The sequence below is a fragment of the Bos javanicus genome, chromosome 20 (genome assembly GCF_032452875.1).
Source record: "Bos javanicus breed banteng chromosome 20, ARS-OSU_banteng_1.0, whole genome shotgun sequence".
Taxonomy (NCBI): domain Eukaryota; kingdom Metazoa; phylum Chordata; class Mammalia; order Artiodactyla; family Bovidae; genus Bos; species Bos javanicus.
The window spans coordinates 190167-262255 of NC_083887.1; the positions used below are offsets into that span (position 1 = coordinate 190167).

Below are 72089 nucleotides of genomic sequence, written 5' to 3' on the forward strand. Positions count from 1 at the left end.
GCTCAGTCGTGTCCGACTCTTTGTGACCCCATGAATCGCAGCACGCCAGGCCTCCCTGTCCATCACCAACTCCCGGAGTTTACTCAAACGCATGTCCATCAGGTCGGTGATGCCATCCAGCCATCTCATCCTCTGTTGTCCACTTCTCCTCCTGCCCACAATCCCTCCCAGAATCAGAGTCTTTTCAATGAGTCAACTCTTCACATGAGGTGGCCAAAGTATTGGAGTTTCAGCTTCAGCATCAGTCCTTCCAATGAACACCCAGGACTGATCTCCTTCAGGATGGACTGGTTGGATCTCCTTGATTGAGTCTTGGTTGAGTCTCCAAGGGACTCTCAAGAGTCTTCTCCAACACCACAGTTCAAAAGCATCACTTCTTCGGCACTCAGATTTCTTCACAGTCCAGCTCTCACATCCATATATGACCACTGGAAAAACCATAGCCTTGACCAGATGGACCTTTTTTGGCAAAGTAATATCTCTGCTTTTTAATATGATATCTAAGTTGTCATAACTTTTCTTCCAAGGAGTAAGTGTCTTTTAATTTCATGGCTGCAATCACCATCTGCAGTGATTTTGGAGCCCCAAAAAATAAAGTCTGACACTGTTTCCCCATCTATTTCCCATGAAGTGATGGGACCAGATGCCATGATCTTCATTTTCTGAATGTTGAGCTTTAAGCCAACTTTTTCACTCTCCTCTTTCACTTTCATCAAGAGGCTTTTTAGTTCCTCTTCACTTTCTGCCATAAGGGTGGTGTCATCTGCATGTCTGAGGTTATTGATATTTCTCCCTGCAATCTTGATTCCAGCTGTGCTTCTTCCAGCCCAGAGTTTCTCATGATGTGCTCTGCAAACAAGTTAAATAAGCAGGGTGACAATATACAGCCTTGACGTACTCTTTTTCCTATTTGGAAACAGTCTGTTGTTCCATGTCCAGTTCTAACTGTTGCTTCCTGACCTGCATATAGGTTTCTCAAGAGGCAGGTCAGGTGGTCTGGTATTCCCATCCCTTTCAGAATTTTCCACAGTTTATTGTGATCCACACAGTCAAAGGCTTTGGCATAGTCAATAAAGCAGAAATAGATGTTTTTCTGGAACTCACTTGCTTTTTCCATGATCCAGCAGATGTTGGCAATTTGATCTCTTGTTCCTCTGCCTTTTCTAAATCCAGCTTGAACATCTGGAGGTTCATGATTCACGTATTGCTGAAGCCTGGTTTGGAGAATTTTGAGCATTACTTTACTAGTGTGTGAGATGAGTGCAATTGTGTGGTAGTTTGAGCATTCTTTGGCATTGCCTTTCTTTGGAATTGGAATGAAAACTGACCTTTTCCAGTCCTGTGGCCACTGCTGAGTTTTCCAAGCTAAAAACCCTGAGCATTAAGTATTAATATAAAATGAATGCAAGAAGACTCTGAAAGATGGAGTAAAGGAGGTGTAATAGCCAGGGTCCCCGAGACTTAATGAACGACGTACTGTGTTGTTTCCTGAGTTTTCTTTTGTCTCTTATATATGCTGGGAGATGACAACCCAGAAATGCCAACACATTTAGACAAAAAAAGCAGGCACCACCCCCTTACTCCCCAACCCAGGCCTGCTTTCTCTTGACAGAGGATGAGAAAACAGTCTGGCAAGAAAGAAACTTTTTAAAAAATTGCCCTGCTCTGGCCAAACTGCATAAAATTGTCTTGCTTCCACTCTCATCCTTATCAGCAAATACTGAGCAAAAACACTAGGCTTTCACTGTTGCCTGGCAGTAATGAAGCACTCTTCTGTCTTCCTTCCGAGGTGGTACATACAGAGGTGGCCGAGAAGAAACCTTGGAGTTTCTCTCCCACGTGATGATAACAAGTTGCTCCTCCCTCAGCCCTTTTCCCAGTAAAACTAAATATCAGTGAAGGCCCTGTGGATAGCCTAGATTTCTATACTCTTCCCCTGTTCTAAACCTAAAACAAGAGGTTTAAGTAGGATCCACAGTCTCAGAACACAATGCCCCAAATGTCCAGAAAAGATAGAAAAATAACTCACTCATTATACAAAGAGAAAATCTCAACTTGAATGAGAGAAGATGATTAACAAGTGCCAACAATGGCATGATACAGATGTTAGAATTATCTAACAAGAAGTGTAAAGCAGTCACAAAAATGCTTCACTGAGCAATTGCAAGTACTGTTAAAAAAACAAAAATAATAGAAAGTCTCAGCAAAGAAACAGAAAATATAAAGAAGAAACAAATGGAAATTGTAGAAATAAAAAATATAATATGTAAAATAAACTCAATGAATGTGCTCAATAGTAGAATGTTGATGTCAGAGGAAAGATTCCGTGAACATGAAGACAGAAAACTAGAAATGACCCGTTCTGGCCAGCAGGAAAAATAGGCTGAAAAAACTCCCATAGTCTCAAGAAGCTTAAAATAAAAACTATCTAACATTGGTGTTATCAGAGTACCCCCAAAAAAGGTAGAATGTGGGCTGAAAAGTATTCATTGAAAAAAAATGGCTGAAAATTCCACAAATTTAGTGAGAGGCATAAACCTATAGCAGAGAAAGCAATGGCACCCCACTCCAGTACTCTTGCCTGGAAAATCCCATGGATGGAGGAGCCTGGTGGGCTGCAGTACATTGGGTCGCTAAGAGTCGGACACGACTGAGTGGCTTCACTTTCACTTTTCACTTTCATGCTTTGGAGAAGGAAATGGCAACCCACTCCAGTGTTCTTGCCTGGAGAATCCCAGGGACGGGGGAGCCTGGTGGGCTGCCGTCTATGGGGTCGCACAGAGTCGGACACGACTGAAGAGACTTAGCAGCAGTAGCAGCAGCAGCATAAACCTATAGATTCAAGAAACTGAGTGAACTCTAAACAGTATAAATTCAAACACATTTAAGGCACACATAAGCAAATTTCTGAAGCCTAAAGACAAAGTAAAAAAGCAAGTACAAAGAACAATGGTGGAACAATGATCCAAATGACAGTGACTTTCTAATCAGAAACCTCCAAGGCTAGAAGGAAACAAATATTTTTCAAGAACTGAAAAAAAACATCAACCCAGAATTGTTTACCCAGTGAAAACAGCCTTTAGGAATGAAAATGAAATCAATACATTCTCAGAGGAAAACTGAGAGGATTTGTCACTATTTGTTGAGAAAGCTCATTTAGCTATACATCTAATTCTCATTTTTTACATTCAAGAAAATGAGTGTTCCCTTTAGCCTCAGGCTTTGTCTTATTCTATTCCCAAAGAGTAATTTCACATAAGTTCTGTTCAGTTCAGTCACTCAGTCAGGTCTGACTCTTTGCGATCCCATGGACTCCAAGCAGTCCAGGCTTCCCTGTCCATCACCCACTCCTGGAGCTTACTCAAACTCATGTCCATGGAGTTGGTGATGCCATCCAACCATCTCATCCTCTGTTGTCCCCTTCTCCTCCCGCCTTCAATCTTTCCCAATATCAGGGTCTTTTCCAATGAGTCAGTTCTTCACATCAGGTGGCCAAAGTATTGGAGTTTCAGCCTCAGCATCAGTCTTTCCAATGAATATTCAGGACTGATTTCCTTTGCTATTGGCTTGAACTCCTTGCAGTCCAAGAGACTCTCAAGAGTCTTCTGCCACACCACAGTTCAAAAGCATCAGTTCTTCGGTGCTCAACTTTCTTTATAGTCCAACTCTCACATCCACACATGACTATTAAGATGGAGATTTGTTGGCAAAGTAATGCCTCTGCTTTTTAATATGCTGTCTAGGTTTGTCATAACTTTTCTTCGAAGGAGCAAGTGTCTTTTAATTTCATGGCTGCAGTCACCATCTGTAGTGATTTTGGAGCCCAGAAAGTAAAGTCTCTCACTGTTTCCATTGTTTCCTCATCTATTTGCCATGAAGTTAATGGGACCGGATGCCATTCACATAGGAGATGCTAAATGGATGAAATGAGAAACTACAACATAGCTGAATCAAACAATCGCTTCTTACACTTCAGCTTGTTCATATGCATTACCTGAACAAATTGTCAATATCATTTGTTTGTCAGATGTTAAGAGTATAACTTTCTAGTTCTTCATACAAGCACTGCTGCTGCTGCTGCTGCTGCTGCTAAGTCGCTTCAGTCGTGTCCAACTCCCTGCGACCCCATAGATGGCAGCCCACCAGGCTCCCCCGTCCCCGGGATTCTCCAGGCAAGAACACTGGAGTGGGTCATACAAGCACTGAAAGTGCTAATTACAGGATTTTCACATTTTTGAGGGAAATGCTGTAACATGCAACATTTGTTGCATAAGCACAAACTCCAGATAGTCAGAGTGTCAACTTTATGTAGCACCATTGTTGCTGTTGTCCAGTCACTAAGTCATATCCAACTGTTTGTGACCCCATGGACTGCAGCACGCCAGGCTTCCCTGTCCTTCACTACTTCCCAGAGTTTGCTCAAACTCATGTTCATTGAGTCAGTGATGCCATCCAACCCAGAAGTAAAATTTCCACTGGTGAGAACTCAGTCACCAGGCCATACCTATCTGAAAGCAACTGGAAACTGAGGTTTTTAGCTGGGTAACTATGTCACCCAGGCAGAGGGAAAATTAATTTTGGAACACTGTGAGATGGAGAGAAAGTATTTTTGTATTTCTGCACTGTTTGGGTTTTCCAGGCAAGTATTATGGCAACTTGAGATCCCAGACTCAAAGGAAGCTGTAGAAGATATTTTCCCACTACATAAGTAATCAGAGTTCTAAAGAGTTATCTAACTTTAAAGATAGGTGTTAACATTTTAAGTTGGGGTGCCTCACCCCAACTGGGATTTGGAGACGTGTTTTGTAAAGCTGGAGACACTGAAATTACCTAATCCCCCGAGAGATTTACATTATAAAAGGCTTAAGAGTGAGAACCCAGGATCCAGAGGGTTTTTTTCCTCTCTCCTCTTAGAGGGGGAGAAAACAGCTGTCTTTTTTTTTTCTGCATAAAAGCCTGTATTTCTTCTCTCATCTTTCCTCCCCCACATTATAGGCCCCAGTGCTAGGGTGACATCTGGTTCTCATTTCTCTCCAGGGGTAAGAATTGGAGCAAGAGGAACTAGCACAATTATGATTGATGTAAGTAATAATCATCTGTCTCTGATTCAAGAACCTCATGTGTCCATTCAGGATAAAATAGAGATGAATATTAAACTCCAATAAAGTCGATCAGAATCTCCACCACAGGTCCTATTTTAAATGAAGCATAGGGCATGAGAAATTTTCACATATTGGAAATACAAAAAATGTAATTTGAAATATTGCTTCCTACTCCATAAAAGTTTTTTTTTTTCCCCTCCTGTCTAGAATATGTATCATGTTATAAATAACCTAACAGAGGAAATTTTCCTATAACAGCCCTTAGTAAAAGAAAATGATTTCCAGTTAAACAGTATTGAGGTACCAAAAGAATCACTTTTTTTTTTTTCCTTTTGCCTTTCCCTCTAATGGAAACTACCATCCACTCTATTCTATTTTCCAGCCATCTTGGTTAATAAAACACTGTGCAGTTCTGCTATACTTTATCAAACATGTGGTACATGTTATCAAGAAAAAAATTTTTTTTGCTTAAATAAATTACAGCTTTTTAATTATCAAATAGAGTAAGTAATTTCTGCTATACCAGACCTTCTAGATTTGGTTGTCAGACTTTATTTTTCTGGGCTCCAAAATCACTGCAGATGGTGACTGCAGCCATGAAATTAAAAGACGCTTACTCCTTGGAAGAAAAGTTATGACCAATCTAGATAGCATATTCAAAAGCAGAGACATTACTTTGCCAACAAAGGTCCGTCTAGTCAAGGCTATGGTTTTTCCTGTGGTCATGTATGGATGTGAGAGTTGGACTTTGAAGAAGGCTGAGTGCTGAAGAATTGATGCTTTTGAACTGTGGTGTTGGAGAAGACTCTTGAGAGTCCCTTGGACTGCAAGGAGATCCAACCAGTCCATTCTGAAGGAGATCAGCCCTGGGATTTCTTTGGAAGGAATGATGCTAAAGCTGAAACTCCAGTACTTTGGCCACCTCATGTAAGGAGTTGACTCATTGGAAAAGACTCTGATGCTGGGAGGGATTGGGGGCAGGAGGAGAAGGGGACGACAGAGGATGAGATGGCTGGATGGCATCACTGACTCGATGGACGTGAGTCTGAGTGAACTCCGGGAGTTGGTGATGGACAGGGAGGCCTGGCATGCTGGGATTCATGGGGTCGCAAAGAGTCGGACACGACTGAGCAACTGATCTGATCTGATCTGATCTGAAGTGTAATAAAATTATTCTTCTGCCACAAGGTCATATATATTTTTATCTAATCCTAAACATGTAAATGAAATTCCTGAAAACAAGTCATTTTTAAGGGTGTTTCCTGTGAGTTCCAGTGGGTAATAATCCATTATATTCTTTCAATTAATGTAAGATTTATTTGGAGAAGTATCATGGCATTTTCTATGTGGAAGAATCTTCAGGCCATCACTTGTTGACAGTGAAAATCTGGAACGATAATTAGTATTGACCTTATTGAGTTCTTTAACACAATATTTTCTCATACCTGTCAAAGTCCAATTAAAAATTGAACTATTTTTAATTGTTCAGAGGTCCAGTCTTATCATCAGTATACTTCTGTCCAGCAGTGATAGTAACTTTTAAGAAATACATTTTTGGTTAATCCTCTTAGGAAAAAGGGGAAATTCGTACAAACTTCCTAGTCAAATAAATTTTTCTTAATAAATTCTTCACAGTAATGAACTAGATTCTTGATTTCAGAGTGCTTGGATCCCTATAAAGTTTTTCCCATCACGCCATAGCAGTGCCACAGATCATTTAAAGTTCTTAACAACTTATGGGCTTCCCTGATAGCTCAGTTGGTAAAGAATTCACCTACAATGCAGGAGACCCTGGTTCAATTCCTAGGTCAGGAAGATCCCCTGGAGAAGGGAAAGGCTACCCACTCCAATATTCCGGCCTGGTAAATTCCATGGAGTAAAGTTTTCCCCATCAAGCCATAGCAGTTCCACAGATCTTTTAAAGTTCTTGACAGTAGTAATAGTAATATTTTAGTAAAAACAAGCACCTTGTTTCCCCTTTAAAATATATTCCATGAGCCAAACATTATTTTTTAAAATTTGGTTTCCATTCAGATCAAAGAGCTTATTTACTACCTTTTAACTATTTAAAAAATTATGAAATATGACAAATATAGAAAGGCACATAAAACTCATATGTACAATTAAACAAATGATTAAAAATTAAAAATCTATGTAATCACCCATTTGGTCATATCATACTATTTTCTAAACTGTGGCCACACCAGTTTATGTGTCATTATCACTCTAACAGCATTTCTATTGCCCTATAGTCTCACTTAAATTTAGTATTGTCAGACTTTTTAATTCAATGGTCATGTAATAGTACCTCACGGTGGTTTCAATTTGTATTTCCTGATTACTGAGTTTAGTTAACTTTTTGTTTGTTAGCCATTTGCATTTCGTTTTCATGAAGTGCCTATCTTTTGCTTCAGGTTATTGATATGTAGGAGTTCTTCATGTATTCTGAGCACTGTGATGATTATGAGTTGCAAATATTCTCTCTCACTCTGTCTGTGGTTTGGCTTTTTTACTTTTCTGCATTTCTTTTGCTGAACTGAAATTCTTAATTTCAATGTAGTCCAATTTATTAACCCTTTCCCTTTTAATTGTGCCTATGTTTTGTTTAAGAAGCCCTTACCTATATCATGGATAAAATTATTCTAAAGTGCTTTAATTTCTTGCTTTTTCACCTTTATTTCTCTAATCTCTCTGAATTGGATCTAGACAGAGATTCATCAGAGTATTGAGGTTGGTTGTGCAAGGATTCTGTAATTATGGATATGTTCATGTCCTTTTCCCATGTCTATGCTTTGAGGGTACTTTTAATCTAATAAGAAAACTATTAGAAGTTTTATATAAAAAAATAAAGATGATAGAATGAAAGAAGTATTGCACAAAGAAGGAAGTGATTCTGTATCCTAACTCATCTGGTTCCCAACTGCTCCTTTACAAGGTGGAGATAGTAATTTTCTTCTGGACCAAGGACCAATGCTCAAAGATTCTCTGGCTGTCTCTGCTAAGGTCTTACTGCTCTCTGAGAAGTAGGAACAGATTAGATGAGACCATTCGAAACAAACCAGAAGCAAGCATGGCCAAAAAGGAAGAGAACAATAGCAAATAATCTAAATATAGAAGATGTCTGGAAGTTGGGATCATGGATATTTTGAAAGTAAAAAAGAAAGATAATTGTATATAAAGGAGAAAGGTGTACCAGGTCAAAGTGAAGTAGAGAAGTGAATTTATTGTCATCATACCATCATCATTATTATTCTTAAAATATTTTTCCATAAACCTGGTCAATGTAGAAAGTAATTTTTAAAATATGTCAACACAAGTAAAGGCCTCATACAAAGATTCATCATAGAAATGTCACAGTCAGTTGAGTGTTCTTTTCTAACAATTACAGTTTTCTCGGGGAAACCATGAACCACTAATCATATTTAATTGTCTTCTCTGAACAGGAAGGCATTCTGTACAGCATTTTAGTTGGCACTGGCCTGTTATGAAGCTTCATTCTGAGGAAGAAGGTGCTAATGTTTGCATTCTATTTTAAAGAATCTTTATTTAAGAGAAATGTACCATTTAGTGATTCTCAGACTTTTCTGAGGAAATATCATATTTTGCTTATTTATATCTTTATCTTTTTTCTTAATCTACCATATTAGTCTTTTCCAAACATTGGATTTGGGTTTGTTAATCTTGACTATTTTCTTTATCCCATCGCATGTCCTTGTCCTTATTCCATCTCCTTACGGGATGTCCTTATTATTTCATCTCCATGTCCTTGTTTTGAGCCTATCCCCCACTTTTTAGTGATTTGTTCTGCTTTTTCAATTTCTTGAGTTGAATCCTTACTGTGTTTATTTTTAAATCTTCTTGTTTCCTCAAAAAACATATTAAAAGCTATAAATTTCCCTTTACAGACTATGGATGGAGATCATAGATATTCATAGGAAATGCTTTCATTATTATTAATTTTAACTTTAAAAATTATTTTTAAATTACTTCTTTTATAACTCAAACATTATTTTAAGCAAGGCAGTAGATATACTGGTATGACACTAAGTTTTGTTTTTTAAATGATGCATAGATATCATACGATGTTTGTTAGTATGTTTGACATATTTCATAGGAAAAAACTTATAAGAAAAGAAAGAAAATATGCTTCTAGACCAGAAAATTTATTTATAGGCCCTATAGAAATTCTTGCACATGAGCAAAAGTAGACTGTATGATATGTAATATTCTTTGCAACTTTGAAATATTTTGGGAAATAAAACCTAATCTATTAGTGAAGAATAGATAAATTGGGCTATATTTATGAAAACTAATAATATATAAATTAAAATGAAGTAAATTTACATGTATCAAGATGCAGAGATTTTTTTTGGACATCTTTGGTCATAACTCTGGGCTGGTATCAATTATTATATCTAATCAAAAGAAGAACATTTTCTTATTCTAAGAATTTTAAATTACAAACTTTAATAAAACTAATTATCTAAAGTTTTATATATCAAATGAATATAGTATTTACACAATTATTTTCATAGCACTATCATTTTTTGTTGATTTTCTTATATATTTCTGTCAACAGTAAAATGCTATTTAATATTCTAACATATTTAAACTCAGTTTTTTAAAAGAGACAATTCTCTGAGGAAGAAAAGAGAGTGGCAATTTTAACCAGTCATTGTATTCCACATATATTGCTGTCACTTGTGACTAAATTTAGCTTTTCCAATAGTGTCTTTTGAACACACCATATTTAAAAAGAGGACATTACCACCTCAAGTAAATACACCCAAATGTGCCTATAGCCTTTTAAAATTAGGGTACAGGTATATTCAAGGGAAGCATTATATCTATAATGGCATTTTTTGGATCCCACACACTGCAATAAAGATCGAAGCTCCTGTGTGCCCAACAAAGATCCAGTGCAGCCAAATAAATAAATTTTAAGAAAAGAATAGGGACTTCCCTGGCAGTCCAGTGGTTTAGACTCCACACTACCACTACAGGAGGCCCAGTTTCAACCCTTGGTTGGGAAATTAAAATCCTGCATGCCTCGCAGAAAAATAAATAATTGGCTTATTTGAAATCTCTGTTTTCAAAAGATGAAACCTGTATTAAGTATAAAGAGAGAAAATTATTTCTAGGCGTTTTTTTTTTTTTTTTTTTTTCCATTTTTAAATTCCTAGGCTTTAAGGAGTTTACCCTTTGGTTCATTAGCTATTTAGAGTTCATTTAGTACATCATGCAAAATGCCCCGCTGGATGAATCAAGATTCATTCACAAGCAGGAATCAAGATTGCTGGGAGAATATCAACAACCTCAGATATGCAGATGACACCACCCTAATGGCAGAAAGCGAAGAGGAACTGAAGAGCCTCTTGATGAAGGTGAAAGAGGAGAGTGAAAAAGCTGACTTAAAACTCAACATTCAAAAAACTAAGATCATGGCATCTGGTTCCATCACCCCATGGCTAATACATGGAGAAAAAATGGAAATGGTGACAGACTTTATTTTCTTGGGCTCCAAAATCACTGCAGATGGTGACTGCAGCCATGAAATTAAGACACTTGCTCCTTGGAATAAAAGCTATGACAAACCTAGACAGTGTATTAAAAAGCAGACACAATACTTTGTCAACAAAGGACAGTCTAGTCAAAGTTATGGTTTTTCGTGTAGTCATATACGGATGTGAGAGTTGGACCATAAAGAAAGCTGAGCACTGAAGAATTGATGCTTTCAAACTGTGGTGCTGGAGAAGACTCTTGAGAGTTCCTTGGACTGCAAGATCAAACCAGTCAATCCTAAAGGAAATCAACCCTCAATATTCATTGGAAGGACTGATGCTGAAGCTCCAATACTTTGATAACCTGATGCAAAGAGCCTACTCATTGGAAAAGACCCTGATGCTGGGAAAGATTGAGGGCAGGAGAAGGGGGCAACAGAGGATGAGATGATGGGATGGCATCACCAATGGACATGAGCTTGGGGAGACTCTGGGAGATAGTGAAGGATAAGTTCTGCAGTCTTGGGGTTGCAAAGAGTTGGGCATGACTGAGTGAATGAACAACAGATTCATAAGGAGACCCTATTCAGATTTGAATTTTACTGACTGCATTGCTTATTTATGGTAATTATGGTTTTGAATTGGGATTTTTACAATGGATACTACCTGTGATTATTAGGTATTTAGATGAAAAATTGTGAAAACAAAATTAGACAGGATGTCTAATAACCTGGGGAACTGAATTAGAATTCAATGTGACCCTAAAAAATAGTACTAGTGAGGTGAAATTTATGTAAAATATACTTAACTGGAAAACTAAAACAGGAATAAGAATAGAGTAATTTGCTTACAGGGGCTTCCCTGGTAGCTCAGCTGGTAAAGAATCTGCCTGCAATGCAGGACACCCTGGTTCAATTCCCAGGTCCAGAAGATCACCTGGACAAAGGCATGGCAACCCACTCCAGTACTCTTGCCTGAAAAATCCCCATGGACAGAGGAGCCTGGTGGGCTACAGTCCATGGGGTGGCAAAGAGTTGGACACAATTGAGCAGCAAAACACAAGAACAAGCACAATATGCTTCTGAAGGAAAAAAAGGCTTAGAGGAAAAAAATGAGGGGGAAATGCTATTGTATCACATCACTTGAAATATATTTTGGGTGATTCAGAGATCTTGTATAACCATGTTGAAGTAATGTGAAGTAAAAACCTATTTAATACTAAAAATATTGCTGTCATCATTCTAGATGCTAAGAACATAAGCCCAACAATATATCCATCATTCAAAGACAGCCACAATTAATGATGTAATATATTTCATCCCAATCTTTTTGTCTATTGATTTTATTTAAATAGCATAATACCATATATTCAACTTTTGGTTACCTGTGTATGATATATATTTTTTCTGTATTATATACAGAAAAAAATTATCACAGTTCATGTTTTCTTTCATAATAAGCTAAGCTCTTAATTGTTATTTATCAAAAACTATAAATAATTTTAATTTACTTATAAATTACCTACAATCTTGCTATGGCTTCTCCTTTGTCTTTAGACGTGGGGTATCTTTTTTTGGTGGGTTCCACCATTCTCCTGTCGATGGTTGTTCCACAGCTAGTTGCGATTTTGGTGTTCTCGAAGGAGGAGGTGAGCATGTCCTCCTGCTCCACCATCTTGAACCAGAAGCAGACTGCCTGCTTTTGTTTTGTTTTGTTTGTTTATTTTTGGCTGTGCTGGGTCTTCATTGCTGTGCATGGGCTTTCTCTAGCTGTGGTGGGAACTTCTCTTCATTGTGGTGCATGGCTTCTCTTTCTTGTTGCAGAGCACAGGCTCTAGGCACGAGGGCTTCAGCAGTTGCAGGACACGGGCTCAGTAGTTGTGGCACAAGGGCTTAGCTGGTCTGCATCATGCATGATCCTCCCAGTTGCTGTTATTGTTCAGTCATTCAGTCGTGTCCAATTTTGTGACCCCATGGACTGCAGCACACCAGGCTTCCCTATCCATCACCAACTCCCAGAGCTTGCTCAAACTCATGTCCATCGAATCAGTGATTCCATCCAACCATCTCATCTTCTGTCATCCCCTTTTCTTCCTGCCTTCAATCTTTCCCAGCATCAGGGTCTTTCCCAATGAGTCAGTTCTTTGCATCAGGTAGCCAAAGTATTGGAGCTTCAGCTTCAGCATCAGACCTTCCAGGAATATTCAGGACTCTCTTGGTATCTGAGGGACTCTCAACAGCCTTCTCCAGCACCACAGTTAGAAAGCATCATTTCTTCAGTGCTCATCCTTCTTTATGGTCCAGCTCTCACATCTGTACGTGACTACTGGAAAAACTGTAACTCTGATTATACGGACCTTTGTCTGCAAATTAAGTATTAGTTGCTCAATTGTGTCTGACTCTTTGTGACCACTAGACTGTAGCCTGCTGGGCTCCTGCATCCATGGCAAGAACACTGGAGTGGGTTGCCAATACCTTCTCCAGGGGAACTTCCCAACACAGGGATCTAACCCAGGTCTCCTGCATTGCAGGCAGACTCTACTGTCTGAGCCACCATGGAAGTTCTACAAAGTAATACCTCTGCTTTTTAATACTCTGTATAGGTTTGTCATAGCTTTTCTTCCAAGAAGCAAGCGTCTCTTAATTTCATAGCTGCAGTCATCATCTGCAGTGATTTTGGAGCCCAAGAAAATAAACTCTGCCACTGTTTCCATTTTTTCCTCTATTTGCCATGGGGTGATGGAACCAGATGCCATGATCTTAATTTTTTGAATGTTGAGTTTTAAGCCAGCTTTTTCACTCTCCTCTTTCACTTTCATCAGGAGGCTCTTTAGTTCCTCTTTGCTTCTGTCATAAGGGTGGTGTCATCTGCATATCTGAGGTTGTTGATATTCTCCCAGAAATCTTGATTCCAGCTTGTGCTTCATCCAGCCTGGATTTCTCATGATGTACTCTGCATATAAGTTAAAGAAGCAGGGTGACAATATACAGCCTTGACGTACTCCTTTCCCAATTTTAAAACAGTCCATTGTTCCATGTCTGGTTCTAATTGTTGCCTCTTGATTTGCATACAGGTTTCTCAGGAGGCAGCTAAGGTAGTCTGGTATTTCCATGTCTTTAAGAATTTTCGACAGTTTGTTGTGATCCACACAGTCAAAAGCTTCAGCATAGTCAATGAAGTAGATGTTTTTCTGGAATTAACTTGCTTTTTCTGTGGTCCAATTGATGTTGGCAATGTGATCTGTGGCTCCTTTGCCTTTTCAAAATCCAATTTGTACATCTGGAAGTTCTCCATTCACATACTGTAGAAGCCTAGCTTGAAGGATTTTGAGCATTCTCTTGCTAACATGTAAAATGACTGCAATTGTGTGGTAGTTTGAACATTCTTTGGCATTGCCCTTCTTTGGGATTGGAGTAAAAACTGACCTTAGAAGAAATGGAGTAGCCCCATTTGTCAACAAGAGTCTGAAATGCAGTACTTGGGTGCAATGTCAGAAATGACTGAGTGATCTTGGTTTGTTTCCAATGCAAACCATTGAGTGTCACAGTAATCCCAGTCTATGCCCCAACCAATAATGCCAAAGAAGCTGAAGTTGAATGGTTCTTTGAAGATCTACAAGACCTTTTAGAACTAACACCCAAAAAAGATGTCCTTTTCATCGTAAGGGACTGGAATACAAAAGTAGGAAGTCAATAGATACCTGGTGAGTAAGGCAAGTTTGGCCTTTAGAGTACAAAGTGAAGCAGGGCACATGCTAACAGAGTTTTGCCAAGAGAATGCACGGGTCATAGCAAACATCCTCTTCCAACAACTCTCCCCATGGAAACTTTCTCTAAATCCACTTTATTTATTTATTTATCCACATTATTCAGTTATAATGTTCTACCCAAAGTCTTAGTTTTCCTTAATTTATTGAAACTGAAACAGAAGTCTCCTACTAATCTATAGTCAGAAAGGCATGCACATTAAACTCTTCTGAAAGTAACTGGTGAAAAAGTGAGTTTTGCACGGCGACTTCCTTCCAAAGAATGAAAGGGTCAGAGGACAGTCACTTTCCAGTGGAGAAACCTGACTACAGTTTGATCCCTGCTCTGGGAGGATCATTTACCAGGGTCCAGCCCCGGCAGGATCCAGGGATACCCTCAGCAGGAACAGCATTGGCGAGAGAGGAAAGGTAAAGGGGAGAAAAAGAGACTTGATCTTCCTTGGTTTACACAGAAAGCCAATAAAGTCCGTGACACGACTTGCTCTGTTCACGGAGGCCACAGGAACCCTCTCGGTGGGGTGAAGACACAGGGCGTCCCCTCCCCTGAAGACGCTAGGCACCTTCCTGATCGAGTCTTAGAAGCCTGGGCAGATAAGTGAACTCAGAGAGCCTCTGTGCTCCAAAGAGTCATCCTGAAAAGAGAGAGAGAGAAAAAGAGAGAAAAGGAAAAAAAAGAATGACACGGAGAGACCAAGCTTCGGTGAGCAAGGCCCATAACTTTATTTTTAAAAGGAGCTTTTATACCCTCAGTTGTACATAGAGGATAATACAGAGTGTGGAGTCATGCAGGGTCAGTAGTCCTTGACCCTTATCGAGACAAGGCTTTCTTTCTGCAAACCTATCATATGCAAAAGGCTTTAGGTGATTTACATCATCTTCTGGCCAGGAGGCCTGTTAACATTTTTTCTCTGATAAAGGTTAGTTAGCCAAAAAACTTATTTTCTCTAAAGGTGATTTTTCTAAAGTTTGGCGCCACCCTCCGAAAGCACTAGATAAAGTTGCATTCCTATAGGACAAAGGTGCAGTGGGGGATAACAAGGAAAGAATTTATTAACTCAAGGGTCTAAGGTTGTTAACATCAAGGCTACTACTTTTTTTCTCTATATACCGACTATATCAATTAATATACTCCCAGGGACACGGTGGGTAAGGGATATGGAAACTTGGCAGCAAGCATTGGCTCAACAATGAAATCCTTCACCAGTTCTATTCTAATAATTTTTAACTCCCTGAAAAGCTCTATATTGTTAGAATGTCTTAAGCTTTCCGTGCCTCTCATGGTTGGGAGGCTGTAAACAATCACATGCTTAGTTGTAAGAGTCCGGATAAACCTGTCAGGCAAGTTAGAAAGCCATCTGAGGGGTTTGAATTGGAACACTCCTATTATGCCCAGGAGACTTATTAACTAGAGCTCTAAGTTGATTTCCTTCAAAGAAAGACAGTCGGGGATAGCCCCTGTTAATGTCAGAAGAGTTGGTAAAAGGCATGATATAATAAACAGTAGATAGACAGATTTTGGTACCGGGTAGATGCTCGAGCAGATCCAGGGAATCCCTCGAGTCCTGATCCGCCTTTGCCTGTCAGGTCTTCTCCGCATGACCTTTGTTATGGGTGGGATCTCCCGTGGTAGCTCCCGGCAATCATTCTTTGGCATTGCCCTTCTTTGGGATTGGAATGAAAACTGACTTCCCAGTCCTATGGCCATTGCTGAGCTTTCTAAATTTGTTGACATATTGAGTGCAACAGTTAAACAGCATCATCTTTTAGGATTTGAAATAGCTCAGCTGGAATTCCATCACCTCCACTAGCTTTCTTCATAGTAATGCTTCCTAAGGCCCACTTGACTTCACACTCCAGGATGTCTAGCTCTAGGTGAGTGATTATCTGGGTCATTAAGACTTTTCTTGTACAGTTCTTCTGTGCACTCTTGCCACTTCTTCTTAATATCTTCTGTTTCTGTTAGGTCCATACCACTTCTGTTCTTTATTGTGCCCATCTTTGCATGAAATGTTCCCTTGCTATCTCTGATTTTCTTGAACAGATCTCCAGTCTTTCTCATTCTATTGTTTTCCTCTATGTCTTTGCACTGTTCACTTAAGAAGCCTTTCTTATCTCTCCTTGCTATTCATTGGAACTGTGCATTCAGAGGGTATATCTTTTCTTTTCTCCCTTGCCTTTCACTTCTCTTTTCTCAGCTATTTGTAAGTCCTCCTCAGATAACCATTTGCCTTTTTGCATTTCTTTTCCTTGGGGATGGTTCTGATCACCACCTCCTATACAATGTTACAAATCTCCATCCATAGTTCTGGCACTCTATTAGATCTAATCCCTTGAATCTACTTGTCACTTCCATTGTATAATCATAAAGAATTTGATTTAGGTCATACCTTAATTGTCCAATGGTTTTCCCTACTTTCTTCAACTAAAGTCGGAATTTTCAATAAGGAGTTCATGATCTGAGCCACAGGCAGTTCCCAGTCTTGTTTTTGCTGGTTGTACAGAGCTTCTCCATCTTTGGCTGCAAAGAATATAATCAATCTTCTTTTGGTATTGATCATCTGGTGAAATTTATTGACTAATGCTATGGCCTATACATGATCAATTTTTGTACGTGTTCCATGTGTGCTTGAGAATAATGTGCACTCTCATTGCTGGGTGCCAAATTCAGCTTAACCCTGCTGTTCAAGCCCATATTTCACTGATTTTCTGTTTTCTTGAACTAGCAATACTTGAGAGAGGTGTTGAGATCTCTCACCATGGTGACAGTCTCATGCCTGAAAGTTTCATCACTTTTACATTTATCTTCTATTTAGCCATTTAATTACTTGCATATATATTTTAAACTGTGATTGTCTTCTTGGTTCACTTTATGGTTACATAATGAACTCATCCCCTCTGATGGCTTTTATAACTACATAAACTGAACCAATAACTTCCAGATGTTCAAGCTCGATTTAGAAAAGGCAGAAGAACCAGAGATCAAACTGCAAACATCTATTGGATCATGTAAAAAGCAAGAGAATTCCAGAAAAACATCTACTTCTGCTTTATTGACTATGCTAAATCCGTTGACTGTAAGGATCACAACAAACTGTGGAAAATGCAGACTACCTGACCTGCCTCCTAAGAAATCTGTATGCAGGTCAAGAAGCAACAGTTAGAACTGGACATGGAACCTGGACTGGCTCCAAATTGGGAAAGGAGTACATCAAGGCTGTATATTGTCACCTTGCCTATTTTACTTATATGCAGAGTACATCATGTGAAATGCCAGGCTGAATGAAGCAAAAGCTGGAATCAAGATTACCAGGAGAAATATCAATAACCTCAGATATACAGATGACACCACCCTTATGGCAGAAAGCAATGAGAAACTAAAGAGCCTTTTGATGAAAATGAAAGAGGAGAATGCAAAATCTGGCTTAAAACTCAACATTCAAAAAATGAAGATCATGGCATCTGGTCCCATCACTTCATGGTACATAGATGGGAAGTGACAGACTTTACTTTCTTGGGCTCCAAAATCACTGCAAACGGTAACTGCATGCATGAAATTAAAAGACGCTTGCTTCTTGGAAGAAAAACTATGACAAAACTAGACAGCATATTAAAAAGCAGAGACATTACTTTGCCAGCAAAGGACCGTCTAGACAAAGCTATGGTTTTTCCAGCAATGATGTATGGATATGAGAGTTGGACCATAAAGAAGGCCGAGCGCTGAAGAATTGATGCTTTTGAACTGTGGTGTTGGAAAAGACTCTTGAGAGTCGGAATGCAAGGAGATCAAACCAGTCAAATGTAAAGGAAATCAGTCCTGAATATTCATTGGAAGGTCATCACCTTCCAATGAGCTTCCACTGTAGCTGAAGCTCCAATACTTTGGCCACCTGATGTGAAGAACTGACTCATTGGAAAAAGACCCTGATGCTGGGAAAGATTGAAGGCGGGAGAAGGGGATGACAGAGGATGAGATGGTTTGGATGGCATCACCGACTCGATGGACATGACTTTCCACAAGCTCCAGTAATTGGTGAAGGACCGGGAAGCCACAAGTCAGATATGACTGAGCACCTGAATTGAAATGACTGAAGCTTTCTTTTGGTTAGTGTTTGCATTATTTATTTATTTATTTACTTACCCTTTTGATTTCAAACTGTCCAGATCCTTTTACTAACATCTTTTACAAAAAGCTTACTGGTTTTACTTTTTTTTTTTGCAGCACCCCATAACTAATAGTACCTTAGTTCCCTGACCGATGGTCAAACCACACACCTTGCAGTGGAAGTGCAGAGCCCTAACCACTGGGGTCTGCCAAGGAATTCTCGCTATTATTTCAGTTTCAAACCCAATCAATTTCCTTTAATTGGCAAACTTAGTCTGTTTATATTTGTTTAGGGAGATATTTATATTTTATCTGTGATTTTTCTAGAGTACTTATAGTTTTTCTATTTTGATTTCTCTTTGGATATTATAACCTAGTTATTTAAAATTTTTATTTGTATAAAACTCTGCTGCTTGCCCAACAGGATTTTTTTTTTTTTTTTTTAAAGCACTGTAATGGGATGAGAGACAGTTATGTTTTGGTTCTGCCAGGTACCTGTATGTGACATAGGACAGTCTGACTTCTCTGCACTTTATTCGTCCCTATAAAATCGTGAGCTTAAACCAACAGTCTGAAAGTCCTCCTAACTCTTGGATTCTCTATGCCCAAACTCGGCTCTTAGTGTATGAAAAGATTCTAGGACATCTCTAATCTGAATTTTGATGTTAGACTGCTTTTTTAAAAAAAAAATTTCCAGCTTTATTGAGTTATATCTGAGATGCAAGATAGCCTTCCTTTCTTCACAGCACTGGAAGATTTCAGATTAAAGTAGCATTATGGAAGAAACCCATGAAAACACAGTAATGAGTTTTCTTAAGTATCCAGAATTGGCTGAACTATAAATTTCATTGAGTCAGGAGAGGGAATAGGATATGTTGACATAGTGTGAGTGGTTATTTTTTTCTAAAAGCCATTAGGAACATTTGTGATTCATGGCAAAGGCTCAAAATATCCACATTAACAGGAGTTTGGAAGTTGATTCCAATCCTCATGGATGACTTTGAGTGGTTCAAAACTTCAAGGGGTGGGGAGGGGAAGTAACTGCCAGTGTGTATAAACACCATGTGTGGAAAGAAGAGAAACAGAAGTGGAGCCTGGAGATGGGACTAAATCACTCAACTCTCATGATAAAATGTTGATGCAGAGTTGCTTCTTATGGATGAGGAAAAAGTGGTTTCCTTAGATAGAATCTATTCCTAGTGATTACTCAAACCACAACCAAGCATTCAGAATTATTACCTAGTTGATAAAGCAGTGGCAGGGCTTGAGAAGACTGATTCCAACTTTAAAGAAATTTCACCGTGGGCTTCCCTGAAACTTCAGTTGGTAAAGAATCCACCTGCAAAGCAGGAGATCCTGGTTTGATTCCTGTGTCAGGAAGATCTGCTGAAGAAGGGATAGGCTACCCACTCCAGTATTCTTGGGCCTCCCTTGTGGCTCAGCTGGTAAAAAATCCGCCTGCAGTGTGGGAGACCTGGATTCAATCATTGGGTCGGGAAGATCCCCTGGAGAAGGGAAAGGCTACCTTCCTTCAGAATAGTCCAGTATTCTGGCCTGGAGAATTCCATGCACATGGAATTGCAAAGAGTCAGATTCGACTGAGCAACTTTCACTTTTCAGAGTGCTACCAAACTTCCGTTGTCTTATTTTAAGAAATTGCCAAGGCCAGCCCAACCTTCAGCAACCACCACACTGATCAGTCAGCAGCCATCAACATTGCAGCAAGACCCTCCACCAGCAGATTATGACTCAGTAAAGATGCAGATGACGATGGTTAGCATTTTTCAGCAATTAAGTATTCTAAAATTAAGGTATTCACACTTTTTTTTTTTTTTTGACATAATGCTACTGCACACGGCACTGGGGAAACAAAATTTATGTAACTTGCTGTGTTGCAGTTGCCTAGGAAGAACCTAAAATGTCTCTGAGGTCTGTGTAGTAGCTCTAGAAAGCCTTAGAGGTGGGAGGAATGGAGGACTGGGAAACGAAAAAAGGGTAAATACTGTACAAGCCCACTTACATGACAACTGTAGAGAAAATCAACTGAATCTAGTAACAGAGCAGATCAGTGGTTGGCAGGCAATGGGGTGGCAAAGGGACTGCCTAGGACAGAGGCCAAGAGAACTTTTTGGAATGATGGAAGTATCTTGGAGGGCTAGTTACGTGAGTACATAAACTTATCATATTCACTTAATTGTAAGAAGTGAAGTATTACTGTACTTCAGGAACTTCCCTGGTGGTCCAGGGAAGACTCTGCGTTCTAAATGGGAGAGGCCCAGTTGTAATCCCTGGTCAGGGAACCAGATCCCACATGTTGCAACTAAAGATCACACATGCTGGTATAGCCAAATAAACATTTATATACACACACACATATATATTATTGTACTTAAAACCATATCTCAATAAACTTGATTACAAAAAAGAGGTCAAAAACTAAACAAAAACCAGTAGTTTAAAATTCACTGAAATACATTTTTTGAGGTATTAAACAGTTGTCCTGAAAACCTGAAGAGGTGTCTAAGAAATCTGAAAACACAGGGGATCAGGACTCTTTATTAAAATTGTTAAAATACAGGAGTCAGGTTTTCTAAGTTTATTTTAGAAAACAAAACTTAAAAACTCCTATAACCAGAAGCATAGCAATATTTTAAAAGTTTATTAAGCTTTTTGCATAGGAGATTATCAAGACTTTTAGGTGCAGAAAAATTAACCATATTCAATACACAATACAAGCCTTTAAAGAACATGTCAACAGAAAAGAGATGTCTTCCTTTCAAAATGTATACAGCTATACATATAAAAGCCAACATAAGACCTTTCTTTCCCTCCTGGAATAAATTTATTTTGAATGAAACACTTAAAACTATGTATGTAGCCTTCAACTACAGATGATCTTTGTAGTTAATTTCAGTTAAAACCTTGTATTTAATTGAAGTAGAAATGTGGGAGTAAAATACCTAAAATAAAGAAACAAAAAGATAACATGGTAAATAACTTAGAGAATTTATTTGCAAAGTAGGAAATAAAAAGCATGATTTTAACATTTATTTAGAATATGAACAAAACTAGAAAAAGTTAAACTATAGAAAAGAAGGTAGAGAGTACTTAAGTTGGCCAATTAATACAACAAGCAAAACCCAAGTTTCCTTCATGCAGATAAGACTTAAGGAAAAGAAAAAGGGAATGTTTATAGAACAGATCACAACAAATATTTTAAATTTTTACATAAACTGTACATAAATGAAAAAATAAATTAGATGATTTACAAGAAATGTTTTATAGGTTACAATAGGCTATAACTTAGTTTATTATGAATAAAATTTGTAGCACATCATACATTTTTACATCACAGGTTCAGTGTTAGAATAATTTCAACATAACAGAGGTTAGACTTGGCAAGAACAATGCAATAGACAGAATAAGGCAACTGAAATGGAAATGGCTTGTATAATTAAACATATTCTAGGTATGATTCGACTCTGTAAGTGGACAGAATTAAGACAAGTACCATTCAACTTCAGTTAAAAAGTCAAATCACTATATCATTTCACTTTAGTTCAAATAAAAAGTCAGAGCACACAATGTATTTTTAAAAAATGACAAAACATCTTAACCTGACTTACATCCATATTCCATTAATTACATTTGGGACAAGGAGACCAGAATATGATGTTAGGTCTATATAGTTATCTTTTGTTTCTAAATGTTAACTAAAAAGGGCACCTCAGAAAAAAGCAGCAGATTTCAAAATGGCTTAAAACCTGTGCTGACTACCTACTTTGCTAGGAATGAGATCCATGATTCAGATACTATGTATAGCTAAAATAATCTCAGACGATCTGCATTACTGATGTACATTCCACAAATTATACAAAACTGAAATGTTTTCTCTGAAAGCTACTGAAAACTGTAAGCACTGCAATGTATGAAAGATGTTAATAGAAAAAAAAAAAAACAGCAAATCTTGAAACGTAGTTGCATATTTATACAATTCAAAATCTTGAATTTTAACTTTATTCACTCCTTTGAAAAATATATTCCTCATTAGTTCTTTAAACACAAAATTAACGGCAGCTACAGCAAAAAAAGACTGAAAATCTAAAAAGAGAGATAACCTCTTGACTACAGAAAGAGCCAGAATGTTAAGACTTAGGGGGTTTTCTTAAGGAAAAAAAAATTGACTTCCTCTCAAACACATCATTCAGTACCAATTGTAATACCTGAAGTCCCAAAATCAACTCACTGCTAAATTTATTAAGCTGGAAATGTCAGATACATGCCCAGTCTGATTATTCTCAGGTAATCCAAAAGATAAAGGTATTTTAGGTCTTTATCAGATTTGATGTAGATAACTATAATCCATTATATTTCAACTCACAGGTTATTAACATTGCGTTTTATAAATCCCACTATGAATTGTGTTTGACAAAAGCAATAAATAATTCTAGGAGGGGTTTATCCCACATCTGTATCCACTCAAAATGATCAAAAATCTGGTGGCTCAGATGGTAAAGAATCTGCCTACAATGCAGGAGACTTGGGTTTGATCCCTGGGTCGGGAAGATCCTCTGGAAAAGGGAATAACAGCCCACTCCAGTATGAATCCCATGGACAGAGAGGAGCCTAGTGGGCTATAGTCCAGGGGGTTGACACTAAAGAAAAGGATTACTGAAGAAAATCCCAAATGTATTTAACATTCAAACATCCATAAATTTAGTGGTATGTTTCTTTTTGTACAATGTAAAAGTTCTAATAATGCCCATATAATTTTGAAGTTAAAGCACAATAAAATCCTAGATAGCTTTACAGATTAAAGCACACACACACACACACATACACACGTTTATATATATATATATATATATATATATATATATATATATATAAAAACCCCTTGATAGTACTTTAAGGTGTATCTATTACTTGGCCATTACAGGCAATAACAAAACTAATACCATTCTGTTAGTGAGAATCCAAAAGTTACTATCTCTTAACAGATACAAATAAAACAAACTTTATAAAACATGATGCCACATAGCTGAACAATCTCAAATGCTTCCATGAATGGAGCAACTAACTATCTTTCTCAGGATCCTGATGATTATCCAGTCATTCCCCAGTGTTAACAAATTAAACCTTCATTTCACAAATAAGATAACATTCAAAGACGTTACATCAGCTCCTGGTGCTATTTCTAATACAATGCCAAGTTATGATCCCACACCCACTGAAGACACGAGATAGAGAACGCATTTAAACTTGTGGAAGTGGAACTCACTGAACATGTATATGTGTCTGACGTGTACCCCAATGTTCATCGCAGCACTGTTTATAATAGCCAGGGCATGGGAGCAACCTAGATGCCCATAAGCAGACAAATGGATAAGAAAGCTGTGGTACATACACACAATGGAGTATTACTCAGCCATTAAAAAGAATACATTTGAATCAGTTCTAATGAGGTGGATGAAACTGGAGCCGATTATACAGAGTGAAGTAAGCCAGAAAGAAAAACACCAATACACTATACTAACGCATATATATGGAATTTAGAAAGATGGTAATGATCACCCTGTATGTGAGACAGCAAAAGAGACACAGATGTAAAGAAGAGTCTTTTGGACTCTGTGGGATAAGGCGAGGGTGGGATGATTTGGGAGAATAGCATTTAAACATGTATATTACCATATGTGAAACAGATCGCCAGTCCAGGTTCAATGCATGAGACAGGGTGCTCAGGGCTGGTGCACTGGGATGACCCCGAGGGATGGGATGGGGAGGGAGGTGGGAGGTGGCATCAGGATGGGGGACACATGTACACCTGTGGTGGATTCAAGTCAATGTATGGCAAAAAACACCATAATATTGTAAAGTAATTAGCCTCCAATTACAATAAATTAAAACAAAATTATATGTCTGAAAAGATGGAGTGGTTTACTTTTCATGGAACCATTATTTTCAATAGATTATTAAAATATCTTTAAAAAAATTACTCATTTTTTGAGGCCTTTGCTAATCTTTTACTAGGCTCAGTAGAAATATAAAGCAACTGTCTCAAATACTGAAAACAGGCAGTAATATAGATAAAGCACATTACTTTCTGAGATTATTATCTCATGACAGAAACACAGTTGGCTGAATTCCTTCCATATTACAATAAAACACCCTAATCAACCTTATTGGGAAAATAGGACATCAGAGACATTTCATGAAAATCATGTTAAATTAAGGTCAAAAGTATTATTACAAAAATGCAGTACATTTCTAATATTTTGCTTATACATACCACAAAACAAATAAGTTAAATACAAAATAATACATACTCATTTTTCTAGTGATTATCCTTTATCGGTTTTTACATGGCTTTTAGAAGAGAAAAACTTTCTAAACCACTCTCAAATGCAACAGACTAAAAAGCATAAAGTGCTCAACAGAAAAAAAATAAACAAGATATAAAAAACTTTGCATATAATCAGCAGAGTGGTTATAAAGGACATTTGCAAACTATTGCCTCGCTAAGCTTTCCACCCAAGAATGTAATCTTAGAAATCAAGGCAAGATGTGGTGGACTGCTCTTAGAAGGCAAGAGTACCACTGAACATAGAAGAAACCTCTTCCCTCTGAGCTACATAATTTTTCTTACAGAAATGGTCTTTTAGGAACTGGTACTTAAAGTACAACAAACACATTTGCACGCAAAGGTAAAAAAATTCAGGAATCTTTATAAAGTCTAACATTTGGCAAACAATCTGAACCTCTAGAAGGACTGTCAAGACACCACATGTATCACTGGCGATGGCACTAACTTTATCTAAACTAACAGTCCACCTATTTAAACTACAGCAGCTGAGTAGGGGACACCCATGTCAAGAAACAAGGAGGTCTACAAGTACGCTGTCTTGGGAGAAGTTAGGGTGTAGAACAGAAGGCCATTAATTCTCCAAGTCGAGTTAAAAGGTAATCTTCTATGGGAAGGGATGGTGGTAGTGGTGGTGGAAGGTTCAAGACCTTGTGCTCTTCACGCAGCCCCAAAACAAGCTGGCAGTGCCCCCTGCATTTGAAAATGTTACTGCCGGGGTTTAAAAACGAAAATCAAAGACAAAGTTATAAACACGATTCTCTTTGTGTGTACGGAACTCAATGAAGAACTAAAAGGGTCTGTTTTCAGTTCTTTAGAATTGGCTTCTCAAAGTTCAGTTAGACAAGATGTCAGGGGTGGCGGGGGGAGTTTAAGACACTGGAATCATCACATTTACTTCAGTGAAGGAAATACATATTTTGACAGACTGATGAGGATGGCAGGCATGTGTCTTGGGTAATTTTATTAGTATCATTAGAAGACTGATACATACTATAATGAGATGGCAGGATACAATGTAAGATAATTTTTGGAATGGTCAGAAATACAGCCTGAGTAAAATAAACTAGGCCAAACAAGGTACTTCTTTTCCCTCTTTTTGTTTTTTAAAAATTAGGTTCCCATATTCATAGTTCTAAGAGCTAGTTCCAGAAACTACACTAGTACAATAACCACTACTCAAATGTGGTTACTGAAAACTTGAAATAGGTTAAACTGAGTTGTGCTATAAGTGTGAAGTATATGCTGACTTTGAAGACTAAGTAGCAACAATCCTTTAAAAAACTCCTAGGTAACTTTTTAAATGTATTACATGTTGAAATGGTAACATACACTGCATTAAATAAAAATGTTTAATTTAAAAGAATCTCATCTGTTTCTTTTTATTTTTTAAATGTGTCTACTAGACATTGATTTCTCATATTGATTTCTATTAGCACTGTTCAAGTACTTAGGAGCTCTGCAGCATTAAGTTGACTGGGATTAGAACCAAACCTATTTACCACTGTAGGCTTACAAGCATTTTCTTGGGATTGTAATAAAAAACTAGAATCTTGGCAGCCTTCATCACAACTCTATGTTCTTATTAGAAATACTTATTAGTTATTCCAGTCATTCTAGACTATACAAGAGAAAAGCCAAGTCGTTCACTTTATATGCATTTTAAAAGGCAGAGCTTCAGGTTCAAAAGACAAAAAGTATGAATCATAGTCCCAAATTAACCAAAGTATTGATCAAATTAAATTTTATATACTTTTACCATTCCGTTTCTTTTAAAGACAGCCCCAAACCTGTAACTGCTAACATACGATTTGTCACAAGTGTAAAACTTAAAGCTATCATTTTAAAGCAAAATATTTTTGTACAGATACCCAAATCACAAAATTCTAAAATAAACAGATAGCTTTTGGCTGAAATATCTAGTCACAAAATGGAAACATTTAAGCAGAAAATGTTTAATCATTATAGATTTTCAAAATGACCACTGACTGAAATGAATTCAAAGTTCCAAACATTCTAAATTCTAAAAAATTACATTCACATGCTTTCCCCTCTGAACATTACTCTTATTCATATGTTCATGTCTACAGAGAAAGAAAAACTGAATTTTAAGTATTTGAATGCAAAACTTGAGAAATATTTTTATCAAGCAGCTCTTGAGAGTCAACTGAAAATTGTTCTTTATGGAGCAAAACTGTACTGTAAAAACACACTGTAACATTTCTTCCTTTCTGTAAACAAGTTTTAAACTCTTCAAAGTACATCCAGATTTTCAAAATACATCCAGATTACATCCAGATGTAATTTAAGGAAGTGAATTATTTTTTCCTAATTTCCCCAAGTCTTTCAACTACCTAAAATCAGCACTAACAGTCTCAGAAAACTTCGCTGAACTATTATTGGATCTCCAAAACGTTACTGCAAAAGTAAACATCTGAAAAAATTTATAGCATTATTTAAAAATGACTTCAAAATATAGAATTCCAAGGCAAATGGATATACAAATTTTGGAACTATGTTTTTATTACCAGAATATACAATGATCCTTTCATAATTCTGCAATACTGCCTCAGATTCCCAGTTTCAAAACCATTGACCTTTAGATTTCCTTAACATCCATTTAGAATAAATGATTTTGTTGCTGCTCATAAAAGAAGAAAGTCTTTAGCTTTGATGCTTCAGACGTAAGTAAACAGAAATGGCTAACTCTGGGCCTAAGATAGATGTGGTGTAGAAAGAGCACAGAACCCTACCAATACACGTAAACTAACTACGCCCCATTTGAAGCATTCTGGAACCTCAACGAACAGATTTTCAAGTAAGTAATTAAGCCTCCAATTAAAAATCATTTTTAAATGTACTGATAAACATATAAATGTACTGATAATCAAAATACAAAAAATGCAGTATCGCCAATTATGTGGTGATTTCCTAGGGTTCACTCTGAAATTCCAGGTAATGTTTAACAATAGTATTTCTATTAAATTATGGCATTTGAAAGAGCTTATACTTCTGGGGGTAGATCACATAAACACACTTTTTGGGAGAAGATATGTTTGGAAAACAATAATGAATAATTAATATTTCTTTAACATTTCTAAAATCACATAAAAACGATCATTTCTAATTGCCATTTCAGTAAGATTCCACACAGGGTATGTTACTATCCATGTATTAGTAACCAAAACACACACAGAACAGATTTGTAACAAATATTCAGAATCAATTATTTTCATGAGTGAAACATTTCTGAGACTTTAAGATTCATGTTTGAACATACAGTACTGCAATGCTGGCTACATAAAATAAATAGAAAGTCTTTTTGAGAGGAAGCTCAATCATCAGAGGCTGTATTGCATTTAAGGATTTAACACTGGCTATATACAGAAAGAAAAGCAATCCAATTAGAAATATTTCATGTTACTGGAGCTCTCTTTTTAACATGGCAACGTTTAGCAGCTTACCATTCTGACACTTAAAAATCAACAGGAAGAGTGCTACTCTTTTATCCTTTGGTTCCCAGTGAAAAATAACTCAGTAATAATGCCTCTGGTTTTCAGATCCTCTTGAATGACATTAGCAGAGATAAACCTGATACTTTAGCTGAAATTTGGCAGACCAAGAAGTGCACCGACTGCTCCAAAATATCCCTGTATAATTTAAAAACAATTATTCATGTAGTGCAGCTTTAAATTAGCATGTACTATTAACCGTTATTATAAACACATATTTGGTATAATCTATTTAAGAACATCAATTCAGAAAGGATGGCTTCCTCGGGGTGTGAAGAAAGGTAGTGGCTATAATGCAAGGAACAAGGGGTTTTAAGCAAAGGTGTATGTTCTGTTATCCTGAAGATTTCAAGGGCATTTATGACAGTAATCAAACATCTTAACAGCTGACAGGCAGCTGGATGGATGCTTGGGATAAAAGAACAGACAACTTATTTTTTTTAAAGCTTATTTACTGGCTGCTGCTCCACAGCTTGTGGGATCCCAGTTCCTGTAGCAAACCCGTGCCTGTAGCAATGGAAGCTCAGAAGCCTAACCACTGAACCACCAGGGAATTCCCTAACTTTCTAACAAATGTTTATACACTTAAAGAAAAAAAATAAAGAAAAAAAAAGAAGAAAGCTACCAATCTGTTATCAGCTACTGAAAAAAATTTTTTCTTAAAGCCTGTATTCTCAAGATATAGACCTCTGAAATATATAAACAGTGACTTCTAGTTATTAAAGCTTCCTGGACTATTATGGCAATTCTGTGCTCTCCTTGCTTTTCCTGAACAAAGTTCCTGGGGCTCTGCTTGCCAACAGCACAGGGCATGCCAGGTGGACCTGCACAGGAGTGCCCGTTCTCACGTGTACAGCAAGAGCTACGGCAACAACACATGGGAGCTCGTGAGAGCAGAACAGACACTCAGAATCTGTATTATGAAGATGATTAATAAAGTATCTAACTGATCAGAAACAAACCAATTCAAGGTACATTTACATAATTCAAAACATTTTGTGAACTGGTATTTGGCCAGGTCAGAAAGTAACTGGGTATAGTGAAAGAAAAAAAAAAAAAATCTTAAAGAATGAACTCCAAAAATGTCAACAGTGGTTGAGGTTACCTCTGGAGGTAGGGGTGAGGTTGTGGTAGGAGGAATAAAGAGATTTTCATTACTAAATTATATATGTATTTTTACTGTTCATATTTAACATTTGTTCTCTCAGGGAGAAAAAAACAAAACAATGTAACAAATCCACTAAGTATAAAAGCAGTCCCAGAATTTAATGAGCTCACAGATCTGACACTGCCCTCTCTTGGTCAGAACTGTGACATTCTCATCCTAAAGGGAAGCCTGCAAGGTGTCAGTGACCCCCACCCCCGAACGCAACTGAAGTGCGGGAACCATACACTATTCAGGTAAATCACATTTTTATACTTTACTTTAAAAGTACCAGGCAAAGAACAATATATGAAACCTGTATACAAAAGCATGCTATTAAAATTCACAAAACTTGGTTTTTCCTATCGTACCTCATGCTCCAGAAATAACGCTTTCAGTTGACCTTTTGACCAATAGTCCAGTGCATATGCCAAAAGTTTCATTGAGAGAGTATTGACACGCAAAAAGTTTCCAACAAAGACAACTCTGTTTATTTTCTAAAAGAAAAGAAGGAAAATAACTTGAAAAAAGAATTATCAGGTAGATTTTACAATACAATACAGATGAGTATTTACATCTATAAACAATTACTACCTTTTATTAGTGCCTTCTACATTCCTGCTATATGCCTTCATCATCCTGAACACTTAAAAAATTATTTCAGGACAAGTCACTACACTTGTCAAAATTCACAGAATATACACTAAGAGTGACCTCAGAAGTGAACTATGGACTCTCAGTGAGGTTCACCAACTGCAACAAACGGACCAAACTGGGCTGGACACTGAGAGCGGGGGAGGCCGTGCATCTGCGGGGTCAAGGCTGCACGCAAACTCTGGGCTTTCCACTCGGTTTTGCTGTGAACCTAAACCTGCTCTAAAAACTAAAGCCTAATCAAAACAGAAATGGTTTAGAAAGTCTCTAGGTAAATGATCTAGAGACAGACTTGTTATTGAAAATGGCTATAAATAATACATCTAGCAAAGAAAGTAATTTGGAGAAACATTACTGATGAGACAAAAGGAGACAAACCAAAGAAAGTATTTCAGAGGTGTTTAATTTTTTAAAAAAGCTGTAAACTGGTCAGCATGTTGCAGCTTATGCTCAGCAATAATATGAGAACTTTATCTTTAGCACTGGAGATAACACGGACTGGAATTCTGGCATAGCCATCCAATTCCCAGGGTTCCAGCATTCTCTGTACCCGGCCTAACCCATCAAGTCACTCTTTAATTTGGTTCCTTAGGTACCTCTAAGATTAGAAAATCACTGATGGAGAAAGCAATGTTTGAATTTCCAGAAAATCTGTATCTACTGTCACAATAATAGAGTATACATTTTTGCATACTGAATTTGTGAATAGTGAAAACTATGCCCTTGACTGGCTTCCCCAATGGCTCAGTACAGTCTCTATACAGTCAGCAAAAACAAGACCAGGAAATGACTGTGGCTCAGATCATGAACTCCTTATTGCCAAATTCAGACTTAAATTGAAGAAAGTAGGGAAAACCACTAGACCATTCAGGTATGACCTAAATCAAATCCCTTATGATTATACTGTAGAAGTGAAAAATAGATATAAGAGACTAGATCTGATAGACAGACTGCCTGATGAACTATAGATGGAGGTTCATGACACTGTACAGGAGACAGGGATCAGATCATCCCCAAGAAATAGAAATGCAAAAAAGCAAAATGGCTATCTGAGGAGGCCTTACAAATAGCTGTGAAAAGAAGCGAAGCGAAAAGCAAAAGACAAAAGGAAAGATATACCCATTTGAATGCAGAGTTCCAAAGAATAGCAAGGAGATAAGAAAACCTTCCTCAGTGATCAGTGCAAAGAACTGATCAGAAGAAAACAATAGAATGGGCAAACTAGAGATCTCTTCAAAAAAATTAGAGATATCAAGGGAACATTTCATGCAAAGATGGGCTCAAGAAAGGACAGAAATGGTATGGACCTAACAGAAGCAGAAGATATTAAGAAGAGGTGGCAAGAATACACAGAACTGTACAAAAAGATCTTCATGACCCAGAAAATCACAATAGTATGATCACTCACCTAGAGCCAGACATCCTGGAATGTGAAGTCAAGTGGGCCTAATGAACCATCACTACAAACAAACCTAGTGGAGGTGATGGAATTCCAGTGGAGCTATTTCAAATCCTAAAAGATGATGCTGTGAAAGTGCTGCACTCAATATGCCAGCAAATCTAGAAAACTCAGCAGTGGCCAGAAGACTGGAAAAGGTCAGTTTTCATTCCAATCCCTAAGAAAGGCAATGCCAAAGAATGCTCAAACTACCGGACAGTAGCACTCATCTCACACGCTAGTAAAGTAATGCTCAAAATTCTCCAAGCCAGGCTTCAACAATACGTGAACTGTGAACTTCCAGATGTTCAAGCTGGATTCAGAAAAGGCAGAGGAACCACAGATCAAATTGCCAACATCCAATAGATCATTGAAAAAGCACGAGAGTTCCAGAAAAACATCTATTTCTGCTTTATTGACTATGCCAAAGCCTTTGACTGTGTGATCACAATCAACTGTGGAAAATTCTGAAAGAGATGGGAATATCAGACCACCTGACCTGCTTCTTGAGAAACGTATATGCAGGTCAGGAAGCAACAGTTAGAACTGGACATGGAACAACAGACTGGTTCCAAATAGGTAAAGGAGCTCGTCAAGGCTGTATATTGTCACCCTGCTTATTTAACTTGTTTGCAGAGTACACCGTAAGAAATCCTGGGCTGAAGAAGCACAAGGTGGAATCAACATGGCCGGGAGAAATATTAATAACCTCAGATATGCAGATGACACCACCCTTACGGCAGAAAGTGAAGAAGAACTAAAGAACCTCTTGATGAAAGTGAAAGAGGAGAGTGAAAATGTTGGCTTAAAGCTCAACATTCAGAAAATTAAGATCATGGCATCCAGTCGCATAACTTCATGGCGAAACAGTGGCTGACTTTATTTTTGGGGGCTCCAAAAATCACTGCAGATGGTGATTGCAGCCATGAAATTAAAAGACACTCATTCCTTGGAAGGAAAGTTATGACCAACCTAGACAGCATATTCAAAAGCAGAGACATTACTTTGCCAACAAAGCTTCGTCTAGTCAAGGCTATGGTTTTTCCAGTGGTCATGTATGAATGTGAGAGTTGTGCTATACAGAAAGCTGAGCGCCAAAGAATTGATGCTTTTAAACCGTGGTTTTGGAGAAGACTCTTGAGAGTCCCTTGAACTGCAAGGAGATCCAACCAGTCCATCCTAAAGGAGCTCAGTCCTGAGTGTTCATTGGAAGGACTGATGTCGAAGCTGAAACTCCAATACTTTGGCCACCTGATACGAAGAACTGACTCAATGGAAAAGACCCTGATGCTAGGAAAGATTGAGGGCAGGAGGAGAAGGGGACGACAGAGGATGAGATGGCTGGATGGCATCACCGACTCAATGGAGATGAGTGTGAGTAAACTCCAGGAGTCGGTGATGGACAGGGAGGTGTGGTATGCCACAGTCCACGGGGTCACAAAGAGTCGGACACGACTAAGCGACTGAACTGAACTCAGTAGTAAAGTGGTAAATGGCTCAGTGGTAAAGAATCTGCCTATAATGCAGGAGATGAGGGTTTAAGCCCTGGGTCAGAAATGGCAACCCACTCCAATATTCTTGCCTGAAAATCCCATGGACAGAGGAGCTGGTGGGCTATAGGCCATGGGGTCACAGGAGTTGGATGTAACAGAGCAACTAAACACAGTATTTCGGAACCTGTGACTTGGTGTCTTGTGGTGTATGGCCTTAATTACTGTTAATTCGTCAGTAAAAATGGACCTGTAAGAGCTAATAAAAAAGGTCCCAGATTACTGTCAGCCCCTCAAAGTGAAATATTTCCCAACTTTAGGTTAAAACACCTGCTAGTAGCTCCCTCAACTAACTTACTACACTGTTATAAAGAAACTTAAAAGACAGAATTCTGATTTTAAATTTGGAATAATTCAGAGCATTAATTCAAGCTTTTGCATAGTTGTTCTCTCTCTTGGAGCCTCCCTATCCCCCAAGATCTGCACCCATGATTCTCTCACCTTATTCAAATCTTTGCCTAAGAGTCACATTTTCAACAAAGGCTTCCTTTAACTACCTAATTACTTAATTTGTCCTCTGCCAATCTTTGGTCTACTCACAATTCTGTTTAATTTGTTTAATTTTCTCTCTCTCTTTTTTTTTTTGCTGCACCTGGCATATAGGATCTTAGTTCCCTGACCAGGGATTGAACCCACACTCCCTGCAATGGAAGCTCAGAGTCTTAACTACCTAACCCGCCAGGAAAGTCCGTAATTTTCCCTTTTTAAAAAATAGCATTTCCTACCTAATACTAAACAATTTACTTATTTACTGTATCACTAGAACAGCTGTAAGCTTCACAAAGTCAGGGATTTTTGTTTTCTTCACTAATTTACCTCAAGTGCCCAGAATAATACCTGGCAAATGATACTCTGCAAATATTTATTCAATGAATAAACGAAAGAGTGAACAAATGAAGAAGTCCTTCATAAAGTACAATTTCCAACTATATTTACAACAACTAAATGGGCACATATACCTACTACATGAAGGCAGAACTGTACGATCTTCTTTAACAAACATAACCAATTATGAGGTAAACCCAGCAGTACATGCTTTCTGTACGTGTCCACCACTCAAATGTCATGTGCAGAGCAGCCTCAGCGCCTTCATAGCCCTGTACAATGCTGCTTGATCCATATGCAACAAGGCAGCACTGTAAAGAAGCCGAGGGCAGCAAGGAACCTCCAAGTTCTCATCAAGTGCAACATTAACAGGAAGAAAAAACACAAAGCACCCACACTTTCAGGATTTAGTTACCTCAAAATGTTTTACTGTTTAGGGGGAATCTCTCTTTTACGATTTCAAGATATTTAGGCCAAACATTTCCGAAAAGGTTGCTGGATAAATGTAAATATCTCTTTGTCCTAATTTCCGATTTGAATGATCTGCTCCTTTAAATGAAGTATCACAGTTGGGCAGGTAACATATATATTAGTGTACCTTGGGATTTAATGGATTAAGAGATCTAAATCCTAGAGGCCTCCTTAAGAATCCTGCTACATGTACAGAAAACCCCAACTCACATTTTTCATGTAATTAAAAAAACTTACCTCATTAACAGCACACATTCGTGCTATAGAACCAATGTTATTGGTGATAGTAACTAAAGTAGCTCTTGCTAGATCTTCTTTACTAACAGATTCTCGCTTCTCCTTATAAATCATATTCCCAAAACTGCAGAGAAATGAAAAACAAAATCAAATCTGCTGATTAACAAGCAACAGCTCATACATTTTGGAACTACAGCCTACAGATAAATCTACACATGTGCAAAATAAGGTATACATGTACAAAGTTACTTAATGACCCAAGGACCTGCACATAGCAGACACTGGGAACAACCCAAACATACATCAAACTGATCGTCACACAATGAAACACCATGAAGCTATTCATGAAAGAGAGAGAAGAAGGAGGGGACGCAGAAAAGGGAGGACAAAGAGGAAGACGGAGGTGGAAAAAGAGAGAGAGAGGTAAGGGAGCAGGCAAACAGACTAGGAAATAATGCTGTTCCAGACGACACAACCACCCCTCTTATCCATGAAGGACTGGCTCCAGGACCCTCCTTGGACACCAACATCAATAGATGCTCAGGTCCCTTGTACAAAATGATGTAGTATTTCCATATAACCTATATATATATATATATATACACATCATCTCCATATTACTTAATACAATATAAGCACTATGTAAATAGCTGCCCAGGCACAGCAGATTCAAATTTTGCTTTTGCAACTTTCGGGACATATTTTTAATCTGAGGATGGCTGATTGTGTAGGTGCAGGACCATGGTAAGGGGAGTGAACTGTATACTGTATGCTATAAAATGCTATATAATGGCATTTTAACGTTATCTTCTAAAAGTTACCTTTTAGAAGAGGAGGATAAGGATATGTATTTGTATTTGCATAGAGAAACACTAGACGGATACTCAAGAATGAATAGAAGTTTCCTACAACGCACTGAGGGGAGACTTCGTAATGTAAATTTAATTTTGAAATCACACAGATATTCAAAACTTATAAATGAACTGGGTAAAAGGAAGCCCCCTTACAACTTCCTGATACACTGCTTTCTAAAACCTAAGTAAGCAAGCTTAATTACAGTGTAAATGTTAAATTTACCTAGATGCCACGGCCCAGCCAGGCAGACCAAATCTTTCATAATCTCCCCCGTAAATATCACGGACGAGTTTGTCAGCTTGCGTGCTGTCACCTTTCGATGCCATTTCAAGAGCCTCTTCAAAACTTTCACAGCCAGTCAACAAGCTACATAAACCCAGAAAGGTACCCCCTCCAAGGCTAAAGAAAACAAACAAAATGTGGTAAGTTGCATTTACACACTGCATTCTTTCTCCAATGTAAAAGGATGGAGCACTCACTTATTCAGTTAAACACATGAATAGAAAACATTTACTAAACCTAAGAAAAATGCAAAGCAAAACCAAACTTATCAGATCAAAGAATAAACCAAAGGAAAAAAATCCTGTTGTGGAAACAACATGACACGGGAGACCTTCTGTGTCTCATGTCTTCACCTGGTACTGCACACTGTAACTGCTGAAAACGCGCGTCATTGTGTGCGTGAAAAACGAGTGTTTAAACAAAAGTTAGCACCACACAAATTAAAAGGAAAATTGTAACTCTAAGTCAACACATAAACATTTACATGACTCTGAAATGAATACAGTGAGATCATTTACAGACAGAAATTAACTTGGTTTTAATACTCTTTGAATATGCTCATAAAATGAAATCATGTTTCTCTAATCCTTAAAATCAAAACCTTTGCTCCTTTAATCTCACCTGAATTTCTAACAGATTCTACTCCTGAATCACTGTTGGAATCTAGTTAACAGACTGAATTTCTATCTTTTTGAATTGACTTAAGTAGGTAATACTTCCCTGTAATTCTCTGGCATAGAGTTACAATGGAGGTAGATTTTCAGTCACCATAGAAATAGAATACTAATTAAATTTAAGTACCATTCAAATAGGTGTACTATATTGAAATTACAAGTTTTTCTGGGGACTTCCCTGGCAGTCAAGTGGTTAAGACTCTGTGCTGCCAAAGCAGGGGCCGTGGGTTTGTTCCCTGGTCTAGGAGCTAAGATTTCACGTTACACCAAGAGGCCAAAAAATAAAGTGTTTTCCACTCCCACACCCTCGCTGCCACAAAACAACCTAATTTAAGAATCCTAAAATCTATCTTCGTCAAGTTTCCTTAAAAGTTGATGAAGTACATATTAGAATCATAAGGTAAATTTAAAAATCTCATTTCACATCTATATTTCAGGTATTATAGAAAAAAAGAAAGTTGCTCAGTCATGTCTGACTCTGTGACCCTGTGGACTGTACCCTACCAGGCTCCTCTGTCCATGGAATTCTCCAGCAAAGAATACTGAAGTGGGTAGCCATTCCCTTCTCCAGGGGATTTTTCCCAACCCAGGGATTGAACTGGTTCTTCTAAATTGCATTGCAGGCGGATTCTTTACTATCTGAGCCACCAGGTAAGAACTCATGTTAAATTCATCCTATTGAATTAATTACAAGGTTGCTAAATACTTCAACTTAAAAAAAAAAAACACTATTATTTTCGGCAACACCACAGAGGGGACGGCGGGGTCCACTCTCCAGTTGTGGCACACAGGCTGTTCACAGTGCTGGCTTCTCCTGATGCGGGGCACCAGCTCTAGTGCGCAGGCTTCGGCAACTGTGGCTCCCAAGCTCTAGAGCACAGGTTCAATAATGTGGTGCATGGGCTTAGTTGCTCAGCAGTATGTGGGATTTTCCCAGATCAGGGATCAAACCCACGTTTCCTGCATTGGCAGGTGGATTCTTTACCACAGAGCCATCAGGGAAACCCCAAATACTCTGCACTTTATTATGAATCAAATAGCAGGTGGTAAGCTTTAGACTTAAATATATCTATATAAAAATGAGAAAAATGTTTTGGAAAATGGAAGTATTATTGGAATCATTCCAGATAAAAATTCATGCTTCATTACGGAAATTTTAATGACAACTGACACTAACCAATACAAACATTTCATGATTTTAGTTTGAGTCTACACACATGCCTTATAAAACAGTACTATCTGCAACACTACAACTTTTACTCTACATTTCTAGCTATTGCATAATACACTTTTTCTGATGAAGCTACCATATAGATAGATAGATAAATTTCACAATTTCTAAGAATAAAACAATATGAATGCTGCTCTAAGAACAAAAATGCTACCACCTTGTTCCGGTTACTCGTTTATAGTTGTCTTTGGAATGGACTGCTAAAATACTGACTCCCGAACCAATGTTCACTACCAGGAGCGGATAGGGATCGTCCAGGTTAAAAGGCATCTTTTGGCACCTCTCAGGTTCTGAGGCATTAGCAAAATAATAGCACTCTGCTTGTCCATTGAAACTGACAGAGTCTATGTACAGCAAGCCCTTCACAAGGCAGTCAAGTTCATCCAGTTTGTGCAGGTGGAGGTTTCCAATCTGTAAACAAACCCCAAAACAAGTTTTATAAAGTGAACAAAGAACAGCACTCAAAATACTTAAGTATATAATTTTCATGTACTTCACAAAACTTCAAAACCAGCTACAACCCCTGCATTTTTACTTGCTTTCTTTTGTAAGAGATTTTGAAGCCCCAAAATCTCTTAGGGGCTTCATTTAGTCCAGTGGTTCTCAGGAGTGGTAGTATTACTTCTAGAGGCATTCTGAAAACCTGTCGGGACATTTTAGTTTTCATCAAGATGGGGAGGAGGGAAGAATCAAACTAACATTTAGTGGGCAGGGACTTGGGTGGGGTACCAGATATCTGGAGTGGGCGGGCAGTTGTGCAAAACAAAGAATTAACCCTTTTTCTGCATTATCTTTGAACATTCTGACAGATATTTTTGTTCAGACAGTAGTAGGAAAATGTTTTTAATAACCTGAGCCTATGTAAACAAGTGTTTTATCTATCTATGTGTATAAATACAAGGTATTTTTTACACGGTTTTAAATACATCCTAAATTTACAAGGAATGCAACCGTCATATAAACTAAGAAGTGTTGCACTTTTGTTTGGAACTTTATCTTGTGTAATATCACAATAGCAACACCACTTACATATTTGATTCTCCAATAAAATTTACTGTATCGATCTAGCATGTGTGGCTTTAGAAATTAAGATCTATGTACACATGTAAGTGGGTGCTCAGGTGCTCAGTCCTGTCCGACTCTTTGTGATGCCACAGACTACAACCCGCCAGGCTCCTCTATCCAGGGAATTTTCCAGGTGAGAATACTGGAGTCGGTGGCCATTACCTTCTCCAAGAGATCTTCCCGAACCAGGGATCAAACCTGTGTCTTCTGCGTCTCCTGCACTGGCAGGATTCTTTACCACTGAGCCACCTGGAAAGCCCTAATCTATGTCCATACAAGCATCTAAATCTAACTACTTCATTATGCCCTCCCGTGTGACCCTACCAGAGAATCTACCTACTTCTACTTACCGATATACAAAATTAATCAGTTATACCTTAATTTCCTATGTTTATATTATAGTTTCAGTACTAATGTGAAATTATTAAATTCATTTTTGGTTAGTAAAGAGTAGATTATATTTGCTATAAAAGATCTGAGCTTTGATAATGCTTTCCCATTCTCTAAGGACTTATGAGGTATCACTCCTGAGGATACTTATCAGGTATCCTCCTTGAGTTCCCATGGCATCTCTTTTCATAGCAATAGTATTAATCATAATGCACTGTACTTCTATTTGTAATTCACTTAACCATGTGGTCTAGGAAACTGTACTCTTTGACAGCCTAGTCTGTGTCTTATTCCTAGCTGAGTTCTCAGTGTCTAGCACAATAACCTAATAAATACTACATGCTCAAATATTAACTTAATAAATGACTGAACACCAACAAAAACAAATATTATAAAACCTCATCACTAGAAAATACTTATATTTCTTTTAAGAAAAATTAGAACTCTCCAATTTGAATACCAGTATTTCCAATGGCTTGACAAGAGGTGGCTTCAAGGACACTCCTTTTGGCAAGAACACTGGCAACCATTAAGTATCACACATCCAAACAAACTGGTTTCAAATTCATGTAATTTATGGTCAGATTACTCAATAAACTGAATACAAATCAGTACTACTCATCATTTTTTTTTACTAAAAAAAAAAATTTTTTAGTAAAAATTTATAGACTTTTAAGCTACCCCAAATTACAAGGTATTCACTTCTGTGAGCCATATAAGTGATCATTTATGCTCTATTAATAGATTTTTCTTACATGACTTTGAGAAATTCACAGGCATATTTAAATAGTCCTCTTTCACTTTTCACTTTCATGCATTGGAGAAGGAAATGGCAACCTACTCCAGTGTTCTTGACTGGAGAATCCCAGGGACAGGGGAACCTGGTGGGCTGCTGTCTATGAGGTCGCATAGTCGGACACGACTGAAGCGACTTAGCAGCAGCAGCAGCGTGCATATTTTCAAGAAAAACAAATTTCAGTAAATCTAAGTATCAACTTGTTAATCTTTGTTCTAATGGGAAGGACTGGAATCTTGGCAAACCCCTACCAGCACAGAAATCAATACTTGCATAATCCTCTTGCCACATCCAAATGACCCCCTCCCCCCACTTCAAGATTCAAATTTGGTGGGGTTGATGATATAAAACCCAAGAAAAAAAGGGGTAACAGGAACTTCATTCAGGTGTCTATTAATCAAAACATACAGACTTTAGCTGGAGTCTGGGAAGATGGGTGTCCTTAGGAGAGATGACTAGATCAATACTCAAAAAACCAGGCAAACACAGAATAACAATATGCAAATATTTCAAGCCCCATTTATATCTGGCTTTGCACACTACCAAATTCACTGGAGTCTATGTCTACTGTAACTTTGTAGCAGTTCCTAAACTTACCAGATTTTACCAAATATTATGTATAACAGGCCCAACTCTGGCCAATTTTTACTCACTGTATAAAGGTTTTTAAATGGTTCAATCAAAAGTTAAGTCACGTAGATGAATGGATAAATTAAGTTGTACATATTTACAATGGAATATTACTCAGCCACAAGAAGGAAAGAATTTGATCAGTGGAGCAAGCACAAGCTGGAATCAAGATTGCCAGGAGAAATATCAATAACCTCAGATATGCAGATGATACTACCCATATGGCAGAAAGTGAAGAGGAACTAAAGAGCCTCTTGATGAAAGTAAAGAGTAGAATGAAAAAGTTGGCTTAAAGCTCAACATTCAGAAAACTAAGATCACGGCATCTGGTCCCATCACTTCATGGGAAACAGATGGGGAAACAGCAGCTGACTTTATTTTTCTGGGCTCCAAAATCACTGCAGATGGTGATTGCAGCCATGTCCTTGGAAGGAAAGTTATGACCAACCTAAGAGCGTATTGAAAAGCACTTTGTCAACAAAGGTCCGCCTAGTCAAGGCTATGGTTTTTCCAGTGGTCATGTATGGATGTGAGCGTTGGACAAAAAGAAAGCTGAGCACCAAAGAATTGATGCTTTTGAACCGTGGTGTTGGAGAAGACTCTTGAGAGTCCCTTGGACTGTAAGGAGATCCAATCAGTCCATTCTAAAGGAGATCAGTCCTGGGTGTTTATTGGAAGGACGGATGTTGAAGCTGAAACTCTAATACTTTGGCCACTTGATGTGAAGAGCTGACTCATTGGAAAAGACCCTGATGCTGGGAAAGATTTAGGGCAGGAGGAGAAGGGGATGACAGAGGGTGAGATGGTTGGATGGCATCACCAACTCATTGGACACGGAAGTTGGTGATGGACAGGGAAGCCTGGCGTGCTGCAGTTCATGGGGTCGCAAAGAGTCGGAAATGACTGAGCGACTGAACTGAACTGAGTGAGGCAGATGAACCTAGAGCCTGTTTTACAGAGTGAACTAAGTCAAAAAGAGAAAGACAAATATCATGTATTAACACATATATATGGAATCGAAAAAAATGGTACTGATGTATCTGTTTGCAGGGTAGCAATACAGACACAGATAGAGCAGACTTGTGCACACAGCTGGGGAAGGAGAGGGTGGGAAGAACTGAGAGAGCTCCAATGAAACACGTGCACTGTGTGTGTGTTGTCGCCTCTGACTCTGCAGCTCTATGGACCATAGCCTGCCAGGCTTCTGTCCCCGGGATTTTCCAGGCAAGAATACTGGAGTGGGTTGCCATTTCCTACTCCAGGGGATCTTCCCAACCCAGGGACTGAACCCATATCTCTTGCATCACTTCCACTGGCAGGCGGATTCTTTACCTTGCCAATGTAAAATAGATAGCCAGCGGGAATTTGCTGTACAACATGAGGAGCTCAACCTGGTGCTCTGTGACAACCTAGAGGGGTGGGAGGGAGGCTCAAGAGGGAGTGGACATATGTACACCTATGGGGAATCAATGCTGATGTATGGCAGAAAACAACACAACACTGTAAAGCAAATATCCTAATACAAATTTAAAAAAAAAAAGGGGGGGGGGGGCAAGTCAATAATATATACTTCCTCTGTATCAGCACAGAGAACCAGTCCAAGGAACATACCAGACAGAAACCAGGCCCCATATTTTAAAAATTGAAGAGAACGGGTATCAATTTTTGCCTTTGAGTGAAATACCTACTGTGCGAAAATCTTTTTCAAACTTGTAAGCACCACCTCCTGTAGCACATAGCACCGTGTGTAATGTTGAGAAGTTTTTATCTCTTCCCATTTGGATAAAAGTAGGCAGGTCCTGGGTTGGAAATCTGATAAAGTGCAAGTTCCCTCTCCGGCCAAAAAGTGTTAAATCTTTCAGTTCAAGGTGTACATCCCGAATACCAGTGGATCCATATGCTACATTAGAAGTCAAATATTTCCGGATACTTTTTAAGCTCTCAACTTCTTCTTGTTCTTCCTCTGCTGTGATATCAATAGGTTCAAAATATGATAGCTTTACCAGAGTTCCCCCGATGTCCATGCCAAACCACGGGAAAGCTGTGGATAAAAAATTAAAATATATATCTTGATTTTGGAAATACAAATGAGGAACTAGTTAATTAACCACAAACTTTATTTACTGTGAACCATGCACTCAGTCAACTTATGAGGTAAGACACATCTTCCATGTGCAACTCACCCTTTTCCCTTCAAAGTGTTACTCTGTGCATTTTCTAAAAACCCTGAAACCTAGGATTCCTGGATCCCAAGGACCTTTTAATTCTTGCTCTGTGACAATCTAGAGGGGTGGGAGGGAGGCTCAAGAGGGAGTGGACATATATATATCTATGGATAATCCATGCTGATGTATGGCAGAAACCATACATCACACACCTGTCACAAGTAGGCATTTCTTTTCATTTACTATATACTTATCATGTGCTCCAGGAGATTAAGACAAAAAATAGGACCAATTTTGTCTTAATAGTAGTATGTCATCACCTTTTGAAAATGTTTCTAAAAAGATTTTAATGTAATAAAATTGGTCTAGAATCATGTCAAGTAACCCAAGAGAAAAGAACCTCCCTTTTATAAGAAACTTTTTCCTTTGCCCATTAAACTTACTAGGCTTCTTTAAGGGCCTCTGGTTAATAAAAATTAGCTGTTGATAACGTTGAAGGTAAACCTACCTGGAGATAGGCACACTCGGGTAGGGAGCATCATCTGGACTTGGGACTTGGTACTCTTACTAACTGGGCTGTTTGACACTGGAGAAACCACTAACCTGTCAAAACCTTAGTTTCCTTAAGGTCTCTTTCTCTTCTCTGGGATCTTAATCATCATGACAGTGAATGAAAACTAATTTCATAGTTAAGATACATAGATTACAAAATGCCTAACAGCAGGTATTTAACAGTTCATTACGCATAAGTTGTCAAGGATAAGCAGTTCCCTCTAAAATTCCACTCTGTTTCTTCAGCATTTATATTTACTTGGTATGAGTGTACCGTTAGAAACTGGGAACATCAACTCAATGAGAAAGGATTCTGTACATTTCTCTGTTCAGGCACTATGCTCTTGTCACCTATAGATTTGTATAAACAACTAAGATGCTGAAGAAACTAAATTTTCTCTGTTTTGTCAGGTGGCTAGCAATGGAGGCCATCTTAAATAAGTAAAAAAAATAGAGTCAGCTCTTAAAGGAGGGGTAACTGGAGACGCTATAATGCAGAACATGATGTTTTAGTAACCATAACATACAAACTAGAACATGATAGCTCCCTGCTTTCTTGCAGAGATCCCTTCAGTTCAGCAGAGTTCTAGAATTTATTTCCTTATGCCAGAGAATCAATCACCATTCAAAAAGTATGGAGGAGGCCATCAGAATACAGAAAATACATGTTCTTAATTATGATCCACTCCTTTCATTCTAGCAAGTGATCTAACTGCCATTGCCATTAAAGCAAATATTTAAGCTGGTTACTTTGTCATTAACCAAAGGGAGAGGGAGAATGGCCATGAAATTAAAGTTTATTTACTTACAATAAAACTACAAAGTTAAGTACAACCACAGGCCTACTGATAGCTCCAAGAGGTAAGAAAAATATCACTTTCTAAAGAAATCAGGCAAATCTATCAATAGCTTTGTTGCTTCTAGCCTAGGGACAGGTTAAAAGTAGGTTACAGTACAAAAGCATCCTACTTCCTACATATAGCCTAAGCATTTCTCATTCTTTTGGGAATAAAACTCTGCACTGTCAAGGTGGGGGGAAAAAAAAAGAACCAAAATACACATCTAATGAACAAAATACACAATCTATAAATATAAATAACTCCTCTGATGATGGCAAATAAACATTATCTTCTCCAGTCTTTTGAGCATTTCCTAGAATCTCTCAAGATCTGTTTATGTGACCCTCCAAAAAACAGGAGCTTCTACTCTATTTCTGACCTAAGCCCAAGAGAACTGCTCTATCAGTCCCCCATAAGTAACAAAAATATCCAGAACCACCTTAAGCAGAGTGCTACCTACCAGGCAGATTATGTATGCAAAAGAAGAAAACTGAATGTCTTTTCAGGTAATTAAACAGAAGATATTCTAGCCACAAGGGCAGACTGTTCATTTCCAAACAAGCTGTGCAGGAGTTTCCTAGTGGCCTACTGGTTAGGATCCCCAGCTTTCACTGCCATGGTCAGGGTTCAATTCCTGGTTGGGGAACCAAGCAAAGCAAAAAGCTGCTTGGTGTGGCCAAAACTAACTAACTAAATAAAAGTTTGGTCTTTCCTTAAGTGTTGGTAAGGGTAGGGGAGAAGCATTAAAAAGCTATTTAATTGAGACTGGCCCCATGTAGATTTTTGCCCAAAGGGATACTATGCCAAACTAGATTTAATTGTTCTTTAGCAGAAAGAGAAGGCAAAAGCTGAAAATGTTCAAAACATTAGTGGATTATTTTAAGGAACAAAATTCTAAACTGGACACGTGCACTAGTAAATTCCAGATATGGCTCAAGTTCTTGAATAAAAGGCATTTCACTCTTCCCAAGAATCATTCCAAATAAAAGTGCTGTTTTCAGACAGACTAAGAAAATAAACCATTTTCACACCTTCAGTATTATAATTCCTCAGACAAGCTTCAGAAGATATCCCCCATTTTGATAAATTAGTTACATCTCAGGGGATATCAGAAACTATCACCTTCAACTGCACCTTACCATCCATTTGAAGTGATTCTTCCTAAGTAGTGACTCAGTTTATAAACAGGCCAAATTACACAGAAGCAAACAGCACACATATGCTACATACCCCTCTCTGGTCTTGACAGAACCTTCAGGTATCTGACTGCTTGGATCAGCAAAGCACGCATACAAGCCTATACCGCACCACATTATAATATGCATATAAACGGGGCAGGGGCGGGGGGATGTACTGTCCGGGGTCTTCACAGCGGGGTGTGGGATTAGTTGTCCTGCAGCAGGTGGGCTCTTAAGTTCCCCAACCAGGGACAGAACCTGGGCCCACAGCAGTGAAAGCCCAGAATCTTAACCACTGGACAGCCAGGGAATTCCTTTATATATAAAACTTTTATTATCACCTTGTTAATCATGTTGCATGCCATACAGGTAACCAAAACAAAGGCTGACCCTTAACTTAGAAAGTCACATGAGCTGAGATACAGAGGACCACCACTGTTGAGACCTTTATTACCTATTATTTAAGTAGAGTGAAGAACACAAGTAAAGGTAAAGCAAATATTGCCATCGTTTTGGTTTTAGCAAAAAACTTGCATTAATGTTTCACTTCATCCTTCCCCTGGAGTTAAATACACAATTTCAAATGCTCACCCTTTAGTTATACAATCTAGAGGATGAATTCCTTTTCTTCTTTCCTGCTTAAATACATGCATGTGGTTTATAAGCTGGTATATTATTAGTGATGCATCAAAAAACCCAATGTTTTCTAACACTTATCTGTTAAGGAAGTGTGCCACACCAAAGTCACTTGCTTACCTAGTATGAGACACACTCTGAGTTATTAGTGCCCCTCTAAGGAGTAAACAACACAACGCATGGACACATGCCTTCCGTACCAGGTGCTCACTAAAGTTATAATCAAAGAAAGAAGCCCTACACAAGAACTCAAAACAAAACAAAATAAATATTTCTTTAGCTAACCCGAGTGGTTTGAAACATCAGAAATACTGTCCAGGGATTTCCCTGGCAGTCCAGTGCTTAAGACTCAAAGCTCCCAATGCAGGAGGCAAGGGTTCCATCTCTGGTCTGGGAACTAAGATTCCACATGCTGCGCAGCTTGGGCCAAAAAACAAAGAAAAGAAATAATACTTTCCAGATATATATATATATATATATATATATATATGTATATATATGTATATGTATGTATGTATTTATCCACAACAGTTCATAGTTGAAATACTTTCTTTACCACGGCACAAAAACAAGACGTTCTTTATATTTATTGTAAAGAACTGAGTAGACCTAAAGTCATCTTCTGGATATTAGAAACTGGCAATGTTATTTCAGGCTTCTAAATCATATTAACTGACTTTTTCAGCATAATTAATGGTCTCACAACGTACCACAATGTAGTAATAAGTAAATTACTTCTAAAAAACTAGGTGATCTTATGGTTGCCAGGGAAGGGGGAGAGGGATTCCTAGGGAGTTTGGGATGGACACATACACATTGCTGTATTTAAAATGGATAACCAACAAGGATCTACTGTATAGGGCATGGAATTCTGCTCAACGTTATGCAGCAGCCTAGATGGGAGGTGGGTTTGGGGGAGAATGGCCGAGCTGCTCTGCTGTGCACCAGAAACTACCACAACTTTGTCAGAGGGTTATACCCCACTACAAAAAGTTAAAAGATAAAAAAATAAACATATAAAAATAGGTTATTAGTCCTCAAACCTGTTTATTTTATAAACTCTAAATTATCATCTTTGCTAAATATGAAACACCTTTGACAGAGATGGTTTCCACACCTGATTACAAGTTTGCCCAATCTAAGTAATCAAACTGTTGTGGCAAAAATAAAATACCACGGGGTCAGAATATATGCTTGTCAAGGTTAAACTCACTTTCCTAAATGGAAATTCTAAAACAGGCTGAGAAAACGTATGTGTTGAAGGAAGATGTCCAACTGTTCTACTTTACAGCATCTGTTTAAGATTCATTTGATTTAGCAAATGTTAAATTAGAAGTGTTTCTATATTACTGTCATTAAAGCCTTCACATCACTATTGTATACACTGATGAAGGAGAACTCTTTATCTACCATTCTTTTAAAAAAAATCATTGTTTAAAAAATGTTTTAGGGGACTTCGCTGGTGGCTCAGTGGTTAAGACTCTGCACCGACAATGCAGCAGGCCAGGGTCCAACCAGTGGTTGGGAAACTTGAGACCCAGCTGCAATGATGACCCAGAGCAGCCAAATAAACATTAAAAAAAAAAAAAAAAAGTGTTTTAGTTGGCAGATAAAACCACCAGATCAGAAAGGTTTGTGCTTCCTTAAGTATTCAGACTATGCCCTACAGGTGCAAAACAAAAAACAAAAAACACAAAAACGAAGGACTATGAGTCAGGAGCCCGAGGGCATCGAACCTTATTTAGCATAGAGTAGGTCGGTGCAGCCTCGGAAAAGTTACTCTGGTGCCCAGTAAGTTCAATTTCCTCAGCATTAAATTAAAACTAAATTATCTCACATTTAAATGACAATAAGCAGATTTCAGAGAGCTTTGGTATGTTGACTCTCCACGGAGGTTTTCAAAAAACCGGAGGGGCGGTAAAAGGCAAGATCGCGCTCCGTTTTTACAGCAAGAGATTTCCTAGAACTGTTAGGAGAATCAAATGACACTGTAAAGTGGCAAAATACCAATACATTTCTAAGACAGAAGCATGCATCCCGTATTCCTAGTGGCCCTGAAGAATGGATTTCAAGTATGACAATGGCTGAGTGATTAAATAAGGCATTTATAGAAGTTTTAAGTAGTCTAAAAATAAAAGGAAGCAAATAAAAGCGACCTACTCTCTTTAAATATAGGGGAAAAAATTTTACGTACATGCTCTATAGTCTTAAAAAAATCTCTATATGAGTAGTCACCAAAACATTCTTAGAGGTCTGCTCTGAGTGGCGGGAATACCGGTAGTTTTGCTCTTTTAACAACGAAGAACTATTTGTCATTCTAAATAAAAACACACTATGGTAATCACCCACCGGCAGGTTACACGCACGTGTGTTTAAAAGCTCTAATTGTAACAACAGTGACAACTCCCGGGAACCGTGGATTTCAAGGACACAAGCAAAAAACTCAGAGATTAAAAAAAAAAAAAAAGTTATGAATGTCCCCGCGCAATTTGACAGCCGTGACCACCAGTTTGCAGCTTTACTTCAGAGGAAACTGGGAACGCGGACTGGTAGCTCTAATCTTGCCTGCCAAACCCCGAAACAAAAATTCCCGCTTGCACCTCCCAGATCTCAGGGAGGAAGTGCGAGAAAAGGCCAGGGGGGGCGGCAAGTGCTCGCCAGCCGAGCTTAGGGGGATGGGAAGAGAGCCTGGAACCTGGTGCTGAAAACGTCCCTCCGCCCCCATCCCGCGCGGTGCCGGCGGGAGCAACCCGTTTCGAAGCAGGCCGCCCGGCCAAGGGCTTTCGAGACGCGGCCTGACGTGCTCTCCCAACCCGACGAACCCAAACCCCCATCTTACAGGGTTTCTTGGCATCCTTGATCTTCATGGCGTCTGCCTGAGGGGCGAGGGGTAGCCTCTAGTCCGGCGCGCGGAGGGCAGTAGCTACGACTCCAGAGGTGGCTCTGGGCCGCGCGGGGAGGCCGGGCCAGTTCCTCCCCTCGGGCCGGGCTGGGCGGGCCAAGGGCGGGGCGGCGGCGCCTAAAGCTAGGCCCGGCCCAAGGGGCGGCCCCCCACCCCCTCGAGGGGCGGCCGGGACCGAGCAAGTAGGGGCAGGCCGCCGGCCTCGCCGATCCGGGGCCCCCGCCGCCGCTCCAAACAAAAGGCCCCGGTCCCCTGAGCCGCCGCCGCCGCACGGAGAACCAGCCCGCCCAGGCCCAGCTCCCACGTGATGCAAGCCCCCACTCCCTCCGCTCTCCGCCCGGCTGCTGGGGATTGTAGTTTCCCGAGTGGCGAGGACCCACTCTCAGGCTACAGTCCTGTAAATGTACTACAAAACCCAGGATGCATCGCGGGCCCTCCTCCGAGGCCCCTGCCCTTCCGGAGGTGGCCTCAGAGTGGTCCCAGAGAGAAGGGGGCGGGGCTTTAATCACGCCAGCGACGAGGCAACCAATGGAGACTGATGTGGGCGGGCTTCGGAAGTCCAACTCGCTAGCCTCGCCCGGCAGGGGAGAGAGAAGCGGAAGGAACTCTTTGCTGGTGCTGTCATGGCTGTCCTGCAAGTTGCAGACTTCCCCTGGAGGCAGAAAATGTGGTCAGTGTGCCAGAAAAAACGCTATAAGTACAGGGCTCTAGAGTCGCTCTTTAAAAAATACCGCTGAATACATTTGTAAATTAAAGTTATTCACGAAGAAATCCGCTGGCTTAATAGACACTTCGAATGCTGGAGTTGGGATGATGATGGGAGTCATAGTAATGGCAATAACAATAATAAGTACCATTTACTGAATGTTTACCATTCAGTAACCATTCTACCAACAGTCATGCGCACTCTGCTAAGCACTTTGGGGGAATTATTTAATTCAGTATCTTTGTGAAGTGTGTGCAATTATTTATCACTCATTTTGAAGAAGAGACAGGATCTGAGAAGTTGTCACTTGCAGAGAAGGCGCCCTTTGCTGTGGTTCCATGTCCCCTCAGCTCCCTACTTCCAAAGGGAAGACTAACTCCCAGAGAAAAAAATGCCCTTGTTTGCACTCCTTCCCCTGTGCCTTCTAGGTTCTGAGTCCTCTGGAATGGGAAGGGACAGCTTGCGGGGGAGGGTCTTCTCCTGGCCTCCCCTCCCCCAATTAGCTGATCAGGAATTTAGTGATTGTGGCAGTAAATGATTTGAGAGTTGGCAATGGAGGACTGAGCCTTACTGCACCTTCTTTGTGGAGATTATGACAAGGATTGTGAATAAGAACTGGAAGGGACACAAACCATCATTTAGGGAGCAGATACGAAGAGATAGCACTTTACAAGTTGTTTTTCTTAAATTTTAACTTAAGTTTAATCCTTATCACCCTTTGAAATATAATGATTAAAAATTCAAACTTGTTCACTTCTTGGTTCTACAAATTGATTATAAATGTGGACAAATTACTTCATCTCTTTGATTCTCCTTGGGAATGCTGCTGCTGCTGCTAAGTTGCTTCAGTTGTGTCCGACTCTGTGCGACCCCGTAGACGGCAGCCCACCAGGCTCCCCCGTCCCTGGGATTCTCCAGGCAAGAACACTGGAGTGGGTTGCCATTTCCTTCTCCAATGCATGAAAGTGAAAAGTGAAAGTGAAGTCGCTCAGTCGTGTCCGACTGTTAGCGACCCCATGGACTGCAGCCCACCAGGCTCCCCTGTCCATGGGATTTTCCAGGCAAGAGTACTGGAGTGGGGTGCCAGTGCCTTCTCCGCTCCTTGGGAATAATGATGCCTAAAAAATAGGATAGGGATGAGGGCTGAGATGGAAGAAGGCATGTAAAATGCTTACCTCATTATCTGTCCAATAGGAAGTGATCAGCAAAGGATGACTGTGTTTTTATTGCCATCATTATGCTTATTGTAAAGATAAGGGAGAAAGGTTAAATATCTAGACTCTTTGTCCAAGGTAATTACTTAGAATTGGATTCCAGGTCTGATTGGTGCTTTGCAGTTCCTTATCTTTTGTTATTTTGATCCCTGTTTCCACGTTTATTACTTAGAAATATATTTTTATGTGTATTTTTAGTAGATACATTTTTCTGAGCTCCCAGATATGTGACCTGGTAACTTAGAACCTTGAGTAGTAGACTTTAACCTCCCCCACCCCCCATTACACACACACACCCCTGAGGTGATCTTCCCTAATAATTCAGCTTGTAAAGAATCCACTTGCAATGCAGAATTCTATACAGAATAGTCCTGTTTTCCCACTTTTTTTTTTTTTTTGAGTGAGAGCCATGACTTCTGGTTCGACATGGTTCCAAGGAGTGTTCACTATCTAATATGATTCACTGTCTGCTTAAGCCTAGTGTGCATACTGTTGTCTACCAACAGACATCTTTCGTTGGTTCGGGCCTTATTTTGTGGCATCAGCCTGGAAGTCAAAGGGGAAGTGACACCTTTGCCTTGTGATAGGCTGCCCATGGACCAGAAGGAAAGTGAGCTGGAAATGAGAGTCATAGGAATTTGGATACAGGCTTTTGCTAGTTTCTGTGGCCATACATGGATGGCTTAGTTTAATTTAGCTTTAACATTAGGCTTACATTTGTGATGTCACGTGTGAGAAAAACACTTGACTTTCAAATACAAGTGGAATTCTAGTCTTAGATCAGCCTTGGAATTTCTGTATGACCCTGGGAAAGTCCTTTCTCCTCTCTGGGTTCAAGTTACTCATCTGTAAAATGAAACAATTGTTTGAGATTTCTTCCCTCTCTGAATTAAAGTTCATTAACATATATCCCTTTTTTAGGACTAATAGGAGGTAAGTTCCACTATGTTTTTCTTTTAAGTTTTCTCCAGTGTTACTGAAACTGAAAGGTCATGTTGCTTCAGTTTCTGGCCAGAATCTTCTGCAGCCCCTTCGGCTGTTGGCCCCAATCCCTCCCTCGGGCTGTCGGGTTCACTGCATTTTCTCTTTTCCCTAGCGTGTCCTCAGCACCCATCCTGGCAGAGTAAGTGCAGGAGCTGCAAGGAAAATCTAAAGGGTCCAAGAGAAGTTCTTGTTTTTTAATATTTGTTTATTTAATTTGGCTGTGCTGGGTCTTTGTTGCTCTGAGCAGGCTTTCTGTAGTTGTGGCAAGCAGGGGCTACTCTTTACTTATGTTTCACAGGCTTCTCATTGTGGTGGCTTCTCTTGTTGCAGAGCACAGGCTGTAGTGCTCATGGGTTTCAGTAGTTGTGGCTCCCGGGCTCCAGAGCCTGGGCTCAATAATTGTGGATCAAGGGCTCAGTTGCCCTGCAGCATGTGGGATATTCCCAGACCAGGGATTGAGCCGGTGTCCGCTACATTACAAGGCGGATTCTTAATCACTGGACCACCAGGGAAGACCCCAAGAGAAGTTCTTGACCTGAGTACTTCCTGTCTCAATATGTATATGTGTCCCGAAAACAATCCACCCCATCATGCAGCGTGATAGAGGAGACCTGACACACCCTCATCCTGCTTTAATGAGTGTGTCTCCATGGAGACAGGTGGTAGGTGGTACCTAGTGATGATTATGGGGTCTCCTGGTATGAAGAAAACACACACACACACAAATACACACACATTCTAGCTGCAAAGCCCAGACCAAGCTTGTAACAATGGATTCTGTCTCTAATTAGATGGTTAAGAACAAGCTCCAGTCAGTCCTTGAATCTACAGAATCAAACCAGCGTCTCCCCATGCGGAGCATCATTTGTATGAGCGTCATCGGCATCACCATAATCACCATCATGATAGTGGAAACACAGTTCTGTCCAACAAATATTAATTGAGTTTTGACTATGTTCCGAATACTGCAGTACATGCTGGCTGAGGGGGAGGTAAGAAAGAGAGAAACAATAAGTTAAATCAGTAAACAGGAATATGCTGTGATAAGTGATGTGAAGGAAGTAACCAGGATAATGTGCTGGAGGGTGCCTGGGGTTTCAGGAGAAGAGGAGGGCTGCATTTTAGTTTGGATGGTCAGAGAAGGCTTCTCTGAGGAGATGGCATATGAGCTGAGATTCCTGTAAACTGCTCGGGAGGACAGAGTTGTAGATGCTGCTAAAGATAGTTTTGGTTGGAGAGACAGAAGCAGAATGTGGGGAGTAGAGAGCAAGAAGTAAAGTGATCAGAAGTGGAGTTGGAGACATGGGTGTCCTGGGCCTGGAGGACCTCTGGAGGACTTTAAGCAGGGGAGTGACATGACCTATGATTATAGAAGGCTACTCTGAGGGCTGCTTTGTGAAAAATGGGTGGATTGGAGACGTGCCATGACTTGTAAAGATTGGTCACCTCAAGCTTCTGGAATCATGGAATCAGTTACCAAGTCTATAGTGGAGTGGGGAGCTCCCAGAGCACTCTGGGAACTGTAGGGGAGGATAAGCTTGAATCTGTGGTGGCAGCAAAGAGGGAGAGAAGTGCTCCAATCAAGAACTTCATTTAACCAATGCTTATGGAGCTCCTTCAGTGTGCCAGGCATAGTTCTAGCAGTGAGGGATACAGTGAAGATCAGGACAAAGCCCCCACTGTCCTGGAGCTTATACTCTACTGAGGGACATAGACGGTAAACAAGGAGGTTGCTATATAGTAGTATGTTCGAGAATATAACTTTGAAAGTATATTTAAATAGTATGGATCTTCCCTGATAATTCAGCTTGTAAAGAATCCACTTGCAATGCAGGAGACTCTGGTTCAATCCCTGGGTCAGGGAAATCTGCCGAAGAAGGGATAGGCCAACCCACTTCAGTACTCTTGGGCTTCTCTGGTGGCTCAGATGGTAAAGAATCCGCCTAGAATGTGGGAGACCTGGATTGGACCCCTGGGTTGGGAAGATACCTTGGAGAAGGATATGGCTACCCACTCCAGTATTCTGGCCTGGAGAAATCCATGGACTGTGTAGAGCTGGACATGACTGAGTGACTTTCATTTTAGATAGTATAAATGCTATGAAGATACTAACGCAGTATGAGGGATCGAGAATGATGGGCTGTTTGAGACAGAGTGGTAGTTGAGGATAAATTAGATGAAGTGGATAGGGAGAAGGAAAAGGGAGGCTTGAAGGGCTCTGGGGTGTATGGTAGTGTCACTTTCAAAGAAAGGGGTCATGAGGAGTAAATGGATGAAAAATTAGGAGTTCTGCCTTGGCCCTATTGATCCTCCAGGATCATCCTCTCCTCAGATGGGAGATGTAATGCAGGCTTTGTCATAGGTTTTAGTAGTTGATGGTTTGCATTTTAGAGGCTTCCCCAGCTAGGGTGTCACATACTCCTGCCCTGCCCAGGTACAGGTCCTCCTGGGTATTTCCTTGTGGGAACAGGGAAGTGCCTTTCTCTGGAGCTCTGCTCTGCCTGCTGATCCCCACCCCCTGGCTCATTAACCTCAACAAGTTCAGATAGGAGCTCGTGATCCTCCTACCACCTCCTTTCTTGCCTGTTCACTTTCCTGAAGGCCCTGCCTCAGTCGGTGATACCAGCTTCCACCTGCTCGCCCAACACAGAGAGTTGGGAGTCATCCTGGACTCCTCTCTCCCCCGCACAGTCCGCATCAGCCAGTCACCCCATCCTTTTGCTGTTATCCTCATATCTATTCCTTCCTGTCTAACCTCACTGCTCTCGCCTGAGCACCAGCCTCTGCGTCTCACATTTATACTCTTAAAGGTCCTTCCTGCCTCTTGGCTGGCTTTATCCCATCTGCCCTCCTTAGAGATGCCAGAATGAGTTTTCTCCAAAGCACACCAGACAGTTTTATTTTCGGGGCTTAGAACCTTGCCTGTCCCATGGTGCATTCCTCTGGATAAAATCCTATCCTAGGACATAAGACGCATTGTGATGCTGGGAACCTCTTTAGCTGTATCTCTTGCATCTGCGCAACCCTCACTATATACTCTGATAAGACAAAACTGCTTGTAGCAAACCGAGTACATGCTGCTGCTCGACGCTCTGCATGTATAGCCTCTCTTCTTGAGTTCCTATTAACCACCTATTTATACTTTAAAACCCAACCCAGAAATCCCCTCCTTTGGAAAGACTTCCTCTTTGCTACTTCCAGTCCCTGTACAGGCTTCAGTACAATAATACAGTGATCCATTTACTCTCCTGTCTATTTAATGCCTGATGAACTCTTCAAGGGCTTGGGTTGTGGCTTATCCTGCTTAGTATCCACAAGCCTAGCATGGAGTCTCATCCAGAAAGTTGGCTCACAAATAATTAGACTGGATGAGTTTGGGTTTAAGTCCTTCAGATGCAACCTGGGAACTCTCATTCTTCTAGAAACTTCCAGCAACCAAGAATTATTGGCAACAAAGGCAATTTAGTAGGAGTGAATCATTGTACTTTATGAGGGAGAAGAACATATGGCCTGGGAGCCATCATGTATTTCCTAACACTGTGTTTAATCAGGGCCAACTCTAATTACAGATGGGTCTCTTCCAGGCCTGGGACACCTACGCAGGGGTATTCATCAAAGCTTTTTCAAAATTAGAGCAGAGTGCAATGGTTAAAATCTAGATATCACAATCCAACAGGGCTAGGTCCCGATCTCTAATTGGTTGTGAAACTTGGGAGTGGCAGTTTTTCCTCTCTATGTCTTGGTTTCCTCATCTGTAAAATGAGGATAAAAATGACTCTCAAATCTCTGGATTAGGACTCTGCTGCCCTTTTACTGTCAGAGGTGCAGGTTCAATCCCTGGTCAGGGAACTAAGATCCCACAAGCTGGGAGGCAAGCCCCAAAATAAATGGTTCTTCAGCCTTTGTGAAAATGAAGTGACTTTCTACATCTAAAGTGCTTGACACAGGAGAGCTTTGTTGGTGACTATTAGAAGGACAGAGCATTCATGCTGATAGTTAAGTCTTTGTTTAAATGTCTCTTCTGGCTTCCCAGGTGGCCTAGTGGTAAAGAATATGCCCACTAAAGCAGAAGACATAAGAGACTCGGGTTCGATCCCTGGGTCAGGAAGATCCCCTGGAGGAGGGCATGGCAACCCATTTTGGTATTCTTGCCTGGAGAATCCCATGGATAGGGGAGCCTGGTAAGCTATAGTCTGTAGGGTCGCCAAGAGTCGGAAACAACTGTGGTTTAGCAGTCACATTGTTCTTATTGGTGAACACAAGCAGACTAGACTAGGGTGCCTGTTTGGCTATCTTAGAAAACTTTAGGACTTTTGTTCATAGCATTCATCATGATACTATTTGCGTCATATTTCATCTGACTTCCTCACTCAGCTCAGAAAGATCCCAGAGGGCAAGGACTATATCTTTTAATCCTTAAGACGGTTCCTCACACAGAGGAAGCTCTCACTGAATATTTGAATGAGAACATCTTTCTTACTGGCACGCTACCTTGGCGTGGAGTGTGTGTGTATGTGTGTGTGTGTGTTTTAGAAGAGAAAGCATGGGTAGAAAGTCCACAGTGATCAAGAGGAGGGGCAGGCTCTGGTTAGGGAGCTCTGCACCAGTATAATGAGAGACTAAGAGCACTTAAGGACAGGCCCCAGCATCACAAGATTTTTAAAGCTGTCACTGCCTTAGACTGTGAGGCCAGTGTGTATAATAAGAATAGTTTGCACAGTTCTGCTTCAGAAATCAGAGCTCTGACTGAGAGCTTAGCCAGCTAGCCAGCAAGAATAGCTTTCTGAAGATTGGAGCCTCGTGAAAATTCCAAAACTGGGGAATTATTAAAAAAAAAAAAGGGGTTTATTTGCTGTCTTTGAAAAGCAGGATTAAAAAAAGAAAGAAAGAAAAAACCTTCTCAATATTGTCTTCATCTGCAATACAAATGATCAGGCACTTCCTGTGCACAAGCCCACAGATGAGAGGAAGCAGGAGCAAGGAATAAACCAGGTGCTTCATAGGAAGTTATTGGCTAAGACATGAAGAGTAAGGAGTTCAGTGTGGTCACCAGACTAATGCTAATCTAAGTGTGGGGCGCAGGTGGGTGCCAGTCCCATCTGTCTGTGATGAATTCCCAATGTGATAGGAGCTTACTGCAGAATGTACATCAACTACACTGCTAGGCACACTGTTTCTGGTTCAGTGGATATTTTTTTTCATAGCAAGACGTGCTCAACATGCTTCCCTGATGGCTCCATGGCAAAGAATCTGCCAGCAATGCAGGAGACACAGGAGATGTGGGTTCCATCCCTAGGTCGAGAAGATTCTCTGGAGGAGGGAATGGCAAACCACTCCGGTATTCTTGCCTGAAGAATCCCATGGACAGAGGAACCTGGAAGGCTACAGTGCAGAGAGTTGCAAAGAGTCAGACATGACTGAGCGACTGAACAATCACGCACAAGCTTGATGAAGGTAGCATTGTACTGTTCCCCATTTGGGCACAATCTGTCACTGCCTTAGGCTTATACCAGTAACAAGTTGTTTGTTGACCTGCTGCTTTGAACAGCACTGGTCTAGATCCTGGATTTCAAAATCAGACTTGGCTCACTGCTGCTTTAAGTGAATCTCCTAAGCTGTCTGATTCCAAGTCTGGAAAATGGAAATTCATTCATGCCCAACAAAATTTTTGAGCACATACTCTATGCTAAGCACTGTTCCCTGAGTTGAGGATAACGCAGTGACCCTGACTGATAGGATTCCTGCATTCATGGGGCCTGCAGATAAAGAAGTGAGATAATTACAGCTTATAATAAGTGCTTTTGTTACTGAGTCCAATTTCACTCTGCTCGCTGCACCACAAGCCAGTGAATCCAAGAGGTGAGCTGTTGAGACAAAGAATATGACTTTATTCAGAAAGCCTGCTGACCAAGAAGATGGCAGACTAATGTCTCAGAGTAACCATCTTGTTGGGGTCTGGATACTAGTTTCTGTTACAGAGTCTGAGAGAGAAAAGCAATGAGGAACCAAAGTGAAAAGGCAGAATAGAGAGGGAGAAACAGTGAAGAAGTAAAGTAAAAAGGGTCTTTAGTCTTGCAAAACATCTCTAAGAAGGGTTAGCCATTGAAAGGGGTGTGTTAATCTCTTTTTTTGTTGTTGTAGCTGTACACAGGTGGGTAGGGTCAGATTATCTCTCTAAGCACTTCAGTTTACAGTCAGGCAAAGGGGCAGGGTCCTTTGAGGCAAGCCATTATGTAGGATTACAGTAACAAATGTGATGAAAAGCAAGTCCAAGAAACAGTTTCCAACATGGAGTCATAATTGTCTTCTCTGGAGCAGAGTCAGAAATGGCTCCTATGCAACACAGTTAAGAAAGTCAGCTGACTCTTTGATGTGTGTGTAACAGATTGCGTGGTTCGGAAGGTTTAAGAAGGAATCAGCTATGCAAAGAACTCAAGAAAAAGTTCTCTAAGCAGAGATGAGAGCCAGTGCAAAGGCTCTGAGGCATGTTAGGGAAAGAAGATGGTCAGTGTGTCTGGAATTGAATGAGGGAGGGGAGAAAGAATGTGGGGAGAGGTGAGGTCAGAGAGGATCCAGTTCATTTGGGACCTGGTAGGATGCAGGGACGGAGAGGGCAATGGCACCCCACTCCAGTACTCTTGCCTGGAAAATCCCATGGGCGGAGGAGCCTGGTGGGCTGCAGTCCATGGGGTCGCTAGGAGTCAAACACGACTGAGTGACTTCACTTTCACTTTTCACTTTCATGCATTGGAGAAGGAAATGGCAACCCACTCCAGTGTTCTTGCCTGGAGAATCCCAGGGACGGGGGAGCCTGGTGGGCTGCCATCTATGGGGTCGCACAGAGTTGGACACGACTGACGCGACTTAGCAGCAGCAGCAGCAGGATGCAGGGACAGAGAAGGTGATGGCACCCCACTCCAGTACTCTTGCCTGGAAAATCCCATGGATGGAGGAGCCTGGTGGGCTGCAGTCCATTGGGTCGCTAGGAGTCGGACACAACTGAGTGACTTCACTTTCACTTTTCACTTTCATGCATTGGAGAAGGAAATGGCAACCCACTCCAGTGTTCTTGCCTGGAGAATCCCAGGGACGGTGGAGCCTGGTGGGCTGCCGTCTGTGGGGTCGCACAGAGTCGGAGACGACTGAAGTGACTTAGCAGGGTGCTGGGAAGAATTTGGATTCCATTCTAGAAGCAAGGGCTTCCACAATGGCTCAGCAGTAAAGAATCCACCTGCAATACAGGAGACACAGGAGATGTGAGTTTGATCTCTGGGTTAGAAAGTTCACCTGAAGAGGGGCATGACAACTCACTCCAGTATTCTTGCCTTGGAAATCCCATGGACAGAGGAGCCTGGCAGGCTACAGTCCATGGGGCCAAAAAGAGTCTGACTCCACTTAGCAACTGAACACACAAACACATACTCAAAGCAATGTGATACCATTGGAGGGTTTGAAGCCCAGACTGTAAAGTTTTTTTTCTGAACTGTGTTAAAGAGTTTGGACTTTGTCCAAAAAACAGGGACCCACCAGAGATTTAAAAGCTTGGGAGTGTCAGGATTAGAATCATATTTTATAAACTCTACTTGGGCAGAGGTAAAGGTAACAGCTTAGGTGGGACTTGAGACAAAGAAACCAGCGAGGGAACACATTCTGGAAGTGGAATGAGTGAAGAAATGTTAAGAATGACTAAATTAACATCGAACTGGATCGTATGCTTCCTTATGTTATGAGCCCCACTGTCTCTTGCTTTGGATGTTCTGTGACATAAACTTTAGGACTTTGTGAAAATTCAATATTTAATTGAAGTTCTACTAGCTTGTTTCAGGAAAGAGCCAATTATGACTCCCTGTTGGAATTGTTTCTTTGACTTGCTTTTCTAATTTAAGCATACATAATGGTACACATCAGAGAATCCTGCCCCTTTGCCTGACTGTTAAGCTAAAGTGCCTTTGTTCATAACCCTGTCCACTGTAGACAGCAGGAAAGGAGAAATTAACACATCCCCTGCCTGAAGCTCCCCTGGTGGCTCAGATGGTAAAGAATCTGCCTGCAGTCGTGGGAGACCTGGGTTTGATCCCTGGGTCAGGAAGATCTCCTGAAGAAGGAAATGGCAACCCACTCCAGTATTCTTGCCTGGAAAATTGCATGGACAGAGGAGCCTGGCATGCTGCAGTCCATGGGGTCTCAAAGAGTCTAGTACAACTGAGTGACTAACACTATACACTGCCTGAGGCCTGCCATTCTGAGATATTTGCAAGATTAATGGCTTTTTACTTTATTTCCTTACCTCCCTGCATCTCTGATCAATAAAAGAACCTGGCATCCAGACCCCATAGGACGGTTATTTTGAGACATTAGTCTGCCATCTTCTTGGTTAGCTGGATTCATCTCCTCAGCACCTCATTTCTGATTTATTGGCCTGTCGTGAAGCAAGCAGGGTGAGCTTGGACTCAGTGACAGCTGAATTGGGTAGCTAATGTAAAATCACACTAGATCCTCCATCTGCTCTTCAGAAACTGACTCCATTTGTACAGTGTTGATCTTGTCTGTGGTATAAAAGTCTGTCTCCTTTACCTTGCTCACTTCTCACCTGTTTACTTTCATACCCACCAATGCTCAAGTACAGAAAGTGTGTCTATTTCCAGTAGTAACTGTTCAGGAGTGATTTCCATCTGGACCCAAACAAATGCCTAAGCCCTGTTTGGACTGTGTATTTCCAGAGTCTTCCAACCAGTGTTGCACAAGGCAAATTGGCACTTGGCCAGCCCACTTAAAAGAATTGTTAGACACATATGAAGTTCTTTGGGAGAGAGTTCCTACAGAACAGGTATCCAAGTATTAATAGCATTGTTAAAGCATGAAAACTAAGTAGAAATAAAATACATTCTATTAGCAGAAAAAAAAAAAAAGAATTGTTGGAGCTCTTATATGAGAGAAGGCCTGTTCACTATGTCGACTGAAAAAGATGCACAACTTGAGAATTGTTAAGTTTTATTTGGGGAAAAATGAGGACTGCAGCCCAGGAGGCAGCACCTGAGAGAGTTCTGAGAGACTGCTCTGAAAAGGTAGTGGGGGGAAGTCAATATATAAGGTTTTGGTGAAGGGGAATGTCAGTGCAATCAAGCATTTATGTTACAAGAGGTTTTCTCCTAGTCACAAGGATCTGATGTCACCATGAAGAATCCCTTCATCCTTTAGTGCTGTTCTAGATATGAGGAGATGCAGGGATTGGGATCATAAAATCTTTCCCTAAAAATATCCAACTATCTAAGACCTGTTCCACCATATTCCCTGGGTCACAGAGTGCCTCACTCCACCCTCAACTCCCTCAGGGGTGCTGAAGGTCAACAGCTGCAGAACACAGGGTTCAGTCTCCACAGAGGCAAATGGCAAATCCCTTGTTGTTCAGTCATTGACAATGCTCTTGGCAAGTGCCAGTTTGTAGTTGACAATTACCAGAGGCCTATCTATCCATCATGTTGGTAACAATGGTGATATTCCCAGTGAATGTAAGGTTCTTTCTTTGTGGAAAGGAATTCAGAGACAGTGCAGAGAGGTTAAGAAAGTAAAGTGGAAAAAAAAGAGAAAGTGAGAGCTTATTTAAGCAAAGATAACACTCTCAGAGGTAGAGTGGGCAGACATGTGAGGAGCTGCCATCCTGTTTCTTTTGCAAACTGGTTATGAAGGGCACACAAATGAAGGGGTAAAATATTCCTGGGGAAGGAGGAGTTTGGGGGTCATCTTCCTTGATTTTCATCCCAGCTCCATTTTTCCAAGGGGAAGAGGGATTTTTGTCCTTATTTAGCTTAAATCAGAAGTGTCATGGCCTTGGTGCATGATGGGTACTTCTGTCCTGAAGGCTTGTTGTTGTTGTTCAGTCTCAGTCGTGTTCGACTCTTTGCGACCCCATGGACTGCAGCACGCCAGGCTTCCCTGTCCTTCCGCATCTCCCAGAGCTTGCACAAACTCATGTCAATCGAGTCAGTGATGCCGTCCAACTATCTCCTCCTCTGTCATCCCCTTCTCCTCTCGCCTTCAATCTTTCCCAGCATCTGGGTCTTTTCCAATGAGTCAGTTCTTTGCATCAGGTGGCCAAAGTATTGGAGTTTCAGCTTCAGCATCAGTCCTTCCAATGAATATTCGGGACTAATTTCCTTTAGGATTGACTGGTTTGATCTCCTTTGCATTCCAAGGGACTCTTAAGAGTCTTGTCCAACACCACAGTTCAAAAGCACCAATTCTTCGGTGCTCAGCTTTCTTTATAGTCCAACTCTCACATCCATACATGACTACTGGAAACACCATAGCTTTGACTAGATGGACCTTTGTTGACAAAGTAATGTCTCTGCTTTTTAATATGCTATCTAGGTTGGTCATAGCTTTTCTTCCAAGGAGTAAGCGTCTTTTAATTTCATGGCTGCAGTCACCATCTGCAGTGATTTTGGAGCCCAAGGAAATAAAGTCTGTTACTGTTTTCAGTGTTAGCCTGTAAGGCTAATCTTATGGTAGTAAAAGCACAGTGAGCAAAAGGTTGTATTTGGATGCAGGGAATTCCCACCTTCCCCTACGTTTCTTTGTCTGCTACTCTTATCACCCTCTGTTGTTGTTGTTGAGTCCCTCAGTCCTGCCCATCATCTTTGCAGCCCCATGGGCTGCAGCACTCCAGGCTTCCCTGTCCTTCACTATCTCCCAGAGTTTGCTCAGACTCATGTCCATTGAGTCCGTGATGCCATCCAACCATCTCAACCTCTGTCATCCCCTTCTCCTCTTGCCTTATCACACAAAATGTATGGTTTCCTGTCAGTTTAAAAGTTTCTGCTTTCATTTGTTTGCCTAAGGACCTCCCCCTCCCCCTTACAAGATGTGTGCTTTCCTGCAGCCTGGCCTCTGCCCCCATTTCTCTGTTCATACCTAGCTACCTGCCTACTGTAAATAGCTGTGTATTGAGCAACTATGTACCAGATACTGGGCTAAGGGATTTACCTTTATTCTCTGATTTTAAAGCTCACAATGACCTTAGACAATAGGTGTTCTTGTTTTAAACTATTTTAATGAGAAAGAAACTGGAAATCATAGAGGCTAAGTAACTTATCTAATGTTATACGTCTAACAGGATGCCAACTAAGATTTTTTTTTAAGTAATTTTATTTACTTATTTATTTTTGGCTGTGCTGGGTCTTTGTTGCTGTGTGGACTGTTCTCTAGTTGCTGTGTTGTGGGTGCTTCTCATTGTGGTGGTTTTGATCTCAGATGGCTCCAGCATGCAACAGCTGGTGGGGGGGTGGGGAGGCTTGAATTCCCAGCCAGAGATTGGGCTGGGTCACAGTGGTGAAAGCACCAGATCCTAGCCACTAGACCAGTGGTCAGTGAGAAGGGCCCTGGCCCTGGGCTTTGCAGAAAAGAATTTCCACAAGGACGAAAAGTAGTGAAATAAGTAAAGTATTTATTAACAGAAAAAAGGTGCAGTAAGTGTAGATAGGCACATGGGCAGACTCAGGGAGAGAAAGAGAGAGTCACTGAGTCACACCCTCATGGCAGTTTCAGTTACTTTTATGGGGTATTTCTTCTGGTTTTCCTTTGGCCGATCATTTTGATTTGCCTAGTTCACAATCCGTATTTGGTGTATCTCAGGATCCTCCCATGTGTGTGCATGCATCTCTTAGCCAAGATGGATTTTACTGAAAAGGTGTCTAGGTAGAACATAATAACCCCCTTTTGGCATCCAAGGTGCTGTTCTGCGCATGCGTGGTCAGCGAGGTCTTCCTGACTTCAAGAATGAAAAATATGTGGTCCTGGCAGGGCCCAGCCTCCTCTTCTTAATTGTCCTGCTGTTCTCCCCTTGGAGTTTCAGTCCATAGGGAATGAATCTCTAATCACTTTGCCCTGGTGGGCCCATCTACCTCCTGCCTTGGTTTCTCCTGTGGAGCACGGGCTCTGTGGCGCATGGCTGTAAGGCACACGGGCTGCAGAAGTTGACGCCTGTGGGCTCATCAGTTGCAGCTCCTGGGCTCTGGAGCATAGGCTCGGTAGTTGAGGCGCATGGGCTTAGTTGCTCCACGGCATGTGGGATCTCAGATCGGGGATCAAGCCTGTGTCTCCTGCATTGGCTGGCAAATTCTTTACCATTGAGCCACCAGGGAAGCCTGCCAACCAAGATTTGAACCTAATTCTTTCTGATTCCGAAGCATATCATTTTAGTACATTTTAATTTAGTTTTTAGTGACTTCTTATAATTTTTAAAGTTATTTATGCTCATTGTCACACATTCAAAAATTTGATATTATATAAACTACTGAAATTATTTGTTCTGGTTATAGATTGTTACTGTTGTTCACTTGCTAAGTTGTGTCTGACTCTTTGTGACTCCATGAACTGCAGCACACCAGACTCCCCTGTCCTTCACTATCTCCTGGAGTGTGCTCAAACTCATATCCATTGAGGCAGTAATGCCATCCAACCATCTCATCCTCTGTTGCCCGTTTCTCCTCCTACCCTCAATCTTTCCCAGCATCAGGGTCTTTTCCAATGAATCACCTGTTTGCACCAAGTGGCCAAAATATTAGAGCTTCAGCTTCAGCATTAGTCCTTCCAGTGGGTATTTAAGGGGTGATTTCCTTTAGGATTGACTGGTTTGATATCCTTGCTGTGTAACAAATCACTCCAAGCTTAGTGGCTTAAAAACACTCATTTAGTTCTTACCTCACATATTTTGGAGTCCTAACTGGGCTTAGCTAGTTGTGTCTCTCTCATTTTCTGTCATCTGGTTATGATTGGATATCAACTGGGCTGGAATCATCTTAAAGCCTTCTTACTTTCATGTCTAGCCCCTGATGCTGACTGAGATCTTACTTGGGGTATCTGCTGTAAGATACACTTGACTTCTCCCTGTGGCCTGGGGCTTCCTCTAAATCTGATGTGTGGGATGTAAAAGGAAACAGAAACAAGTAGAAGCTGTTCATTTCTTAAGATCTGGGCTGAAAACTGACCCAGGGCCACTTCTGCTATGTTCAGTTGATCAAGCCAAAACTGAGGAGAAGGAGCGAATGCCAGGAATGTCAAAGATTTTGAAAGTCATATTTAAAACTGCCACAATCTGCTTCTGACTGTGTGGCCATTCCATCCCGAGATTCTCACAATCATCTCATGCCATTCGGGTTCAGGCTTGAAGTCCAGGATTTTGTCTTTGGCTTCCAGGTATGACTGAGATGCATTGCCTGTGCTTTCTTAGTTACAGCTATTTAAGAATGAGTCTTCTTAAAGATTGAGTCTTCTCGATCTGAGTATCTGTGGATTAAAAAGACAATCTACCTGTCTTCCACATCCAATATCCAACTGTGGGCTAGGCATCTGAACACTGCAGTAAATGTATTGAGGGTTCCTTGATCAGGGTCTAGTTCTATTCAGTGTTTCTTTGCAGCTCTGCCTGTTATCTGAAATCTGGGTTTACTTCATAGTGAGTGTGGAAACCAAATGACATACCCAAATCAAAGAGTGGGAGAAGGAAAGACTTATTACAGCAGATACCCCAAGTAAGATCTCAGTCAGCATCAGGGGCTAGACATGAAAGTAAGAAGGCTTTAAGATGATTCCAGCCCAGTTGATATCCAATCATAACCAGATGACAGAAAATGAAAGAGACACAACTAGCTAAGCCCAGTTAGGACCCCAAAATATGTGAGGTAAGAACTAAATGAGTGTTTTTAAGCCACTAAGCTTGGAGTGAGGGTTCCTTGATCAGGGTCTAGTTCTATTCAGTGTTTCTTTGCAGCTCTGCCTGTTATCTGAAATCTGGGTTTACTTCATAGTGAGTGTGGAAACCAAATGACATACCCAAATCAAAGAGTGGGAGAAGGAAAGACTTATTACTTGCAGCAGCAAGGAGAACACCAGGAATCTTCCCCAAAGCAAAACTGGGGAAGTTTTAAGCTTAGGGTACATGCATATTCATGAAGGGGCTTGAGCAGAGAATTGGGGCAGAGGTTGACAGAGCTCAAGTTTTGGTTGATTGAAGTCACAAGAGTCAGGGAAAGTCAGTATTCTTAGGTTCTGACCAGTCTGGGATCTTAGCATCCCGTTACCATCCTCCACCTGAGTGGCTGCCTTAATTCCTACAGAACTCAAAGATACAGATCAGATTGTTATGTGTATTGTTGCTGCTGCTAAGTTGCATCAGTCGTGTCCGACTCTGTGCGACCCCATAGACGGCAGCCCACCAGGCTCCCCCGTCCCTGGGATTCTCCAGGCAAGAACACTGGAGTGGGTTGCCATTTCCTTTTCCAATGCATGAAAGTGAAAAGTGAAAGTGAAGTCACTCAGTCATATCTGACTCTTAGCGACCCCATGGACTGCAGCCTACCAGGCTCCCGTCCATGGGATTTTCCAGGCAAGAGTACTGGAGTGGGGTGCCATTGCCTTCCCCGATGTATATTGTTACGTATCTCCTTTTTTCCCCTTCAAACTGATTCTAAAAAATAGGATTTTTAAATGATTTCCTAGAGTTCCTTACATGGGGGACAAAGCCATGGCCACAGAACTCTTTGGCCCCTGTAAGTCCTTGTCTACCATGAATGCCTTTTCAGGCTGCCCTTAAGAATCTTAGACGTCTTTTTTCTAAGAGGTTTTCTAAATAATAGCAAAAAAAAAAAAAAAAGCGATCTTTTTTTTCTTACTGTTTATGAAGAGAGATAGGGAGATACAGCATAATGCTCTTTAGAAGCATTTTATCTGTTTGGAACCGTTAGCTAGGTGCCTTCTTAGACATTTCTGAGCGCTTAATGAAAGACACTGTGCTCATCCTTTGCTGGAAAGCCATTTTAATTTGAGAATATTTTGCCCTATGGAGAAGCTAAGAGTGAGAAGTACTTTTATTTTCAAACCCAGAAAACTCTGGCTCTTTTACGTACCCTCTACATTTTAACTGAAAGCCAAAAATGTTCCTTTTTTAGCTGCTGTCTCTTCTATGCATTGGGGTCACAAAGAGTCAGGCACGACTTTGCAACGGAGCAATAACAATACGCAGGTTGGTCAGATCATCATGTAACAGGGAAGAGCAAATTCTGACTCCATGTTGGATCTGTTTCTTTTTACTTTAACCTTTGCTTTTCTTTGCTTTTATTATTATAATCTCTGTCTATAGCTGTGAGCATACAAAATGGCCTGCCACAGGGAACCGTCACCTGTGAATGGCTGCAGAAAAGAAATGAACACACCCCTTCCCTGATGCTGGCTAATAAAGGAGATAGTTTGCAAGATCATTGACCTTTTTACCTTATTTTCTCACCACCGCTCCCCCTCAGATTGTATAAAATAAACCAGCATCCAAACCCAATAAGATTTTTTTTTTTTGGGAGACACTAGTCTGCCATTTTCTCAGTCTGCTGGGCTTTCCAAATAGTCATGTTCCTTGCCTCACCACCTCGCCTCTCAGTTTATTGACCTGTCTTGGGGCGAGCAGAGCAAACTTGGACTTGGTAACAATCGTGTTTAAGAAATATGTTTCCTACTTTTCTATATTACAACAGACAGTAGTGTCTCCAAACTTTCCACCACCTGTAAGGGTCCCCTTTTCTCCAGCTCCCACTAGCATTTTCCTCTCTAAAGCCACTTTAGATGATCACTGACATGCTCTTTGTGGCCCCTCCAGCTTCTGCCTGCTGATCAAACCCAAGGATGATTGTGATACCGTGATTTATAATAAGAAATCTGTGTTTGGTCTTTAGATGTTGGGAGCAGAATTGTAATGATGTTTAGGTTTTTGTCATAGCAGCAACTTGCTTCCAATACCAAAATATGTTCCAATTATTGCTGTGTAATAAGTCACCCAAACATAATAGCTTAAAACAGGATTAATTACTTTTTATTGCTTATGGAGCTCAGGCTTGATCTCATTTAGCCAGTTCTCAATCCTGGTCTCTCAGGCAATTGCAGTTGTCTGGCTGTAGCCAAAGTCAGCTTGAATACTAGCCCAGGCTACATGCATCTAATCCATCTGGGAATCACTGGGTTGTTGTCAGATGAAGCCAATTAACTAAGGGCAGTCAAGCTGAAAGGCCATGGGGAGTTTTAGAGTCCAAGTGGAGCTGAGACTAGTATATTGGACCATATGCAAGATAGTCATAAAGAAAGGCATTTGTTGGGAGAGAAAACTGGGATGTAGAGATGGCTGAGAACACTGGGCACACTGACTCCTGGTGGCTTTCTTTATTTTTTAAATTAAAGGTCGGTTTTTTTTTTTTTTTTTAATTTGGCTGCACCAGGTTTTAATTGCAACATGCGAACTCTTAGTTGTGGCATGTGGGATCTAGTTCCCTGCCCAGGGCTCAGACCTGGGCCCCCTGCATTGGAAGTGTGTGCTTAGTTGCTCAGTTGTGTCCGACTCTTTGGCAACCCTATGGACTGTAGCCCACCAGGCTTCTCTGTCCCTTGGATTCTCCAGGCAAGAATACCGGAGTGGGTAGTCATTTCCTTCTCCAGGGGATCTTCATGACCCAGGGATCAAACCCAGGGCCCCTGCTTGCAGGCGGAGTCTTTAGCACTAAGCCACCAGGGAAGCCCTACATTGGGAGTGCAGAGTCTTAACCACTGAACCACCAGGAAAGTCCCCCTGGTGACTTTCTAAACCTATACGTTGTGTGTTTCTGTTAGAGAATCCAAGCTCAGTCTGCTTGCCTCACTGCTGCTACTGCTAAGTCGCTTCAGTCGTGTCTGACTCTGTGCAAACCCATAGACAGCAGCCCACCAGGCTCCTCTGTCTCTGGGATTCTCCAGGCAAGAATACTGGAGTGGGTTGCCATTCCTTCTCCAAAGCATGCATGCATGCTCAGTCGCTTCAGTCATGTTCGACTCTGTGTGACCCTATGGACAGCAGCCCACCAGGCTCCTCTGACCACGGGATTCTCCAGGCAAGAATACTGGAGTGGGTTGCCATTCCCTTCTCCTGCTTGCCTCACAACAGGCCAATAATCAAGAGAAGAGGTGTTGAAGCAAGGAACAGCAACTTCATCTGAAAAGCTGGGGCTTGGAGAAGATGGAGGGCTAGTACCCTAGAGTACCAAGTACCATCCTATCAGGGTCTGGATGCTAGTTTCATTTACTGAGTAGGGGAGGAGGTGAGGAAGTAAAGTAAAAAGGCCATTGTTGTTGTTCAGTTGGTCAGTTGTGTCTGACTCTTTGCTCCCCCATGGACTGCACTATGTCAGGCTTCCCTGTCCTTCACTAAAACTCATGTCCATTGAGTTGATGATGCCATCCAACTATCTCATCCTCTATCACTCCTTCTCCTTCTGCCCTCAATCTTTCCCAGCATCAGATCTTTTTCAGTAAGTTGGCTCTTTGTATCAGGAGGCCATAAGTCTTGCAAAATATCTCTTGGCTAGTCCAGCATTGAGGAGGGGGTGTGTTAATTTCTTCTTTTCTGCAGCCATTCACAGGTGGGCAGGGTCATAAAGTCTCCCTGTGAGTTGAACAAAGGCACTTTAACATTCAGGCAGAAAGGCAGCTTCCCTGAGGCAGGCCGTTATGTATGCTTCCAGCTATGGATAGCATCTGTTTAGTGATTATAATAACAAAAGCAAGGAAAGACGAAGGTTAAAGTGTAAGAGGTGGATCCAAGAGGAGTCAGGTTTTGCTCCTCCCCATTACACTTTCCATAATACCTTTGCATTCTCACCATAAACTTCCATTTTGACTTGATTTAGCCTGGGGATATTGCTGTTTCCAACAGGTGACATACTGCCCTAACAGGTAGCCTGGAGGGATATGGTGAGGTTCTTCACTGTCACTCTAGGAGCAGTGGGAAGAATCCAGTGTGTGCTTCAGGGCCCTTAACTCCAAGGTTCATTTGTGCTCAGTCATGTACAACCCTTTGTGACCCCCTGGACTTGGCTTTTCTGTCCATGGGATTTCACTGTGGCTCAGGTGGTAAAGAAATCCTTTCAGTTCAGTTCAGTCGCTCAGTCATATCCGACTCTTTGCGACCCCATGAACTGCAGCATGCCAGGCCTCCCTGTCCATTACCAACTCCCGAAGTCCACTGAAACCCATGTCCATTGAGTCAGTGATGCCATCCAACCATCTCATCCTCTGTCGTCCCCTTCTCCTCCTGCCCTCAATCTTTCCCAGCATCAGGGTCTTTTCAGCTTCAACATCAGTCCTTCCAATGAAGGACTTCCAATGGCATTTTGGGCTGGATGTTTCTTTGTGGAAGGCATTGTAGGATGCCTTTCTGATTTCTACCTAGCAGTATCCCTGATTTCTACTTAAAATATGGTAGTAGTGAAACCGTTTACCACAGATTGGAACTTGAACCCACGTGGCTGGGTCTCAAACCCAGCAAAAACTCTGCTTGGTACTTGAACCCACGTGGCTGGGACTCAAACTCTGCCAAAATCCATGGTACCTGGTTTCAGGACCTAACGAAGCTCAGGTTCTTGATATCTCATTGAATAAAGAATTCAGTGAGAGACAAAGTGGTAGGTAAGAAGTAGATTTATTCAGATTTGGAGAGAAGCACACTCCACAGACAGAGTGTGGGCCATCCAGAGGGTGTTTGAGGCCCGAAATTTGGCAAGGTTAGTTTTTATAGGCTGGGTGATTTCATATGCTAATGAGTGGGAAGATTATTCCAACTATTTGGGGGAAGGGGCAAAGAATTCCAGGATTTGGGCCACTGCCCACTCCTTGGTCTTGTAACAATGCCTTGGAACTGTCATGGCACCTCTGGGTATGTCACTTCACTTGCTGATTGAGGATCAATGTCTAGGCTTGTCTGCTATCTCAGTCCCATTTGATTCTAATTGGTTTATGTTGTATCCTTGGGCTATGTTATTCTTTCAAAAGTTGTGCCCCGAGCCCAGGCAGATTGGGGTGGGAAAAATTGCTCCCACTTGAAAATCACCACTTAATTTTTTTTTAATAATATATATCCATTTTTATCTGTGCTGGGTCTTCATTGCTGAATATAGACTTTCTCTAGTTGCAGTGAGTGGGGCCTACTCTCTAGTTGCTGTGCTCAGGCTTCTCATTGGTTCAGTTCAGTTGATCAGGCATGTCCGACTCTTTGTAACCCCGTGAACCACAGCACACCAGGCCTCCCTGTCCTTCACCAACTCCCGGAGCCTGCTCAAACTCATGTCCATCACGTCGGTGATGCCATCCAACCATCTTATCCTCTGTTGTCCCCTTCTCCTCCTGTCCTCAATCTTTCCCAGCATCAGGGTCTTTTCCAGTGAGTCAGCTCTTTGCATCGGTAGCCAAAGTTTTAGAGTATCAGCTTCAACATCAGTCCTTCCAGTGAACAGCCAGGACTGATCTTTAGGATGGACTGGTTGGATCTCCTTGCAGTCCAAGGGACTCTCAAGAGTCTTCTCCAACACCACAGTTCAAAAGCATCAATTCTTCAGCACTCAGCTTTCTTCACAGTCCAACTCTCACATCCATTCATGACCACTGCAAAAACCATAGCCTTGACTAGATGGACCTTTGTTAGCAAAGTAATGTCTCTGCTTTTGAATATGCTGTCTAGGTTGTTCATAACTTTCCTTCCAAGGAGTAAGTGTCTTTTAATTTCATGGCTGCAATCACCATCTACAGTGATTTTGGAGCCCCCAAAAATAAAGTCTGACACTGTTTCCACTGTTTCCCTATCTATTTCCCATGAAGCGATGGGACCAGATGCCATGATCTTAGTTTTCTGAATGTTGAGCTTTAAGCCAACATTTTCACTCTCCTCTTTCACTTTCATCAATAGACTCTTTAGTTCCTCTTCACTTTCTGCCATAAGGGTGGTGTCATCTGCATATCTGAGGTTATTGATATTTCTCCTGGCAATCTTGATTCCAGCTTGTGCTTCTTCCAGCCCAGCGTTTCTCATGATGTACTCTGCAAACAAGTTAAATAAGCAGGGTAACAATATACAGCCTTGATGTACTCCTTTTCCTATTTGGAACCAGTCTGTTATTCTATGTCCAGTTCTAACTGTTGCTTCTTGACCTACACACAGATTTCTCAGGAGGCAAGTCAGATGGTCTGGTATTCCCATCTCTTTAAGTATTTTCCACAGTTTGTTGTGATCCACACAGTCAAAGGCTTTGGCATAGTCAATAAAGAACAAATAGATGTTTTTCTGGAACTCTCTTGCTTTTTCCATGATCCAGCGGATGTTGGCAATTTGATCTCTGGTTCCTCTGCCTTTTCTAAAACCAGCTTGAACATCTGGAAGTTCATGGTTCACATATTGCTGAAGGCTGGCTTGGAGAATTTTGAGCATTACTTTACTAGCATGTGAGATGAGTGCAATTGTGTGGTAGTTTGAACATTTTTCGGCATTG

At 40.6% G+C, this 72089-nt stretch overlaps 2 protein-coding genes across 3 annotated transcripts in view; one reads left to right on the forward strand and one right to left on the reverse strand.

The window, feature by feature from the left end:
• The window catches only part of SPZ1 (spermatogenic leucine zipper 1), a 7864-nt gene extending 2310 nt beyond the window's left edge, over positions 1-5554 (forward strand). Inside the window, exons 3-4 of one of the 2 annotated variants that reach the window (XM_061393164.1) lie at positions 5038-5081; positions 5485-5554. The gene's annotated coding sequence lies outside the window, so the exon portion shown is untranslated. Of the gene's footprint in view, positions 1-5037; positions 5431-5484 lie in introns of those variants that run through there. The other variant, XM_061393163.1, reaches the window with a different exon arrangement.
• A 15561-nt stretch (positions 5555-21115) lies between these two features.
• On the reverse strand, positions 21116-49148 carry PANK3 (pantothenate kinase 3). The gene is made up of 7 exons (XM_061393165.1): positions 48796-49148; positions 42275-42627; positions 37863-38116; positions 35741-35917; positions 34664-34787; positions 29860-29985; positions 21116-28482 (listed from the first exon to the last, which is right to left on the reverse strand). Exons 1-7 carry the CDS (start codon positions 48821-48823, stop codon positions 28432-28434), a joined length of 1113 nt encoding a protein of 370 aa, XP_061249149.1. The 5' UTR covers positions 48824-49148; the 3' UTR covers positions 21116-28431.
• Between the last annotated feature and the right edge of the window lie 22941 nt (positions 49149-72089).

Coding starts and splice junctions, on each gene's coding strand:
- PANK3 (XM_061393165.1), bottom strand. CDS start 48,823: ATGAAGATCAAGGATGCCAAGAAACCCT. Junction 35,918..37,862: donor AAACGAGTAACCGGAACAAG/GTGGTAGCATTT, acceptor TGTTTTCTTTAG/CCTTGGAGGGGGTACCTTTC. Junction 29,986..34,663: donor GAATGTGTGCTGTTAATGAG/GTAAGTTTTTTT, acceptor CTTTTCTTTTAG/AAAATAAACAGAGTTGTCTT.